At 37.7% G+C, this 72,089-nt stretch overlaps 1 protein-coding gene across 8 annotated transcripts; it reads left to right on the forward strand.

The window, feature by feature from the left end:
* Positions 1-4,462: 4,462 nt before the first annotated feature.
* LOC149144526 (uncharacterized) lies at positions 4,463-43,930 on the forward strand. 8 transcript variants are annotated; one of them, XR_016264920.1, is made up of 6 exons: positions 4,464-4,972; positions 5,090-5,210; positions 6,316-6,401; positions 6,552-6,723; positions 6,839-7,160; positions 43,791-43,930. XR_016264920.1 is itself a non-coding variant. In XM_089449862.1 (5 exons), exons 3-5 carry the CDS (start codon positions 34,659-34,661, stop codon positions 43,788-43,790), a joined length of 303 nt encoding a protein of 100 aa, XP_089305988.1. In that variant the 5' UTR covers positions 4,463-4,972; positions 5,090-5,210; positions 34,612-34,658; the 3' UTR covers positions 43,791-43,930. The 8 variants fall into 8 exon arrangements, 2 of the variants coding, with proteins under 2 accessions (XP_089305988.1, XP_089305987.1); XM_089449862.1 differs by lacking the exons at positions 6,316-6,401; positions 6,552-6,723; positions 6,839-7,160 and adding exons at positions 34,612-34,708; positions 42,930-43,143 and having other exon boundaries at positions 4,463-4,972; positions 43,752-43,930; XM_089449861.1 differs by lacking the exons at positions 6,316-6,401; positions 6,552-6,723; positions 6,839-7,160 and adding exons at positions 34,612-34,708; positions 42,930-43,143 and having other exon boundaries at positions 4,465-4,972.
* Positions 43,931-72,089: the final 28,159 nt, after the last annotated feature.

Below are 72,089 nucleotides of genomic sequence, written 5' to 3' on the forward strand. Positions count from 1 at the left end.
GTGCCATTAAGGGATTTTCAAGTACAAAACAAAATTTCTGTTGTTATCATCTCTCGTGTTAAGGGTTGAAACTAGAGTGGTTCCAAGGTAATTGAAGAGTGTACATTGTCATCTTATTCACTTGTAATTTGTCATTATAGATACAAGCAGAAGTAAGGGAGAGTGTATACTACCACGTTATTTTAGTGCTCACTAATCACATAGGGGAATCTCTATGCATTGTATGCAAAGTGCGAACTCCAAAGAACAATGCTGGCAAACTACAATAAATGTTCACTGTAATTCAAAATATTGGAGTTGTAAACTGCAATTAAACACACTGGACTACAAAGAAAACTGCACGGTGACACCTAAGGATGGTTTTTACCTTGGCAAGCATGTAAATCCATTTTAAGAACATGAAAACTTGTCAAAGAAAGGAAGATTCCTATACGGAAAAAAAATAAAAAATGAATAATGACAACACTGCCCTATAGCCTATGGCCTATGGCATGTACAAAATTGGCCAAGGGTGAGTACTTCCTGTTGGCCATCTATTCAAGAGATCAAAGAAAATCAAGAGACACAATGAATCAGTGAGATGTAGCAGCCAAATAAATGGTATGTTTATTTCCAAAGTTGTAAGTACAAAGTTTGGGGGAAACTAGCTTCACCTACAAGAACTGCAGGGAGCATCCAACAACTTCTGGAGTGCCTTCTCACAATAGTGTTCAAGGATGCAATGATGTGCACACAATGTAATCTCAAGCTCTCATTGATAGATTATGCACTCACAATCAGTCAAATTGTAAAGGAATAAAAGCAAGGGATTCAAGAAAAATCACTCCTTGAAAAAATAAGATCAAACCTTGATTCACCCAACCTCTTTAGCCTTTATAGAATAGGCATTAGACTCTTAGAGTACAAAAATATCTCAGCTAAGAATAGACATAAGGGATTCAACATACCAAAGATAGCTCCTCCATATAGAGCACATAAGATAAAAGTGAGTATTAAGATAAATTTTCAGACCATTCTGACGACTTCAAAATTTCAGCAACCAGACACCTTTTGCTGCTGCAAAGGGGTGCCTGAATATGTAATCATCCTCATCCTGTCAATCAAATCACTTTATAAAAATAGCAGTTTCTAAAAATAGACATTCTCCAAAATAGCAGGTTGTCCAATTGGTCAGAAATGTTGACCATAACCCTATCTCTCCACTGGGTATCCAAATATACTATCATCTGCAACTAAGAAAGACCAAGTTTCTAAGATAGAAACTCAAAAAACTTGCTGAAACAAAATACAAAAGTGCCCATTTGACTGTCCTCCAAGTCCCTTGCCTGCTTCTCAATCTACATGTGAATTTGATGCATGGGGAAAATGGCTAAAATAGAAAGTTGGAAGGTTGATTTGGAAAATCTGATAATGATACCACAAGATGTTCTATCACCCTGAAATATTGTTTTGAATGTAACTCCTGAAATCTCATACAATACGAGTTTGGAATAAGTTAAGGACAAAACAAGGCTTTGCAACCAAATGAGAACATTAGCATATGAATATTTTGGATAACTCATAATAAAAGATCCCTTGCATTAAAACTATATCTAAACACTATGGAATTAGTGATTTCTTTTTGGTTACAACCAAGTGTTTCTAGGGAATTATAGAGAGGAAAGACGGTGTTAGAGTGCGTAGCATAACTTAGGTTCTTACCCCGGGAGGTTTATATCTTCTTTAAGAAGAGGCTTTTACATGTTTATGAATCTATTGAACATATCAATCCACGCCTTGATAGAAAAGAAAACTTTCAAGATGAACATTATGGGTCTTTTCCATATCTCAAGCATAAGGTGTTACCATTTTTTGATCTTAGTAAATGGTATAAAGCATAAGTTTTTTTATTACTTTATGGGTTTTACCTAAATCTCTTTTAAGTGGTTGGAAGATTCCATATCTCAAGTAAATGGTATAAATCATAAGTTTTTTGTTTTGTTTTGTTTTTTGTTTTTTAACTTTCTCGGTTTTACCTAAATCTCTTTTAAGTGGTTGAAAATTTTTGGCTACTTAAATCTCTTTTAAGTGGTTGGAAGATTTTAGCTACCTTATCAATAAGATATTCATTCCAAATTCCATTATATATGAATGTTTTTTTCCATTACAAAGGCTTAAGATGTTAGTGCAATGTTTTTTTCCATTACAAAGGCTTAAGATGTTAGTGCAATGAGATATATTTAAGCTAATGTAAAAATTCAATAGATCTAGGATGGATTTTTATTTTAAAGATATCAAGGCATACAAATAATTCAAATAATTCAAAAAATAATTCATGGCTCCAATGAATACATCCATGAGTAGAGGTTATCAAGCTCATAATTATCAAGCTCATAGTTTCTGATTAAAGATATCAAGGTCTGCATGACCTAAATGTAAAAGCAAAAATAATTTCCATATCTCAAGCATAAGGTGTTACCCTTTTTTGGTTTAGCTACCTTATCAATAAGACACTCATTCCAAATTCCATTATATATGAATGTTTTTTTCTAGTACAAAGGCTTAAGATGTTAGTGCAATGAGATATATTTAAGCTAATGTAAAAATTCAATAGGTCTAGAATGGATTTTTATTTTAAAGATATCAATGCAAATAATTCAAAAAATAATTCATCGCTCCAATCGAGTATGAATACATCCATGAGTAGAGGTTATCAAGCTCATAGTTTCTGATTAAAGATATCAAGGCCTCCATGACCTAAATGTAAAAGAAAAAATTATTTCATTGTTCCAACTGAGTATGCATTCATCTCACCTTTTGATTGTAAATGAAAAAATATAATTCATCATTCATCTCACCTTTTGATTGTAAATGAAAAAATATAATTCATTGTTCCAACTAAGTATGCATTCATCTCACCTTTTGATTTCACTATATTTTATATTAATAGCCTGAATAAATTTAATATTTTTTTAAGTAATGCTTTGAATATCATGGAAATTAATCAATGCTATAAGATTATCTTAAGTCTTAATCTAAATTTAAATATTTTAAAGAATAGTTATTTTATCTTTTAATTTCATGTATTAGTTCTTTTATATTAAAAAAAATGGGATCCCTTGCATTATTTAATAAATCTATTAAAATACATTTATATTATAATTATTTATTTTCATTCAATTTAATTTTTCGAGTTAAAACAACATGAGAACCTTGATAGAACTTTTCCATGAATAGTGATAAGATCAAAATTTATGGAGCTTGTGTACGGGTAGATTCGATGGAAAAAGTAGCATAGATTGAGACAACAGAGAAAGAGAAAATGAGGATGAAGTGGCAAAATTTCGATGGCAAAAGTAGCCTAGATTGAGACAACAGAGAAAGAGAAAATTTTTGTAATAGTTTCCATTGAGCATGCTAATTTTGATGGAATTGAATGGAGCTCTTGTAACTAGGGGAGAAAATGCTTCAACTTTGTACAACCGAGAACTAATTGAGGAAATCATGATCGGGGAGGACAAGTTAATTCACTTTTCAGGAGTTGAGTTGGGATAAGCTTGTACTATAGTCTTGAGACTAGCAAAGTAATTATATAACATCAATGAACACAATTTCAGGAGTTGAGTTGGGATAAGATTGTACTATAGTCCTGAGAGTAGCAAAGTAATATCAATGAACACAATTCAGAGGGAAAACAAGCAGCAAAGCCAGGTGCAAATACATTGAGTGATTGAGCTGAAAATTCTTACCTTAGCAATTGAGGTGCAAAGTCTAAGTAATATACAAGATCACTAAAGAGAAATGATGTTCAACAAGAAGGCTCCTAAATTACAAAGGTGTTTCCACTCCAGAGAAATGATGTTCAACTTACGCACAATTTTCTGGCAATTAAACCAAGAGTCGCCAATTTCAGCAATTACAGTAGTTTCATTTGATAGCATGCCCTGCAACCAACCAATTTTGACCAGTGAATATCAACAATAATCCTACTGTAAATGTATCCTCTAAGGGCAAAGCCAACCAAAAGACAATTGTCTGAGTATTGTTACTTCAAATATGGGTAGATTCTTTGAGGCCTTGCCTGAATATGTTTGAATAGAATATTGACCCTCAAGGACTCATATGTTGCACTTTTCAGGGGAACACTTTTAGGTAAAAGACATACGACGTTTCCTTTGCAACATCTAACGTAAATGCTAGTTTATAAAACAATTAATTTACAAAAATTAACTCCACATTCCACATAAAGAGAGTTGCACAATTCCCTCGTACTCTATATAAAAAGCATGTTCATTATTTTTATAACAAATATCTATAACATTACATCTTTAGAACTTATAAGGTGTATATTATTCTTCATTGTCTCTTTCGCGCATGTTGTTTTTCAAATTACATCCTTCGTAAAAACTCGCTTCAATAAGCTCATTAGTTGAGATTGACCGTCAATTTCAAATAAATAAACTGTTGGGAGGAATTTTAGCCCTAAAATCTACTCGGAATGACGACTGGAAAGAGTTGAGCCCTGCATACCATGTGTTTGAAAGGTTATTAAAAACCATACCATACCTGTTTGAAATGTTATTGAAATGTTGAGCCCTACATACCATACCTGTATGAAATCTAGTCGGAATGACGACTGGGTACTTTGGTTAATGGGTGGCATACCATACCTGTTTGAGATGTTATTAAAAACCATACCATAATCCGTCATGCTCCAATGAACATTGCTCCTTAACTATGCACCATAAGGTTTGCCCGAAGGTTCGCGAAGGAGGTGAGGGTGACATATGTCGGTCATCATGGTGGACAACTGGGTACACCTGAACCATTGTCTTTCCCGACGCTAATCCGATGGTCCACAATCTGTTAGGGTATCAAACCCAGAAGTCGTGCCCTCAGTTTGGCTCATTTGCTCTCCGTTGCTCCCCATGGCCAAGCTCTGCAACTTGGCGTCGACGGCTTCATTGTTTTGGCATTTCCCCACGTTAAGCAGGTGAACTAACGCAGGTTCTTTTGCCCATTTGGTTAGACAGGTCTCAATCTTTATCATTGGCAATTCCGCCAGGGTTTATTTTTCTGGGCTCTCTCTGAACCCTCGATTTGTTTGCAGGCAGCATACAGGTAACTGGTCTCTGGTTTTTTCATGGATTATGAATGCGTAAAACATTCTCAAACTGTTATCTCTACAAATCTATCTCAAGCTGGGTAATCTCTGCAATATTTTTCCTTTGGTAAGTTCTTTCATGAGAAAAGATACCCTAATCTTCTCCTCCCCTTTCCTTTATAGCCCAAGTTTTATGTATTATATACAATTAGTTCATAAGTGCAGTTATGCCGACCCACACCTTTCACCTACGCAGTTTTTGGGGTATTTCCGAGTATTTAATTCTGTGTGAATTTTTTGTGCTGCTTTTGCTATGCATGCTTTGTTTATTGCTGTTATTTTTCCTTAGGGATATTACAAAATCTATTTCCCAATGTGCCTCCCTTGCAAAAAAAATGCTACCCAAAGAAAGTTATGATCTAAAAATGTAGCATTTGTACTCCCCAGTGAAGTTTTGGTCTCTAAACGCTGGAAATTTTTTCAAAAGATCCCAAGTTTTGGTCTCTAAATGCACCAAAACATTTGACAGCCCAAAACCCTCACTGAGAATCTGAAACAGAGACAAATGTGAAGAATAGACAAAAATCAGTTTTGAGTTTATAATATATAGTGCTACTGGCTGAGTTCACTGCACTGTGGACTCACCAAGTTTGAGGAAACTTGAATCTGGTTATATTTCCCGAGTTTGGTCAAAACTCAACAAAATTTATAGAAATTGTCAACTCAGCTCACCAAAGGGGCAAGTGGAATTGACTCACAGAAGCTCACCGAGGAGATACTTGATTTTCCTAAACAGTCTTTTTTGTATCTAGTAGGATTGTTCACAATCTTGCCTTGTCATTTTTTATCTGCTAACAACTTTTGCACTTAGCTCATCTATATTAAATACAGTGAATTAAGATTCAGATCTACTCTACTTGGTAGTTGGATGTTTTGTTTTCATGGCAGGGCCTTTCTTGGATATATAATATTTTTTCCTGGTTGACTTAATTGTTGATTTAGCACGTCCAATACTAATTTTGCATAATATTTACAAGTACTTAGAGAAGATGGTTCATTAGAATTTAGAAGCAATAATGGGTTATCAAAATCAGTGTAATTTATCTGATTAAAAAGATCTGTGAAAATATTTGTCATCTGTGATTTTGTATGTGGACTATGATTAGATCATATGCAATGTCTTTCCAATCTGAAGCTACATTTTTTGTTTGCAGGTGGAGCATGTCTTCAAGGAGCAGAACATATTGGATGCATATTTTCTCATTGAAGGTTTTTGCTATCTTGTGACTGAAAGAATCATGGCCATTGAAAAGCAAAAGTAATTGATTTGTGATTCCTTGAATGCCTTTTTGAATTTTAACCTGTTATCTGCTTTTGTATATCACAAAGACCCAAAAATATTATGGTTATTTATAAAGTGGTTGGACCTTATAACTGAATGTGTTTATCTGGTTTCTGACTATTTTAGGACATGCCCTAATGATTTGAAAGAAGCCATAGCAAGTTTAATTTTTGCTGCACCGAGGTGTGCAAACTTGCCAGAGCTTCAAGGAGTTCGTTCAATTTTTTTCTGCAAAGTATGGTCCGGAGTTCACGACAGCTGCAGTTGAGCTACGTCTTGACAAAGGGTTAACAGGCAGGCAAGTAAAGATTATCACTTCAATCCTTCTAGAGAAATTAGGTCATTCATGCTTCACTTTTTTAGTTGAAATTTTGATATTAAATTTGTCGCAGTGTGCAAATTTGTTATCATAGATCATTGATAAATTATCAACTAGAGCACCGAGCATAGAGATAAAATTACGTCTTTTGAAAGAAATTGCTGCTGAAAATGGAGTTGAATGGAATTTTGAGAAAGCTGAGAGGGAAATGCTCAAACCAGTAGAGGACTTACTGGCAAGCATCCTAACTTCTTTCTGTTTCTGATCATTTTCATTTTACTTTAATCAATTAATTTATTTGTTGCATTCGGGCTAGTGCCACTAGTCTGTTGGTAGGTCTAAACTAGCCAGCATGGAGGATGATAGGGTTGTGTAAGGCAATGGATTTTGTTGCCGATAAAGCCACTGATTCGAAGGTAAGAGTGACGGTTTTTGTGCTTGTATTTATGTGCTTTGGTACTCTGTTTAGGGCCACAAAAAGTACTGCTACACTAGCTTGTGTAAAGGGTTGGTTGGGGGGTTGTGAGGCCTAGAAAACGCCTTCTCTCTACGTTGTAGATGTACAGGATGATTCATAGTAGAAACAGAGGGTGTAACTCTTGCTAGTGTTGTGAAATATAGGGCATTAGTATTAGATGATTTCTCTTCTTTGGTGACTACTTGTGAATGCTTTTTACATGAATAGGTTAGGATCTTCTTTACATTAGTTTCTTAATGTTCTTCTTCATCAAACAGTAACCAATGCAAGAACATAAATAGACAAGAGACACAACATGTAGGCTATGAGCGAGGGCCAAAACCTCTCACTCCTTGAGAGGAAAACCCACACAAATTCTTCTTATAGAGATTCCAATTGACGAATACCAAGACTAAGACCCCTAACCTATTAACCACTCCATGAACAAGACACAAGTCCTCTTTTGCTTGTCTTCTAAATTCCTTATCATTTACTTTGATAAATTAATTATTAATACTACCCTCTTCTCCACTTGGTACAAGCATAGGGTAACATTCTATTTTTTATTTTATTACATCTTCCTCAAGATCAGGTTTATTATTTTCGTTATCACCTCCCTTTTGTTTCATGTATTTTTAATATACATACTACATATAGTACTATATGTATTGTTTCTGGGAAAAGCCTTGTTGGGAAACTCTTGTGCAGTCCCTCGAATTCATAGATGGTACCCAGTGCAAACTTGTTGGCACTAATTTCAATGCCTGACCCTACAGGGACATTGAGTGAGGTAAAAAATATAGACAACCATCTTTGGGTATCAATCTCAAGACCCCTTGCATGACGTTCAAAGGACTCAACTGCTGGAGCTAGCTTCAAGATATGCCACCATTTTTGGATATGTTCCCATTCAATTAGGGGTATGTACCTCGTGGATTCAGGGACATCCCTGGGGCGATGGGCATCTGCCACCCCAAAATTACTCAAAAGTAATGTCAAAAAATCCTAAAGGTCTTCTAAAATAACCTTATCCCTGAAGCCATATTTTGAAGTTATAAAAATGTGTATGATCTCTGTTTTCCATTTTTTACATTTCCATTATAAAATATCTTAATTTCATTTCGAATGATGAAATCCATCATGCTCCAATAAACATTTCACCTTAACTTTGCAACATAAGGTTTGCCTGAAGTTTCGCGAAGGAGGTGAGAGTGACATCAGTCGGTCATCATGGTGGACAACTGGGTACATCTGAACCATTGTCTTTTCCGGAGCTAATCCGACGGTCCACCTTCTTCCACAATCTGTTAGGGTAACAAACCCGGGAAGTCGTGCCCTCAGTTTGGCTCATTTGCTCTCTGTTGCTCCCCATGGCCAAGCTCTGCAACTTGGCGTTGACAACTCCATTGTTTTGGCATTTCCCCACGTTAACCAGGTGAACTAACGCAGGTTCTTTTGCCCATTTGGTTAGATAGGTCTCAATCTTTATCATTGGCAATTCCGGCTAGGGTTTATTTTTCTGGGCTCTCTCTGAACCCTCGATTGGTTTGCAAGGAGCATACAGGTGATTGGTCTTTGGTTTTTTTTCGTTTACTAGCAGCTTCTCTGCTTCTAGCTTGTACGCTTTCCTTCCAAAACAGAAACACTTCCAGGTAATCTCTGAATCGGTCCTAACTCTCTTACCTTACTACTTTTGCCTTTCTTGACCGGTATTCTCACTTCGTTTCACAGTTTTCGACGTCAGGGTTAATAGAAGGTAGTCTAGTTCAGTTTATACTTGAACAAAGGTTTGAAGGGGATTGGACTTAGTAGCTGTGCACTCGGCAGCCTGGTCTCAACCCCTTCGACAACCCAGTTCACCTAACAAGGGTTTTTCTCCTGCATACAGAGAATTTTCAGGAACTAGTTATAATCAATTAACTCATACTGTATTCGATAATATTTCACATTCAAGGTCTGATTTTGTTTTTATTGAGTTATCTTTGTAACAACAGTTATGATTTCAAGAACTGATAACCTCGATGGGGTACACAGTTAACCCTCTCGGCCATAAGGTCTGTTTCCCTTCCTATTACCTGCCGACCTAATCTTTATCCGCGTCAAGGACTCGGTGGAGGTTTTGTAGGTTGTCGCCACAAAAAATGCCACCTCGTTGAGTCATGGAAACAGGTTTAGGCAAAGAGGTTCCAGGCCTCCAATCTTGTTCTGACACTACTCATTTTGCTCAGTCTTCTCTAGCATAGGCACACTTTCCTGTAGGTGATATAGGACTGGTTTTCATTCTGCTTCTAGCGTGTCATATTTTATTATGACTGCTTCAAAAACGGTTTTTTCCCTTCGGTTTCATTACTTGAACCTCCCTGCAAAGCCAGAGACCCTTCCCCCATACTGTCTGTTCTTTCAAGGGTTACAGTTCTCGACATATACCAGATTTGCAAAAGTTTTATACAATCAATTAAGAAATTTTTTGTAATAATTGCAATATTGCACACACAATTTAGAACCAGAACTTGGCTTAATTATTTCCAGTGAGTTATCTAAAACTATAAAGTTGTAATCCCGATTGAAACTTGGATAACATTATATAATTTATAATTATAGTCACAAACTTGATAAAATTATGTAATTTATAAAATAAATAGAAATTAAATTAATTTGTTAAACTTATTTATATATATATGGCCCAGACCTTCTGAAAGTATAGTTATACTTTTATCGGAAATGGTAAATAGTTGTAAATAATGAAGGAGAATTATGCTCTAGATTGACCTGGTAAACACCTAGATTTGTGACTCCACTTTATTCCCATGCATAGTTGATAAGTGCTTTTGCTCAGGCTGTATATAGAGTTTAAATTTCTATTTTTGATTTTTTGAAATATAGATTTTTTGCTATATTTAGTTTGGCATGTTTTTATAAATTAAATTGTGCGTGGACGACTCATCTGTTCACAAAAGAGTTTGGAAACGTTGGAAATAGTATTGAGGGAAAACGTTATTAAGTGTGAAGTGGAAGGAAAATTGAAGAGAGATGGGTGAGATGTTGACAATGCTCTTTGGTAGAAAAACAATGGGCGAGATGCCCACGATGCTCTTTGGCAAGAAGATATTGCACCGACAATTCTTGTTTGAGAAACGACTATTCAAAATTGACGTGGGTAGCGACTGCAGATTCGCCATTCCCAAGACTGCAGATTGGCCATTACCATTGACAATTCTTGGGAATAGCCAATTTGTAGTCGCTACCCACGTCAGTTTTGAATATCCGTTTCTCAAACTAGAATTGTCACTATAATATCTTCTTGCCAAAGAGCATCGTGGACATTTTGTCCACTATCTTCCTGCCAAAGAGCATCATCGACATCTCTCTTCAATTCTCCTTCCACTTCACACTTAATAACGTTTTACCTCAATACTATTTCCAATGTTTCCAAACTCTTTTGTTAACAATGAACAGGTGGGTCGTCTACACACAATTTAATTTATAAAAAATGCGAAACTAAATATAGCAAAAAAACTATATTTCAAACAATCAAAAATAGAAATTTAAACTCTATATACAACTTGAGCAAAAACATTTGTCAATTATGCATGGGAATAAACTGGAGTCGCGAGTCTTGTGTTTACCACGTCAATCTAAAGTGGAATTCCCCTTCATTATTTACGACTATTTACCACTTCTGGTAAAAGTATAACTATACTTTTAGAAGTCTTGCGCCATATATATATATATATAAGTTTAACAAATTAATTTAATTTTTATTTATTTTTATAAATTATATAATTTTATCAAGTTTGTAACTATAATTATAAATTATATAATGTTATCCAACTTTGGGATTACAATGCTCACGGTTGTAATCCCAGGACTCTTGCAGTCTTCCTGCAATGCCACGGACAACAAGATGCTCCCAAATGCGAGGAAGAGGCCCCTTCCAAATTGAAAGTGACAATACTGATCTTCTTCTTCGGTAACGGACAATACCGATCTTCTTCTTCAGTAACTGACAATACCAATCTTTTTCAATCTGATGGCAGAGGTTATTTTAATCATCTAACACTAAAATCAACGTCCCACAACAACACAAGTGGCATGGGAGGGACTTCTTGTCAGAGGGGAACACCTTACAACTTAATTATAAGGTGTTTTTATACTAAATATTGGCCATGCAGAGGCCAAAAAGGCGAGGAGTACCAACTGTAGGAGTAATTGAGTGCGCCTTTGTTCTGTTGGGTGAGACCTCTGAGTAATAGAGAGCGCCTTTATTATGTTCGACAATACCTCTACTTGCAACCTCAAGCAAGGAGTATTGTGGTTCATGGAGTATTGTGGCCCATGGGAGTAATCTAGAGCGCAACCTCTAGTTTGTTGAGCAAGAGCACAACTTCTGATCACAACCCCAGGAAGGGAGTATCGTGGCCCATAATAGAGAGCACAACCAATATTTTGTTGGGCAAGAGCACGGCCTCTGTTCTATTGGCATGATATATAGTAGAGAAGGGTTTGTTTACCGACTTCGAATGTGGACAACCATTCTAGGTATTTTTAATAGTTTTCATTATGTGGGCTAAATAGAATTATTCTTGTGATTTATATAATAATTAGGGTTTTATTGTTTTCGGCCGAGCAAGGCTTTGATGACAAGAATTATGGCATATGGTGGAGAAGGTTTCATTTATTGACATTAAGCGTGGAGAAGATGGGTTTCATCTTGAGTTTGAAATCTTAGAAAATTCCTAAGCATCATGAGGGGTGGATAACAAACAAATCACTGGGTCCTAAGACCTTGTTTAGAGTCCGAAAAATGCTTGGTAGCCGTGACAGAGATTCCACCTGGATTACATCTTAGAGCAACCAGAACGTGGGGTTTGTCATCTTCTGACTCTCTTTGAATTCAGCTTGGGCACAATACATTGTCATTAAGGCTTCTCTTGACTCAACTGTGGTTGTGGTAAGCACTAAATTTATTCCAATTTACCTACCCTTGAAAGGAAATCTAGGGACTAGGTCTGTGACACTGGTACCCCTACCAACCTTGGGATTCTATACAAATCCCTGGCCTCTGAGACTATGATCTTGGTGGATTATGAATGCGTATAGCATTCTCAAACTGTTAACTCTACAAATCTAGCACAAGCTTGGTAATCTCTGCAATATTTTTCCTTCGGTAAGTTCTAACTTCTTTCATGAGAAAAGATACCCTAATATTCTCCTCCCCTTTCCTTTATAGCCCAAGTTTTATGTATTATATACAATCAGTTCATAGGTGCAGGTCTGCCGACCCACACCTTTCACCTACGTAGTTTTTGGGGTATTTCTGACTATTTAATTATGTGTGAATTTTTTGTGCTGCTTTTGCTATCCATGCTTTGTTTATTGCTGTTATTTTTCCTTAGGGATATCTATTTCCCAATTTGCCTCCCTTGCGAAAAATGCTACCCAAAGAAAGTTATGATCTAAAAATGTAGCATTTGTACTCCCTAGTGAAGTTTTGGTTTCTAAACTCTGGAAAAATTTTCAAAAGATCGCAAGTTTTGGTCTCTAAATGCACCAAAACATTTGACAGCCAAAACTCTTAGTGAGAATCTGAAACAGAGACAAATGTGAAGAATAGACAAAAATCAATTTTGAGTTTGTAATATATAGTGTTGTTGGCCAAGTTCACTGCACTTTGGACTCACCAAGTTTGAGGAAACTTGAATCTGGTTATATTTGCCGAGTTTGGTCAAAACTCAACAAAATTTATAGAAATTGTCAAATCAGCTCACCAAAGGGGCAAGCAGAATTAACTCATAGAAGCTCACCGAGGAGATACTTGATTTTCCTAAACAATGTTTTTTGTATCTAGTAGGATTGTTCACAATCTTGACTTGTCATTTTTTTACCTGCTAACAACTTTTGCACTTAGATCATCTATATTACATACAATGAATTAAGATTCAAATATACTCTACTTGGTAGTTGGATGTTTTGTTTTCATGGCAGGGCCTTTCTTGGATATATAATATTTTTTCATGGTTGACTTAATTGTTGATTTAGCACATCCAATACTAATTTTGCATAATATTTACAAGTACTTAGAGAAGATGGTTCATTAGAATTTAGAAGCAATAATGGGTTATCAAAATCAGTGTAATTTATTTGATTAAAAAGATCTGTGAAAATATTTGTAACTTGTGATTTTGTATGTGAACTATGATTAGATCATATGCAATGTCTTTCCAATATGAAGCTACATTTTTTGTTTGCTGGTGGATCGTGTCTTCAAGTAGCAAAACATATTGGATGATAATTTTCTCATTGAAGGTTTTTACTATCTTGTGACTGAAAGAATCATGGCCATTGAAAAGCAAAAGTAATTGATTTGTGATTCCTTGAATGCCTTTTTGAATTTTAACTTGTTATTTGCTTTTGTATATCACAAAGACCCAAAAATATTATGGTTATTTATAAAGTGGTTGGACCTTATAACTAAATGTGTTTATTTGCTTGATGACAATTTTAGGACATGCCCTAATGATTTGAAAGAAGCCATAACAAGTTTAGTTTTTGCTGCATCGAGGTGTGTCGACTTGCCAAAGCTTCAAGAAGTTCGCTCAATTTTTTTATTTTTTATTTATTTATTTATTTTTATTTTTTATTTTTTTAATTTTTTTTTTAAATTTTAATTTTTATTTTTTATTTTTATTTTTTATTTTTATTATTATTATTATTATTTTTTTTCCTGCAAAGTACGGTCTTCAGTTCACTACAACTGCAGTTGAGCTACGTCTTGACAACGGAGTTAACAGGTAGGCGAGTAAATATTATCACTTCAATCCTTCTAGAGAAATTAGCTCATTCATGCTTCACTTTTTTAGTTGAAAATTTGATATTAAATTTGTCGCAGTTCTCATAGATCATTGAGAAATTATCAACTAGAGCATCGAGCATAGAGAGATCAAATTACGTCTTTTGAAAGCAATTGCTGCTGAAAATGGAGTTGAATGGAATTTTGAGAAAGCTGAGAGGGAAATGCTCAAACCAGTAGAACACTTACTTGGAAGCATCCTAACTTCTTTCTGTTGTTGATTATTTTCATTTTAGTTGAATCAATTAATTTATATGCCGCATTCGGGCTAGTGCCACTAGTTTGTTGTTAGGTCTAAACTAGCCAGCGCGGAGGATTGATAGGGTTGTGTAAGACAATGGATTCCATTGTAGATAAAGCCATTGATTTGGAGGTAAGAGTGAGGGTTTTTGTGCTTGTTTTTATGTGCTTTGGTACTCTGTTTAGGGCCACAAAAGTACTGCTACACTAGCTTGTGTAGAGGGTTGGTTGGGGGGTTGTGAGGCCTAGAAAATGCCTTCTCCCTAAGCTGTAGATGTACAGGATGATGTGTAGTAGAAATAGAGGGTGTAACCCTTGCTAGTGTTGTGAAATCTAGGGCATTAATATTAGATGATTTCTCTTCTTTGGTGACTGCTTGTGAATGCTTTTTACATGATTAGGTTAGGATCTTCTTTACATTAGTTTCTTAATATTCTTTTTCATCAAACCGTAACAAATGCGAGAACATAAATAGACAAGAGACACAACATGTAGGCTATGAGCGAGGGCCAAAACCCTCTCACTCCTTGAGAGGAAAACCCACACAAATTCTTCTTATAGAGAATCCAATTGATGAATACCAAGACCAAGACCCCTGACCTTTTTAGCCACTCCATGAACAAGACACGAGTCCTCTTTTGCTTCTGTCTTCTAGATTCCTTATCCTTTACTTTGATAAATGAATTATTAATACTACCCTCTTCTCCTCTTGGTACAAGTGGACGGTAATGTTCTATTTTTTATTTTATTACATCTTCCTCAATCAAGTTTATTATTTTCCTTATCACCTCCCTTCTGTTTCATGTTTTTTTAATATACATACTACATATAGTACTATATGTATTGTTTCTGGGAAAAGCCTTGCTGGGAAACCCTTGTGCAGTGCCTCGAATTCATAGATGGTACCCAATGTTAACTTGTTGACACTGATTTCAATGCCTGACCCTACAGGGACATTGAGTGAGGCAAAAACATAGACAACCATCTTAGGGTATCAATCTCAAGACCCCTTGGATGAAGCTCAAATGACTCAACTGCTGGAGCTAGCTTAAAGATATGCCACCATTTTTGGATATGTTCCCATTCAATTAGGGGTATGTACCTCGTGGATTCAGGGGCATCCCTGGGGCGATGGGCATCTGCCACCCCAAAATTACTCAAAAGTAATGTCAAAAAATCCTAAAGGTCTCCTAAAATAACTTTATCCCTGAAGCCTTATTTTGAAGTTATAAACATGTGTATGATCTTTGTTTTCCATTTTTTACATTTTCATTGTGTGCAAAAGGTACCAGATGTGAGCACTTGTGTGAAGCAATATTTGGTTGAGAATTGAATTCTCTTGTCTATTTTTGTATGGTATTGAATATGCTTTGCATATTGATATTTTGCATAGGGAAAGCCCATTTTGTGAAGAAAAAATTGGACATGCGATGAAGTTTAAAAACTTTGTCATAATTAATAACAAAAACTTCGGACTCAGGAGTCTGCCAAGTGATAGAAAGATTGATAGTTTGTACTAATGAATGAAGTGATTTTGACAAACTTAAGATATTTCCAATTCACCAAAAGCACCGAACAAAAATGGTTGTTTGCTTTATAATTTTATACCTAATTGGTTTCATTTTGTTGGCATGTTGAGGTAAAAGGCCATGAATCCCGAAAGAAGGGGTTTGTGTGTTAAAATCCTACTAGTTCCCCTCGGTGTGCCCTGAAGAAACAACAAGCTCTGATCATGCAGGAATTGGCTTACTTGTATGATGAAAAATGATTCATTATGAGATCTACCCTATTACTTGAGTTCAAAAGAACTAACTGAACATCTATTAACTAACTGAACAAAATAGACAAAATAATGCAATACATGCGATAGAAGAAAGGATCCAATACTAATGAAGGCTATAGAAGACAATAAGACATTAGGCAAGCAATAGAAGGAACCTTGATTGGAACAACATGATCTCCTCCAAAGACGCATTATTCGTGGCGGGTCCTTCACACTTGTGGTGACATATATGTAAGGGAAAGGTTGAATGCTCTACGAACCACAGGTTCGGTATCAAGATAGCTTACTCACACATCAGAGTCAATTGAAGCATAGATCACACAATCCTACCTTTAAGATAACTGTTGGGTTTCCATAGGTACTGCGAGTTGGCTTATCACTGATTCCTCATATGCGTCACTGTTGTGTACTTTATTGGGTTTTGAAATAAATTTGAGGTCATAGGAGATTTCATATACACTGAAGGGCCTGACGAACCGATTTTCCTTGAGGGGAAGGAGCGGGGACCACTCGAAAAGTAACCCATCTCTATCAATAATTGGAACTTGAACTGTAAATGGGACTAAAACTACTTGCTTTGTTCCTGATCAACTTGATTATTTGCTTATTCTATAGGGGTGTTTCAATGGGTTATGGCTCTAAAAAAGAAATGAATGCTTAGCAAGGATATAGTGCTTAATCTGCATCTCGACCTGCATCTAAATCTTGTCCCTGATAACAAAGAGCACTAAACCTCCGAGTCCCATACGTTCAGTAGTCTCTGTTCTCCGTCTTGGTATTAAGTGTCGTGGTCTCACCTATGCTAGTGAGATCATCTCGTTATGCTTGGTTCGTGCTTTCTAGCCATCATACTATATGGTAGTCTTGGTAGTCTAGTTTGTTGGCATGCAAAGGTTTCATACGATAGGAGAGTGTCAGATGGTAAGATGTGATTCCATGATGGGAACTACTTCTTGGGTAGCTTAACTCTGGGGTACACTAGGCATAGCTCCATCCTTTCTTCCGCCTTTGTCATTTATGTTGGTGGGTAAGCTCGAGCTGCTGCTGATTCAATTGCGGGATCCATTGATTAAACGGGCTCAACTGCGGCTTTCTCTTTTGCTGGTGGGATGGGATCTGCCTATGTGACTGGAGTATCTAGGTGAGGTGGTGGTGAATAAGCTCGAACTAATGAGAATGCTAGGGCATGAAGGGATGATGTGTAATTGGATCAATGTAGCCCCCGCTTCTTTCGGATTAATGTGGTTTATGACCACTACCTCCCGTTTTAGCGTGTATCCATAGCTTATATTTGCTGCTTAGGCGCTTATAGATTATGTGTAAGGTAATTCACAATAGTCGTTGGGGAAATGAACATAATGTTGCTCTACCTTGAAAGCTCCCTACGACAATTTCTATTGCTTAGTGGATGCTTATTGGATAGGTTATGATACGCGATGTACAAATTTGATATCAAAAGGTCTGGAGGTCTTGTCCGCCAGGGCAAGGGGAAATGCACATATAAAATTTCCCCTCGACGATTTCTATCGTTTAGTGGATAGGCTATGCCCGTGTTGTATCTGGGTTATGGCTTTTGAATTAGCTTAGAGGATAAGCAATGCACAAATTTGATATCAAAAGGTCCGGAGGTCTTGTCCACCAGGGCAAGGAGAAATTCATTGATGAAAGTTCCCCACGACCACTAGCTTAGACAATTCTTTTCATGGATGATCTACAATTGAATCTTCTTCTATCAATTTGATGCATTTGAATTGGTAATGTTATGTGGTATAATTTCTAGTGGTATGGAATAGAGCAAGTTTGATAGCTGGTTTAAGAGGCAGAAGTAAAGGCATGGGTGTTAGGGTGGTATAGGCGGCATCACTAGCAATGATAGGAGAGGATAGGGGGTGAGAGCGGTAGGTGCATCATAAGTTCCGGGCATATCCATCATAGCCAACCAGAAGCTGGAAGAAAGGCAAGGACTAGGGCATAGGTAGCAAGACACTACTCGCATTTATGAAATTATGAATATGGAAAGAATATGTTCAATGTTTTCCATATTCACAATTTCACAAATGCTTAGTCACTGAGTCTAGTAACGAGGCGGGTTCCTTGGTCATAATCAAAGCCAAAGGGCAGGTCAGCTGCTAGATATAATGGTCATGCTTTTGCCCTTGCATCTGGTATATAAATGACTAACTCTGATGCTTATGGCTATGTAGAATTGTGGTTCGATAAATTATTTATGTTAGCGCAACATTAATAATTCGAAGAATGCATCGTATAATTCGATCTTACGCATTTTTCCTTTCAACAACATTGTCAATTGCTTTGCCAATATCAAAAGCTAGATCGACTGCTAGATCAATGATTGGATCTACTACTTAATTTGCTGCTGATTTCTCTGTTACCGACACTTGGAATTGCAATTTAAGGATCTGAAACTACTTCGACCTCCATTGTTGCCGATGGTTATGGGTATGGCATTGGGCGAAGGTAAGATGCTACTGGCACGGGCATGTATGCTTCTATAGTTGGTTCTGGGTTTCAATCTTTATCTCTCACTCGATATGTATTCAGATTTGTATGATCTGCAGTTGGATCTATTGTTTGCCTTACCACCTTCTCTAACTAACTTATATGCTAAAGCCTCTGTATCTTCGGCTAACAACCTCAACTGTTGTGGGGTTAGCAGTTATAGAGACTGGATCAACTTGTTGAACAATAGGAACTTCATTCGCTGGTTCAGGGTCAAGCTCAAGCGTCGCTGGCTTTCGAACTTCAATAGGCCCTGGGGTATCATTTTGCTTGTTCTTAATCAAGGTAAACCACCTACATTGCTAGTGAATCTGCTCGCTTCCCCACAACTAGAGAATATACAATTGGATATTTGACTAATGGGGGTGCCCGCTCCTTCTATGTCTTTGCCTATAGTGGATCTGCATGCACTGGATTTAAAACCTTATATGTTTCTAAAAATGTGCCTAGTGAGTATTCTGACTATCGAATCAGAAGGGTTATAGGATCTAGAACAGAGCAAATGGAAGCTGGGGCTTAAACTGATGCTTCCACATGATCAATGAGGTCCAATACTGTGGGGTGGATGCTTTTGCCGATGCTTATGCTGTCTTTGCTCTAGCTACTGATTCTGGTTCACAGGTAACTGGTTCAAGTTCATTTGCTTGGTAAACTTGATCTGTGTTTGCGCCCAGAATAGTAATAGTCTCTCAAACGGGCTTTGTGGGTGGACCAAATCCAAGCAGAAATGGGACTTCATCCATGCGAGATGGTGGTGGGAAAGCTAGGGTAGGAAGGGATACTTACTCTGCCTAAAATGCTTTCTTTGCAATAGGAGGATATGAAAATGGATGAAGGGAAGCTAGGGACTATGGAACTCAAAATAGAAGGGGTGCTACGGGCTTTCGAACGGAAGGAACTGGAATTGGATCAATAAGCGCTCACTTCGTTGTTGGTTTGAGAGATGGAAGGGATACCACAGGCATTGGATTTGGATCTCGATCCAGGTGTTACTGGGGGTGGGGAACAAATTGCTACCATCTTTGATGCTCTACTTGCCTTTGCCCTTTCGCTTGCTACTAATGCCTTTGAAGGTGGTGAATCAACGAGCTTTCAAACTATAACTGGAATCGGGGATCCGTGGCTAGCATGCTATGCTCCTGGCTATGTTGCTGGTGCTGGTGCTCAATCGACTTCTGAACCAACAAAATCCTAATATCGATCACTGAGGTCATGATCTCAATCACGAAGGTCTGGATCTTGAAATAAATCATAATAGTTTGGTTCTAAATCTTAAGAAGCAAGATATCGTTCTCTATTGGATGCTGCTTCTGGCGCCGGCGGATCTGTAGGTGGTGCTGCAGGTGCAAAGCCAGTGTACAAAGGAAGGGTGCAAGGCCTACTTTTGCTCCATCTACTGCTTACTGCATAAACAACAAAATCGATTACTGAATCTACTCAATTTACTGCTTCATCTGGACTTGTAACTGCTTGTCCTATAACTGTTTGTCCTGTAACGAATCTCGATGTTGGAGGTAGTAGTGGAAAAGATGGATGGCCTAGATTTGGCTTTGCTTATGGGCCTCTATCTAGAAATTCAACTACGAATTCTCTAACTAGAAGAGATCTTGCTGGCTTTCCCCTCTTGTCTTTGCTGCTTCAATGTCTTCTTCAACGTGTAGTTCAACCGGAGGATACGCTGCCTCTACCTCTGGTGCTACTAGGACTGATGCTGGGTCTCTATCTGGATCTGCTGAAACCATTGTTGCTGGACATTTAGCTTGTGATTCTTCACACTATGTCTTCGTCTTTGCAGTTGCTGGTCCTGGCTCAGATGCTTTCACTTGGTCAAATACTGATGTTGTCAAATTGGATACTATATAGTATGCTATCGATGCGACATTGGAACTAATTTGGATAGAGCCAAACACACCTAGGTCAAGCAAGAAAATACCGGCTAAGTGCTTAGACTAAGGCCATTAAGAAAAGAGAGAAATAAAGTGTACATAGGGCAGGCTGTAGTCCAGAAGGCTAGACTTCCCAGTACAGTTCATTGGGCTCTTACTGTACAGACTAGTAGGGTTGCCTCTCAAGGATTTTTCCCAGGACCAAGGCAAGACCAAAAGCACATATTGAGAACTGGTAAATTAAGTACTTAAACATGGTATATCCAGCCAAACCTATTGAACCTATCCAGGATTGTCAATATAGGAAATAAAGGTGGGGCCTATCGGTGGCACTATGGTCTAAGAGTCCAAACCAACCCCCATCAAAGCAAATGAGTGAGAAATTCAGGAAGTAATGGCTTAACAAATCACCCCTGAAAATCAAGTACGTGTTTGATTGGCTCCAACCTCGTGTTTGATTGGCTCCAAGCTCGTGTTTGAGACAACAATAACCCCTCAAGATGGGAAATTCAATACAAGGTGGCATATCAAGAAGAGGAGATAGTCTGAACTTGGCCTTTCAATAAGTAGGTGGCAATTTCAGTAAGAGGTGGTGGCATAATGGTAGATCCAACAACAGATCCAAAAGATGTCATGTCAGTTAGTCAATTTGATATGAATCTGGGCTTTGGATTGGGAAATGAAAGAAGAAAAGGTGGCATATCCAGATGATATAGAGTGCGAACGTAGCATATTATCTAGATGGGGTAATTTCAGTACTGAAAGGTGGCGTGTTAATATAATGAGATAAGAGAGTAGAGGCCTATCCATATGGTAATTTTAGGAACAAAAGGTAGTCTCTCTATCCGGATCAAGAGAATGAGACCTAGATAAGAGTTTATTTCATATCTTACTCTCCAATTAGATATTAACTCTCTGAAGCTCCCAAAGACTGGTTAGTGACCAGAATATGCATATTGAGTGAAAGTTGTTAGACCATGTGAATAAGCTCCAACAAGATTAGTTAGATAAATTAGAGAAAATGGGTCTCTTTTTTTTATCTCCAATAAAGCGCTTGAATTTGAATCTTACTCTCCAAAGAGCTCTTCCTCTCTGAGATCTTACTCTCCGAATATAGATGTTCCTCTCTGAAGCTCCCAAAGACTGGTCAATTCACTTAGATTGGTTAGTTCACCTAATATATGCATCATGAGTGAAAGTTGAATGTGAATAAGCTCCAACAAGATTTATGATTGAAAATGGGCATATTCCTTAGTGGAGCCTTCGACATCATTTGAAAGGTATTTGTACTAAGATTTGTTAAAACTCTGATGATTTGGATTATGCATATAAAAAGCCTATACAAACTGAAAAAGTTATAGGGGTGTTTTTTTTTTTTTGGGGGAGCGGGGGGGTGGGGGGACTAATGATTATTAAATGATTGCTAGCCAATATCCGCTTACAGCGAGCTGCTGCTAGAAAATACATGGGATACACAATAACTCTCAATCGAGAGAAACAACCTCCCCCATCAATGGATGTTGGCCAAGAGTTGATGCTGGTACTATGAGTCGTCTGACAATTCAATCAGTGGTAAATTCAGGAAGGAAAGGTAGCCTTATAATAAGGGTCAAAACTATTGGACCTATCTAGATGGTCAATTTAGTATTGAAAGCCTCTCCATTGGTGGTAGTTTCCCACCACCCACCAGCTCAAGATCAAGATAAGGTCAATTTGCTTAATGAAAGGAGGCATCTAGGGATGGTCAATTCGCTATAGAAAGGGTGGGACCTATCAAGTTATCCTACATGAGCCTAGTCTTTAAGATGGTAAATAAATCTCTATGAACCTGGACTATCGTTACCAAATGGGGTAGGGGCCGCCATCGGAAGGAAGCAAGGTGTTCTATTTGCTCAAACCCTTGTATTCTGAGCAACTTTCCATTCCCATATGCCACCTTCCCACTCTTCAGTTTTCCACCTTAATAACACTCTCTATCATCCCGAGGCATACACAACCTTTTAACTCTTCAGTTTCCCATCTCTTGGACCCTCCTTTCAGTTACCACGCCACCTTTCATTAGGTCATTTATCATATCAATGGATCACATGAGCATTATCTATCATTTGGATACGCCACCTTTCCACTAGCAAATTTCCTACCTCTTTCCACCTTTACTTTTATGCTTCTTTGCTCAACCTTCGCTTAGGTAAAGGTCAATTCAGGTGAGGTAGGCTTAGGTGAGGTTGGTTCAGGTGGAGACAGGAAGAACATCTTTTTTCTCACTTAACTTGATATGATATCCATTTTGTCTCTAATGAGGCATTTTGTCTCTCCTTCTAACATGCATCTGAGCAAGAGTTGCAATTATGCTCCAACAACATAATATCTAGAAGCCTTTAGCTTAGACCTCCGTTGTGACTTATTCATCTCCTTGGGGTAGCAACCATTGGTCAACAAGTAGGCAACATCTTGGTACTAGGGGGAGTGATAATAACATTGTGCCAGGAAGGCTAAAGCCCCCATCTTATTACTGGTTAAATTTTTCATCATCCCCAAAAACAAGCATGCTTATGGCCTGAAAGTTGGTCTCAGTAATCAGTTTGGCCAACCCTTTACCCTTTATCAGCTTTGTAGGCTTGATTGCCAGATCATATTCTTGAACGTTGATGATCCACCTCCCCCATCTTCCATTAGCTTTTGGCTGACACAACATTTCCTTGGCTGAGCTGTGAGGCACAAAAGCAACAGTTTGGAATTGCAAGATGTATTCTTTGAAAGACTAGATTGTCTTGATTAGGGCATAAGCTTGTTTCTAAATGATGGTGTATCTTAATTATGCATCCCTAACATCCCTGCTAAAGAAAGCAATGGGCTGCTATCCCAGCTGTTCCCCAATAGCAATCTTCCATCAACGGCCTAGTCGGGAAGCTAAGCGGAGTAGCCCAAGCCAATTAGCCATGCTGTGGAGATTAGCCCATTCTATTATTGCAACAACCATCCAATCCCAGGAGCCCAATCAATTATAGAACTTTGTGAATGCTCTAAAAAGCCATCTATCTATATCTTTCACTAGCAAAAGGGTGGAAAAAACAAAAAGAAATAGTGATGTGTAACACACCTCGATAGCAAGCGTTTCATCTTGCGTGGGTTATACCAGAGTTTCAAGGTTTCGCATCATCGTTCGTCCTCTCTTTAGGGTGGGGGGACGAAGAAGAAGCTGCAGGGTTTGCCTTCTCTTCAACTTGGGCCCTCTCGTCTTCCGCGCAGCGTGCCTGTACTCTAGTCCAGTATTTCAACTCTAATAAAGCAAGTAATATATCATATCATAAAGCAACTAAAACATAACAAACGAGTAGTAGTGTGTTTAGTAACATCTCGTTTGTGTGTGGTTGATCGGTTGGCAATGAGTGTCTTCCTTCGGGTGGTGGGTTCAAGTATGATATTTCTTGGGGTTTACAACTCTGTATTTTGTATAGGTAAATTGATTCATTCGTTATGTTCCTTGCACCTTGGGATTGTAGCCTAAATTTGAGAGTCGAGGGCTTTCACTTAGCTCCCAACCGCGCTTCTTTTCGAGCTCACCCAATCAACCACTGATAGGGAAGGAGAGGAGACTGAAGGTAGGGTTCAATAGCATGGTAGGCTTTTTCACATTATTTAAAGGGTAGGCCATATAATTCACAACTGATTGGTTCTAGGAAAAACGTTCTAGTGCGATAGAGAATAGCGTTGACTACGAAGGCTCTTATAGGGTGCTAATCTTCTATCGATGGGGAGAACGATTATTCTATAGGGCATTATAGGGCGACTAAGGTAACTAGCTGTTCCTAAAGAGCTGTGGGTCAAAATAAGAATTAATAGCGCATAATAACATCTAAAATGGAGGATCTAGGGCTCTATCTCTTTCCATCCAATCACAGTGCTTTTCAAGTTTGTTGGGAAATGTATAAATAGGAGGGTAAGCGTAAGCACAAATGCACCTTTCTTGCACTGAACAAAAGTCGAGGGAAAATAAAGGCAAGGATAATGTAGAGAAGGTCAAATAAGCGTTGAAAGAGGATGGTGTAAAAAAGATTCATGAATAGCAATAATCACATTAATAAAGTAGCTTCTAGGTCTCAATCTCTTTTCTAATTGATATCTCCTTGTTTGGTGAGTATTGTAGAATAAGGTAGTTGTAATATAATAAGAGAGAATTACTTATCTAATGGTCCTTGAGGTAGAGTTTGATTTATATAGACAAGGTTTCAATAGAAGATCAGAAATGTAAATGCAGAGCTAGGAAGGTGTGTATAAGTGTATAGTAACAAGAGTGTATCTTGCATCGAGCAAAAGGGTAAAGAAAAGGTAAGGATTCCTAATCTAAGGCTAAATAAGTGCATAAGCACTATGGGTAAAAAGAAGCATGAATAACCCATAATAACATCTATAATGTGCCTCTAGAGAAATATATCCTACAGAGTGTGTTTTTTGGTTCTAATGTTGTCATGTCTCATCTCGTGGTTCTCGTTGTAAGAGCGATAGGGCCTACTAATCAAAATGTTTCGAGGTGACTTTATTTGCTCAGAGTCAAAATAAGGGGGGGGGTAAAACAAAAGTACAAGAGAGGGTTCAAGAGAGGTCGGTATAAAGAAAAGGATGCTAAGGAACCACCAAAGAAGTTCTAAATATATCTACTAGGTTATGTTCTTTGTCCCATATTCTATAGCGTCTATATTCCCTAGATCTTTTTGTCCAATACGTTCAGGCTGTTGTGCACTTCTTGTCTCCTTAGCCAATACTGTTAGGCTCGTTATCTCTAATCAGAGCGAATTGCCTATCTAAAGGTCCTCGAAGGAATAGGTAGAGAGACAGTGTTTAGAGAGAAGTAAGGAGTAAGAAGAGTTGTAGAGGTAAGAGTAATAAGACTATAGAAGGATTCCTACGACAAATGATGACAACAACCGACGTCCCACATCCAAAAACGAAAGCAAACAAAGGGCAAGCGCACTAAATCAGCCATAAGCAACTGCCTCCAAGCTAGCAAGGTATCAAGCTAAAGCAGGTATTGCGTTTTCAGTTCTCTCAGGCAACAAGTAAACCCAAAAGAGTTGTAGGTATGAAATAAGTAGACAATAGAAGGAGGATCGGAGTGAAGCGACTATCTAAAGGTCCTCAAAGGAATAGGTAGAGAGACGGGGTCAATAGAAGTAATAATTCATAGAAAGTGTTGTATAGGAGTAATAAGTATGAAAAGTGGGATGTATAGGTAAGGATCACCACAAGGTGGGTAGCTTTTATATTCGTGCTTAGTTATGCCTCTCCCAGTTGTGCCTGTTCGATTCGTGCCCTGCCCATTTGCTTGGTGCTCATGTCATCTTCCAAACGTCTCGGAGCGAAGCGACCTTCCTCCTCCAGTAGAGAGAATTCGTAGGAGGAGGAGATGGAGAAGTGGGAGGAGCAGTGTTTTTCTCGTGAGAACTTCCTCGGGCGTGAGTCATTCCAGTTCAAGTCGTGCCCTTCCCGTTCTTTGATTTGGTGCTTTGTTTCCTCACGCGTGCCTCCCAAAGCGAAGCGACAACTTCCCTTGTTAGAGAGAGCCTAAGAAGGGGGAGGTTTTTAAATGATGTTTCCACCAACTCATTCAACAACCATGGATTCATTGGGTTTTTTCTTTAGCAACTGCATGGATAAGCACTGGTTGTCATTACACTTTTTTTGGGTAGCGCTGCAGCCCTAGTCAGCTCCATGCACATGCACTATGGACTGCCTTACTTAAGCCGTAATGGTGATTGCCTTTCTCTTTGAATTGAGTGCATTGACAACACTTGACATTTATAACACACAGGACATGGAGTTGTACTGGCTAGTTCAAAAACACCTGCTAGCCTAGGGAAACAATCTGCAAGGGTATAATTTAGTATTGAAAAAATCTCTTTTTATTATCCGAATGAGTGAGTGTGGGTAGTTCATCGGACCCTCCAAAATGGCATTTGTCCCAATATCAACCAAAATGGCGAATGAAGCCCTGGAGGGCGCTCTCCCATATAGGGGGAGGAGGTTTTGTAAGTTTGGTTCCAAGGAATCTTGCTAGCCTAGACCAATCCAAACAACAGGGCATGGGGTGGAAGAAACTGTTGACACATGTGGAATCAACCTTGTGCATTGTGTATGTAAGCCTCTTCATTCCATCCATATAGCTGAGGACCAATTACCAAGAGAAACACCCCCTCCCACCCAAGAAATACAGGGTTTATGAAAAAGAATCTCCTTTTTCTTTGTGCTAACAATGTTGGATATGGCGTGGATGCTATTAATGGCTGGCTTCGTGTAGTGAACGGTGAATGGCTTATGTGACATGGCTTAAGTAAGTTTGGTTCCAAGGAATCTTGCTGGCCTAGACCAATCCAAACAACAGGGCATGGGGTGGAAGAAATTGTTGACACATGTGGAATCAACCTTGTGCATTGTGTATGTAAGCCTCTTCATTCCATCCATATCGCTGAGGACCAATTACCAAGAGAAACACCCCCTCCCACCCAAGAAATACAGGGTTTATGAAAAAAAATCTCCATTTTCTTTGTGCTAACAATGGTGGATATGGTGTTGACGCTATTAATGGCTGGCTTCATGTAGTGAATGGCTTATGTGACACAGCTTAAGTGAATATTATGTGTGTACTTTAATTGCTGTTGTTAATGGCTTATTTGACAAGGCTTCATGTTAGTTCCCCATTGTTTCAACCAAAATGGATTGAGAAGAGTAGCCATCATACGAGGCACATTGAAACAACACGAGGACGATAAGGTACTACGACAAGGTACAACACAGAATGATTGGCAACGTTAGGCACATTGCTTGCTGATTTATATAACTTGATGCTTGCGGAAGTCTTACTCTTGCTCAATCTTGATATCCCTGGATATGGATAAAATTGACAACGTTTGCTTACTTTACCATTGCGTCCATTTCCCACCAAAAGATATTGAAGCCATGTTGACATACAAGCATATCGATTGAGGTCAACGAATTGAGAACAAAATCTTTTGCTGACCCTGCTGGTCGGAAGGAGTGGCTAGGAGATAGAGGAGATATGCTTCAACATTTTCAAGATAGGCCTAGCAAGTTAGGCAAGGAAATTGAAGTGGTGGATTGCTTGCTTTTCTACTATACTTGCCCACAAACCCGTGGTTAAGGTGCACGAAGTTGAAGGACTTGTCGACATGCCACACAAGACAAGAGAAGTCCCCTCGACATACAAACCCAATGGAGAGGCCATACCCCTCATGACAGAAATACACCTTTCAATAGCTATGGAACAGGAGTTCCTACCTCGAATGGATGCTATGACAGTCTTACATACGTTGAGTCAACATTTGAATAAGATCATATGCAATACACAGAGGAGCACATAGCCAATAATTGCTTTCATAGTTGATTATAGACATATGAATTGGGGCGTAGCCAATAGCCAATCATAGTTAGAAGGGCATAGGCAGGTAATTGCCGATAGCTTGTTTTCATTACCAGTCATAGCCGGCGCTAGTCATTGCTTTAAACAATCATAGTAAGAAGCTCTAGTCATTGCTCTAGCCTTAAGGTCAAAGCCTTAAGGTCATTGCTATAAGGTCATAGCCCATAGCAGCTTACATATACCCATGCCAGCTATACATAACTGCCTCTATATACGCAACATATAGAGCATATACAGAATAGCGTAGAAAATGCAGTGTCTAAAGAACAGGCGCCTAGCGTGAAATAATGGATTATATCATATATAAGGAAAGAGAAAGCATCTTCCCCCGACCAAACAAAGTGAAGTCAACGACCTGGGTCAGTTAGTTAGATTCTATTCCTTCCCCTCTATCCATATTAGAAAGAACTTATAGAGATGAGCATGTAAGTGAAGTTAGTCCTTTGAGCAAAAGTGAAGAAGCTATAAAGCGAATAAGCTAGCTTAGTCCCCTTCCCCTCCTTGTGCTATAGCAAAGAAGCTAGAGGTTTTCTCCATTATTTGAAAGAAAGAGAGAGTGAAAGCCTTACAGTTGTTTGTAGAGCAAGGTTCCATAGCCTTAGTCTTAAGCAGTAAGGTTACAAGCACTTTATACTTTGAGTTTAAGCCATACAATAAAAAATACTAGCCTTAAAGTCTTGCCATATGGACTAGCACTAAAGACTTCCAAATGTGTCCATAAGGTAAGGTACTAGCCATAAGGTTTAAAGTCCATAAGGTGGTGTCCATAAGGTAAGAAAGAGCCCTGACTTGGGCAACTTATTAGTGTTTTAGCCTTAGCTATATTTTGAGTTCAGAAGTAGTATTAGTAGTTGTATTTATCCTTTTTCCTTTAGTAGCACTTAAGACTATCTCTAAGCTTGAATGAAGTAGTAGTATAAGTTGTTATCTCCTTCTCCTTTCTCCATTCTCTAAACTCTATTTAGACTCTCTATTGAAAGGTATAGCTTTAGCTCTATCTTCCAGTCACTAATGCACGCTTCTTCTCTTCTTAGTTCCAAACTAGTCATAACGTAAGTTAAGAAGGTGATACCATAGTTTCGTTTTCGTTTCGAACTTGCTGTTTGGTCCGGTCTCACAGGAGTGAACTGACCTTTCATATTTTGATATTTCCCTCATTCAATTTCATCTCATGCCTTCTATATTAGATTATTCCATTTCATATTTCCCATACTAAATAGATATATATCAATCTAGATATTGGTTCTATTCCCTAATTCGAAATAATAATGGAGATCTCCATCACTCAATTTCATCCCATGCCTTATATTCTCCATAGTGGAACTGATGCGCATGTACTTTAGATATTGTATTATCTACGCTATGCTCAATAGCTCTATGCAGCACTTGTGGTTTTTATGTAGGGACCATGCGTCCTGTATCGATAAGCTCTGTAGGAACTATTGTTCCATGTAGGTAAGCTAGGTAGGGACGTGTCCCATATGTTCAGTCCATAGGATTTCCCCAAGAGGCCCACCTATCAATACCACTAATGCCATGAGTCTTTCAACACCAAGAGTCTTTTTCCATTGCTTATGAACTGACGGAAAAACACCTAGGGAGGCGAAAACCTCAAAACCACGGTCGAACCTACCTGCTTGAGATATTCTTGCCTGTTGATAGATATCTTGCTTTCTTTCTTGCCTTACAGCCCCCCCAAACTCCGACACCCTAGGAAGAAGGACAACATTCACACGAATCGACTATGTATGTGTAGTGAGTGAACCACTTCTGTAATGGATTCTGTGCATGAATGGCTTTTGCGAACGTAACAAATTGATTCCAGGACATCGCCCGTATGTGTGCTCTAACTGAAAGGGAGTGACTCATGTTCCCACTGGAACGAACAGGGTTGAGTGAGTGAGGCACTGCCAGAAAGTCATTGCCAAGAGTCAATCATTGTTTGTAGTCTTTGCTGAGAGTCGGTAGTATCTCCCAAGGGGAAATGCTAGGTGTTGATGCAATCGATCCAAGAGGCGATTCAACAATTGATCCGCTACTCAATCCAAGAGGCAATCCACTCGATGTTGGTACTCGATGAAGTCGATGCCAGGTGCCAGTGCCATTTATAGCCCATAGGCAAACACACCTCTACTCTAGACCTTGAACTAGAATTGGACCCTCTAGACCCTCCAACTCCTACTCGACCCTCTACCTCTAACTCCTACTCACATAACCTCTTGACATAGACCCATCCTACCGAGTCCCCTTAAACACAGACCCCATTCTCACAAACATACCCGAACGATAAGGCTTCAACAACACGGACCCGAGAAGGTATGTCTAGAAAGGGAAGAAAGGAAAATGAAATAGATGATGGCTTTCTTTTATATTCTTGTCGAGAGTAATGTAGCCTGGGTTGTGGGTGTGTCTTCGAGATGGGGGGGTGGTCCAACGGGCACACGAATGAGGAGGCCTAGCCAAGAGGACTAGACAATTGTTGCCAGGATGTCATTGTGTAGAGAAAACATACATAGAACTCTACCTTGACCTCAACCTATAGCGCTACCAAACTCACGGTCTCACTTAACGCTACGGAACAATGGAATGTTGTTACTACACCCACTGACCCTTACTGCTACAAAACATTGATTGGAACGTTCCTACATGAACTGCATGCAATTATATTGCTTGCTTATGTTGATACGCAATTCGAGAATCATATGCTACAGGCAAATGGTGAGAATTTCATTCTAGAAATTAAAGCTAAGTCCACCTCTACCAAGTTCACCCAGTAAATGTAAGTGACCCGCCAAGTAACACATGCAAGTAAAGACACCTTCCATCGAGCAAGTGAGTGCGCAATATGTGAGAGAAGAGTGTGTATAGCGCGTTGGGCTAGGAAATTTCTTAGGCGCTAGGGGTGACAGAATTATGGAGTCATTTAATCGTGTTCGGCGCAGACACAAAACTGAATCTTCTCATGAGGGCTGCTGGCTAGGAAGGTGCAGTGCGGACAGGAGAGATGTACCCCTTTCAATCCATACCTGAGAAGAGAAGATAAGGAAGGCCGCCAAGTCTGCGTATGGAACAATAGTTACTACCTTGACTTTATGCTCTGACGATAATTACTTATGATGCACCTTTTTGAGCATGCTAGACACATTGTGCAGGCAATGCTAGTCATAGAAGGGAAGGGAGGTTGATGATGCTTGTTGATAGTGATTGATTGATAGACCACATCTTACAAAATAGGCATTCCCATGGACGGACAACAACCCAATCTTCCCAAATAAGTGCTCCCATCGGCAACAGGCAACGTCTATTAAATGCCACACCCAACATGGGAAGCTACAACACGACAAGGCACGAGAAGCTATAGGGTGGGAACAAGCTACAGGAAGAAGCTATGGGGACGGGTGAGTGAGGTACATCCATAGCCCCTCATTGCCGATAGCCCCTCATTGGTGCCAATAGTCGATCAGAGCCGGTTGTCATAGCCATGTTCCCAATTGCCAGTCATTGTTGGGCTTGGCTTGGCTAGACTGGCTTGGGCTCCTTGGATATTCTGCTTGGCTTGGCTACTAGGATACTCAATTTGGTTACTCCGCTTGGATACTTGGCTTGGAGACCGGTTCTTGAAAATAGAGTCATTCGCTATTCTTGGCTAAAAAGATATCCTCTTTGATAAGTCTGGGGTCCCCTTGGGACAGGAAAGTAGATTTGATTCTTACTCAACTATGCCTTTTATGAAGTTTCCCTATTACAGGCAGGATGATTTCATTTGCTTTGAGGGTGAGCGCCTCCTTGATGGCTTTAGGCTTCTTGACAAAAGAACCCGCCTGACGAAGAGAGAGAAGGAACTTAAGTTACCAACAGATGGGAGAGGAGAAGGCCCAATGTTCCTACCAGAAGTTATTGAGACAAGTTGTTACCTTATGAGATTTCAATATGTGAACCAAGTTAGTGCCATGCGCAATAGAATAGGTACCCCTTCACTGACTGAGAAATAAGGCCCACATCCCTAGTCGACAGGAAAAGGCCCCACGATCCCCACCAGACAAGAGAAAAGTATGCCAGACGATATATCGATTGAGTTGAAGTTTAGAAGAGATGGTTATAATTTTTTGAGCGTAATATGTAACCGAACGATAGAGAAAGAATGAGGTGGTTATGTGATTTGAGGTTAGGTCCCCCCATATGCTACGAGACGAGATAGTGGTGATTGAGTTCTACCTAATCTCCAACAGACGCGGAGATTATATTTCCAAATTGTCAACAGACGATGAGATATTGAGTTCACCCAACCAAGTAGGCATAAATAGATAAAGAAATGTTGCTGCTAGCCCCTACTGAAGAGGCTAGGGGGAGGGGGGCGGAGGTTTTGTAGCGTTCATTCCCCAAACTGACACATTGCAGCCATGTTACCAACATACGAGATTGATTTATAAATGGAATACTTGGCTCGGGGCAGGCACTACGATTGGGTGGACTAGATCTTTGAAAACTGTCTCAGTTGTTGCTTTTTTCTAATCAAATATCATCTTTAGGGGGTCAAGCAGAATTCCGGGGCACTAAAATGATTTGATTATGACTCAAACATGCCTTTTTGTCAGTTTCCCTAGGTACATTTAGTGGCTCGACTAAAAGGAGAGGATTGTCATGTGTAGCATTGTTGCCACTCATCATAGTCCTTGCCTTAAGGTCATTGTTGAGAGCCAATCACTTGGAGGGAGGTACTTGTCACAAGGAAAAGCAGTTGATGGTCGATCACATTACCAATTGTCATTGATGATTGATCATTGACAGCTAAGAGCACATCAGTGCGAGTTAGTGACAGTTGACGACGAGTTGAAGGAAGGACAAGTTTACGCATACAAAACTCGATGGCGTGGCGTTCCTACATCGATTGTATTGAAGGATTGAATGACCAATTCTTACTTATGATCACCTGTTTAACGACCATGCGCCATACATATAGTGTCAGTCAGGTAGTCCAGTCAGGGAAGTAGGTGGGGGGATGCTTGCTCGGATAGTGATCGATTGATAGCCCACATCCTTTGATAAGGGTGGTATATAACAGGTATCGAGATAGGTGGCCCCATTGGGCGGGGGGGACGAATGACAACTCACATCATTGTTGGCCGAGATATAAGGCCCCCATGTTCCCAACATATTAGAGAGGAGCCAAATCGATAATGCTCCTTCTTGTTGGGTTGGGGTAGGGTCACGTTGTGCTTTATTTATTGCCTCAGGTTTTGCGCAGGCACTTAGTTTGGGTGGACCAGATCTTTGAAAACTGCTTCATTCCCCAGTTTTTAGTGAAATCGCCTTTTTTAGGGGGCCCGACGATAATCTCATTTGGGCATTGAAATGGTTTTTCTTCTTATTGAACTATGCCTTTTCAGAACAGTTCTCTATGATAGTCGAGCATAGCCGATAACCAATAGTTGATGCCAGGAGTCGATTCAGTCTCGAGGAGTCTATGCACTCAATCCCACTATTCGATGTTGCTACTCAATGCTAGGTGACAATTCGATGATAGGACGCTGAGACTCGATGCCAGTGTATAGATCCCCACGATATATGAGGGTTGACGGGTGAAAAAGAGTCTTTCTAAGCGAATAAGTGTGACCTCCTTATAGAAACGGGGTCTTCTTCGGCAGCTGAGCCGAGTACTGCCAGTGCTGCCTTACCAACTGCCCGGGCGCTTTGGCTGGGTTGCCATGCCGAAGTTAGGGCGGAGAAGAACGGGGATAAACGCGACCTTCCAACAGCAGAAGGCTAGGGCGGAATTAGAGGGCTAGGGCTATAAATTGATTCTTTAGCCGAGTTGTCTCTGAGACAACAAAGAGAAAGGTAGGTGCACAATGGGGTCCTTACTTTATATGCTGTAGGCGTGGAGGTACCGATTACCGCTAGTTGACACACCCTAGAGCTCATAGTGAGCTTCCGCTAGCCAAGACACAGGAGACACACATGGTCACTAACAGGATGCCGATAGAAAGAACCTCCATTTGTCTATGCTATGCTTTCCGACCCCCTCTCAGCCTGGTTGGTGAATCAACACAGTTTTCAAAGCAATTAATCGGTCTTCCCTTGGGCTTTTTAGCACCTAATCCATCTATCCCCCTACAACCAACTAGATAGCTCATTTTTGGAAGATCGAAACGATCGAGATATCTATCAGCAGTCAAGAGTGCTTGCTCAAGCAGGAATAATTCCTTAGTATGCCCTGAATCCAACCCAACCTTTTGATTTCGGCATCCTTTTCCTGAATCTCTCCAAGCCTCGGGATGATTCATTCCCTTGTTTATGCCCATGGCACAGTGCTAGAGGACCTTCCAAATGATTAGTTCCCCCTATTATACGTTGTCTCGACTCTCTATTGGGAGCGATAAGATTACAGAGCTAGCACGAAAGTAATAAGTCCACCGATCAAGAATCGTTCAGCCCTGCATTTGCTTAGCCACCGCCCTCCCAAATGAATTATGGAGTTTTTTTCATGTATATAATAGAGTATGTCGGTGAAGTTGTTAATACTAGAATAATATAATCTACAAAATAACTCCTTTGCCTTGAAGCGGACGACAATGTTCAATTTTGTATATTTATTATTACTCTAAATTCTTTTTTTTTTTTATGCTATATAAGTGCACACAATGTTCAATTTTGTATATTACTCTAAATTCTTTTTTTTTTTTTATGCTATATAAGTGCACTACAGAAGTGATAGCCATATCTACCAAGCATCCGGGACAAGCATGGAGTTTGATTTATCAAGGAATTTCTTGCTTGACCCTCTGGGGAAAAGGTGAGATTCCTGTATCTTGTCTGTATTAACCAAGGTTGTGATATAAGTAGCATTCAGGACTTGCTCATACTTTATTGTAGTTTAAGCATGGAATACGTACACGATTGGCAAAAGGTCCTGGGTAAATTAGCATGTGCAACAATGCAGAGAATATTCTGTAACATCAGGTTGCATATATCATGTCACCGTGATAAAATGTGCTTTATGTCAGCGTCTTGTCACTGATAGACAGTATCCGGCCTTATATTATGCTCGTTGAATACAAGAGTTCAGGTTCAAATCCTTGCATACTAGACGTTATTCAGCCTTTCCATCCGCTTTGGGCAATCATGATATAAGAAATAAGCTCGTGATTAACAAGACAACACCTGTTAAGAGTATTCCATGTACATGGAATGCACTAATTAAGGCATATTTGTCACGTGTTAATGCACCACTGATTACGCTTACTTTGATTCCATCTGAGTGATACAACAGCTAGTCGAGTAGTTGTACACATATTATGTTAGCCCAGTTAAGAAAAACACATCAGCTGACTCAATCAATGCATTTTACACACTAGGATCAGCACTGGCTCGACTAAGCTCATAATATGTCCGTAGAACTACATCAGTCCTAGCTCAGAGTGATTATTGCATCTCTAGCTCAGAGTGATTATTGCATCTCTGTATGGATTTCACAATGTTCTACAAGGAGTAAAGATCCAAGTTTCCAACTAGTTGGATTACATGAAACACTGTATTTATTAGCACTCAGACAATGTATGCGTCGTAGAATATGCAAGCAGGCTTAAAGAAACACATCCAAGAAAGCGAGTTCGAGCAGTTAAGGTATTAGTGAAGGTAAGAGCTCGTTATCATTCCTACTCTGATCTAGCTGATCCATCTAGTCGTAATGCACTTTAAAGACGTGCAACTATCATATCCATTAGTGGACTTTTAAAAACTGTTATGCTCTGAACACTCTATCTCTAGTAGGAGCTCTAGTTACTACACTAATCACATGAATACTATCTGTAAGCAGGATCATTCGACTCTAATCATCTAGTATATCAATTGTATCACAGATCACCTTAACCACACATTTTTTATCTCTGATTTCAAGTTCATGGACTATAACTTTACCGAGTATTGCTAACTACACTCTCATGCTGAGAAAATGTAAAGGGTTATGATTGCAGTGCTACTAATCCTGATCAGACTAGACATCATTACATTCTACGTAGCCTTTGAATCAATACTAATTTGTAATACGAGATACTTAAGGTGTACGAGCTAGCTTCCTGCTCGCTATTCATGTTACTAGAAGAGATCTATCATACACCATTCTAGTGGTCTAGCTTTCTCCACGTAGCTGGCCTAGTACTCGGCACCCATGTATTAATTAAGCTTGAATTAATCTGGCTATACAGGAGCTAATAAGCCTAATTGTTAAGTATAACCATACCTACTAGGCTAGACTGCAAGAGCAAACCGGTAACAATGTTTCTCTATAACAGTAGTCAATATATATGTGAGCTTTCTAATTCTATACTGAAAACGCGGTTATGACTCTATGATACATCATGAAGTGTATATCATAATATTGTGGTTAGCCGTATGGTGATTTCCATGATTATGGTTAGACAGTACATATGCTTTATCTAGTGACAAGAAGTAAGCTGACCATGACGTAATGACCCGTTGGACAGCTTATTGATAGCCTAGGTCAGGTGCTTATCACTATATACTATGATTTCAGAGCGTAGTAATAAATCACTGTTTTCTAGTTAATGATGCACGACACGATCAGCTAGTGCCTTATCCAGCTAGTGCCTTATCGCTTGTATATTAATTACATTACTTGTGGATAAGCTCACATTACATAGATTCACCAATGTAAGAGATACTTACTAGAGTACAAAGCCAAGTAGTGCGTAATTTGATATTTATGTTATGAGCTGGAAGTCCTGAACTAAATATAGTATTGCCTTTACTCGTGACGTGTTACTTTACTGATTCTAATTAATCAGTGCTTGAGGTACGTATTATCTCGAGAACAGGGTCTTTTCACTTGGATGTGCCACTTTCTCGTAGGCAGCTTAGAAAAAATGTCATGAATTAATGCTATTTATATTTCCTCTCCTTTTAGTCGAGCCATCCTTCGTCTTCCTCACCCTCTGTTGTCGGGTGAGCGTCTTCCGGTTATATCTTCTTTACCTTTAAGAATTTCATTTTCTTCTTAAGTTTCATATAGTTTCTCTTATACTTTAGGTATCCCATAGCTTTCACTCCTTAACCCTTCAGAAGGACAGATCCTTAGTAGTCTTATTTTGATACTCTATGAACAACATTAGTATCAGGAATAGATAGAAAGATTAGAACTCTTAGACTCCTAGACTTACTTTACGAATTCTTATTATATTCTAGATATATAGATAGATTAGTATTATTACATTATCAACTCCTTATACTTGTCTTAGATTCAACTATCACTAGCTTTATTATACTCTACACCAGGAAAACATAACTTGGAATCCATAACTCTATGAAGCTAGGGGTGAGATACGAACCTCCCCAACTACAGACACCAAGGACTCTTCTGTTCACTCATCATTACTTCAAGCTTAAAACACATCACTCTCGAATAAACAACCAAGCAAATAGACTATCATATCTATTACTAGATCTATTATAGGCTAGTGATGAACCTGCTATAGGCTTCAGATTGGCAATGCTATCATCACTACAGACATATCAGTTCAGTCTATGGGACAAGGAAAGACATTAATACAGAGTATCTGGGACAACGAAATACCAGGTTAATGCGCATTAAGTAGTAAGAAGGCTGCCTACAGTGTGACATGAAGGCCTCTAATGATCTTACCCATAAAGATCAGTGGCCCAGGGTCGCGTATCCATCAAGTCACCCAAGGTGCAGCTGGACCTAATCTAAAAATAAGCATTAGAGAAAGATAAGCATTTTCCTCTATTTGCCTAGACGATGTGATAGAGAGCGGAATACCTAAAGAATCTCAGCAAGCCCCAATGAAAATACCTATAAGGCCCCTAAAGTGGGGATTGACTTAACCTCCTATATATCCACCCCTAAGCCTTAAAGGTAGCTTTAGAGCAGATGGATCACACCCTTGATCGGTACCCTATCTGCCAATCGATGATTGGCACCTTATCCGCTAAGCATTCTCCTCTATTCCTTTTGGTAACTCATTCGTGGCTATCAGCACTATGGTACTTACTATGTTACGGATGCCTAAATATTAGCTAACCCAACCTAAGACGCAGGGTTATAAGATGCAGGTAACCCTGTTATATGAAACAATGCATCATAGTCTTCCTAAACTACAGATTGCCCTTGAAAGCCTACATTCGGGTGCGCAAGCAACCCAACTCGCGAACTTGAGATCGTCGTGGAAGCATCAGAAAAGCCGGGGTAGAGCTAGAGGCTTGGACTATTTGGATATTTTATTTATACTAGAGTATAGTATTCTAGTACAGAGTTAGCTCAGATGGGCTTCGTCTTTCTATCGGTTTCATTCGGAGAGAATATTAATGATAGCGGTTACGTGCCCAGCTAGCTACTCTTCCCTCATCAACCCGCGTTGAAACCTCAGCAACTGAGCAAATACTCACGAGGCATAGCCGTGGATATGCTCTTTACCCATTCACTCAGCAAAGACTCGTGAGATATAGACATTGAACCTAATAGACTCATCATGGGGCTCATTAGGTCTCTTTCAACATTAACCCCTGGCTAGGTCTCTTTACTCGATACCGCTTCACGAAACAAGGTATGATTCAAGGATGGAGAAGGACCAAGGGATGATTCAAGACCTCCGGCAGACATACATGCTTCCATTGATATTATTTAAGGTATATATTCATTATTAAGGAAGGAACCCACTCTTCAGAGACTTTATTACCCTGTGGGCTGGAGTTCGCTTGCCTCATGAACCCCTGGCATAAGGAGATGAATTATGGATATACTTTCTGGTATCTATTCCCCTTACCAAAGGACCCACCCTTGCAGAGACTTGACCACTGACTCATCAACAATTGACAAACTAAACAGAGTTGCAGCAGCATTTTCTCTTGCTTCAGTGCTACCAACCTTGAGAACCTAAACAATAGGAGGAATTGCCCCAGCCATAACTATTGCATCCTTGTTATTTTTATAAATGGAAAGGCTAAGAAGAGCTGTCACAGTATGCTCTTGTGTTCTAAAATCTGGCGTGGACAACAAATTAACTAACAAAGGAATGGCCCCAGCCTCTGCAATACAAATCCTGTTATCTCATTTCTTTTGGCTTGAAGACGTAGCTCTTTGGTCTCTAGGAGTCCCACTCGACAACTTTTGCAGAAGAATATCCATTATCAAGCATATCTGCTGCAGCCCGACCTCTTTGCTAGTTCAACTCCATTAGTTTCACGCCACTGCAATCAGACTTCGCAAGACATAGTTAGGTGTCAAAACTACACGCGCAACATTTGTTGTGTTTTAGGACAAGACTGTTCACATTTCTGCCCTGTAGCCACAATAACAGGATCTTTCATTAGCTCCAGGGAAATCGGACAGCGAAATTTATCAGGAATAACAGGAGAGCTGGATTTATCTGTAAGACCACCACAAGTATTCGATCCTTTGTCACTGTCAGGAGCATCCATCTCAGGATTCTCTGTCAAAAGCAACCATCTCAGGATTCTCTGTCAAAAGTAAGTCCTACTTCAGAATACCTGACATCTGCCCTAACTTCTCACCAGCGTCTCCACATCTAATAAAAATATTATAATATTATTGAGCTGAGAGGCTTATTGAGCTATAGGCTCATTCTACAGTCCAGTAGACATCTAATAACAATATTACAATATTATTGAGCTGAGAGGCTTATTGAGCTATAGGCTCATTCTACAGTCCTGTCTGATGTGCAAGGATGTCAGTCCATATAAAAGTTGAATTTTTGTTTATATTGCCTAAAATAAAAAATTTAAAAAATCTAAAAATAAAAAAGATTAAATAACTATATAAAACATTTTAATAATTTCCTTTCATAAAAAAATTTGCACATAAAAAAATTGGATTGCACATAAAGAAATTGGATCCTTCTAGACTTCTATTAAATAAATATTTAAAATGAATCTACACTTGTGTAATGCCAGTGATTCTTACTTAAAATTGACAATGGTCTTGAGTTGTAACTTTTCTGCTAATCTTCTTAATACCGGTTGGTCAACACCACCATAACATCCCGCCATCTCCTCCTGCTTACATCAAATCCATCTCCAAATCTGGCACTCTCACCCCCCATCATTTCTGCTGCCTTCTCTGGCCAATGACCTATTGGAATCCCAATTCAAACCTGAGTGTCTGAGAAAACAAAAACATCAGAGAAACAACTGCTTCTTTCTTCTCCTTGAACCTTCTTCACGTGGCCCGGTTTCCCCTACCTGTGACTTCAGCTTTCCCATGGTTAGTATGAGGTTCCCTGAGCTCTAATGTTGCTGGAGTCTGTTGTCACTGTCTATCCCTGGTTAGCCAGCTCAAACCCTGGTTAGAACGCTTGCGTTGCCCTCCACGCCTGTTCTCTATTTGGCGTGGAGATTAGAGTTGCCCTCCACGCCTGTTGTCCTCTATCTGGCGTGGAGACTAGAGTAGGACACTGCCCTGAACATGGAAGACAACAAAGCACTATTTGTTCACCACGCCGTACATACATACAAAGCTTTGAAAAAGGATTTACACGTGTTATATTTTCACTGATAGAACGATTAAAATAGATAGTGTTTGTAGAGTTAAATTTCAGGAAGAGAACATTTTTGGTGCAAATGGCCATAATTTAACAAGATTGTTTCTTTCTTTGAAAATCATGGAAAATTTGGCAAGATTTTGATAAAATATGGCATGGATTTTTGTAAATCCAGGATATAGTTGTCAAACTTCAAGATTTTGGGTGCTCCAGAGGTTTTTGATGGTGCTGAATCTATTTCTACCATCAAAAACATGATTCAAACATTGCTGAGGTTTTTGATGGTGCTGAATCTATTTCTACCATCAAAATCATGGTTCAAACATTGCTAGTGCAACATTTCTTGAATTTTTTTTTGCCCAGATTCTGACCACTTTTGGCCAAAAGGACAATAACTCCACCTTGGTAGACGATGCTGTGTAAGTATGTAAGACTATTGAACAAGAGAGTATTTGTAAATACTATTTTCTAAGTTTTGAAAGGAAAGATGGCAACTAGGGACAATAACTCCACCTTGGTAGACGAAGCCATGTAAGTATGTAAGACTATTGAAAAAGAGGGTATTTGTAAATACTATTTTCAAAGTTTTAAAAGGAAAGATGGCAACTATGCAGGTGAACATTGCTAAATAATAATTTTTTACCAGAAAGACTACAACCATGTCAAAGAACACTAAATAGCCCCCAACATATATATAAACCAACATATATATAAACGATTATTACAAATGCTAAATTTTAAATCTTTTCATGAAATGCTACAACTATGCAAAAGTTATATACAGGGCTATTGTCCAGATTGCCTGCAAATCAACTAAAAATCTACAGGATTATTCAACAAAAATACTTCAAATTTTATCAGAAAATACTGCAATTCGCTAAAAGCTTAAATCCTGTGTGGAATGAACATTAAACAAAACAAACACCCCGATGTATAAATATTAAATAATCTTCCACACATAATCTAAATCCTTAACAATGGTGCACACTGATCATAATGACAATTTTTTTTCAGATTTTCGCAACATATTGCAAAAACTCAAAAATAGTCTAAAATCAAATTTGTTTCAGAAATTTCACTACGTATAAACCCAAACACAGTCTAAAGTAAAAATTCTTTGACTTCGAAGTTATCAAAAGTCTAAACTAGGGTTTGTTGCGACCTTTATGCCACCATTGCCCGTTCCTGTTTTCTCATTCTTTATCTTATCATTTGCAAAGCCCTCGATATCTGCACTACCCAGAATGCTATTTCCTTCTACCCTCTCACGTTCTTGAGCCCTCACCAACTCTGTCGGTTCAAGGTCACTGAAATCCACTGGCATGGACAAATTATTAGTTACTGCACCAAGATTCCTCCCTTGAGGCATTGAATTGGGGAAAATTGTAACTCCAAGTAGCTTTATGCTACCATTGTCAGTCTCTGTTTTCTCAGTCTTTAACTCATAACCTGCCAAGCCATGGATATCTGCACTGCCCATAATGCTATTTCCTTGTAACCCCTCGCGATCTTGAGCCCTCACCAACTCTGTTGGTTTAGAGTCACTGAAATCCATTGGCATGGTCAACTTATTAGTTACTGCACCAGGGTCCCTCCCTTCTTGGGGCACTGAATTGAGACTCTCAGTACTAGTAAAAATGGCCAGAAACTTCTCAGGAAAACCCTTGGCAGTGCAAGATGAATTGGATTTTCCATTTTCGTGAGAACGAGGAATTGCAATGTAAAAGGTGTTTTCCGTGGTGCTGTCGGGTGAAGTGAAGTAAACCGTATCCCCTGCTTCCAGCTTTTTAGCCTTCACAAAATTTCTCCATCCGCTGGGGGTGAAGTGAAGTAAACCGTATCCCCTGCTTCCAGCTTTTTAGCCTTCACAAAATTTCTCCATACGCTGGTGAGCACATGGCTCCAAGAGCTGGTCCAGTACTTGAACCTGAATTTCCAATCTTCACCATCACTATCAAAAAATGTAAGAAATATGGTCTCTCCATTGTTCAACATGTCTATAGGTAAGTGATTCCGAGCATGTTCTTTTGGGATCACCAACCTGCTTAGTGAACCCACATCACTGACTGTCAATGCTTTGCAAAATTGATGCGGTTTATGCATAATAGAGGACCCTGGTAAATTCTCCAAAAGCTGCTAAAGAGGTTCACCTTGTTCTGTTGATCTAGGTAAATTTAGAAGGCGTTTCATCTGCTGTAGTTTTTCATCATAGGAATGATCTTTGATCATTTCAACAACTTCGTCAGTGAAGTGATTCTGAAAATATGACTCTGTTTCGAACACTGGTTCATTGGGAAGGTTTCGAGGGCTATTTTTGCCTTTTAGCTTGATGAAAGCTGTCATAAGCCAAGGCAGCTTCTTTTTCTGATTTAAAGGTGCCAAGCCATATTCTCTTATGATTTGCATATATCTGTACTCCCCAATTTCCATTTATTTGAGGAACAACACCTGTGAACTGTTTTTTGTTGCACTGAACTGCAGAAGAACTTGCTCGATCACCTTTATGACGTTTTCTTGCCGTTGTCTAACCTTTGAGGGTCAAAGGTTGCTTGATGCTGTCTGGAAAGTTGAAGTGAGTCAAGGCCGTTGTCTAACCTTTGAGGGTCAAAGGTTGCTTGATGCTGTCTGGAAAGTTGAAGTGAGTCAAGGATGGAACAAGAGCGACAGCTTGATTTTTCTACTTTTAAAATTGAAGGTATTTGCAAGTTTCCAACTCATCTAATGCTAGAGATAGCAGGTGCATGTAGTTTCACAATCAAATAGTCAGTCTACCCAATTTCTTGCTTTCATCAAATATGAACAATTTTTTTTGCAGCACACTTTTGCAGTCAAAATCCAGCTTCAGACTTATAAGCAGCATAGAGAATGTCCACTCTTTCAAACCTTGTCTCACCAACTTAAAAATCAAATCTTGATGTTGTTTTTTAATTAACAACCTTCATCACTAATTCCTAAATCAAACGCAAAATAAAACCCAATTTAACAAGAGGCAGCCAGCTGTTCCTATTTATAAATCAGTATAGTTAATTTAAAATTATTCAAATTATAAATACTTGCAACCTCGCTGAATGCATTATAAATCTGATGCTTTGAAACTTCTTATATACAAAGAGAATCTAATGCTTTGAAACTTCTTCACATATACAAAGAGATGTTAAATAGACATGTAATGACTGTTGTAAGCACTCTGAAATACAAATCGACAAATTCATGATGCTGCTATTGTGATATTTAATGTGAAATGTTGTTGGTGTGAAATTGGGTAGACTGACTATTTGATTGTGAAGCTATATACAGTTGAAGGAATCATATTCGCTGACACCAAGTGGTGGCTATCTCTAGGATTACAGGTCTCGGCTGGGTTGGAAAAGCTTTCAAGTTTAAAAGAACAATAAACAAGTTCAGGAACTATGATATCACTGTTAATTAGTTTATACAGCAACAATATACTTTCGCAGAGCGATGCCTTACCTCCTCAAAGATGGCCTGTAGTTGAGGATGTGATCAATGGTTTCATAGGATGCTGGATCTTTCACTAATATTATGGGGCTGCGCCCGGAACTTGGACTGGTTCATCATCTTGATCAACAGGCTTGCTCTAGAATAGCCACACTGCCTTGATTGATTTGATCGATGGCCTACCTGGCTCGGACCAGGCACAAAGTTTCGTTATCTGTATAACCAACGACTTAATCTAATGAGCCAACGGCTGCTTCTTGTACTTATAGGGGAAGGTATTAGTGAGTTGTAGCTATGAGATTATTGTTTCTGAACTTTTCTAGATTCTATTTGGAAATAAATAAATTGCAAATAAATAAATTGGATCAGTTAAATACCTGAGTAGCAACTATTTAATAGATGATGTATCAAAGAGTACAAAAGTTCTGCATTTAACTGCTATAATGATATATCATGTTGTGCATGTCTGACTTAATTTTTTTATAAATAAGTTAATAGTTTCTTAACTGATATATTCAAATAAATTGTATTTGCGCATGGAAATACATTCCAGTTATTTTCGCATGGAAATACGTTCCAGTTCAGAAGAGAGATTGTATTATGAAAGTTACAGCAGCAACCAATTCATTATAATAAACTATATTATTATTATGCATGATGTCAATCATATCACACTCTGGTATCACACTCTGGTAGTATTGTTCAAATTTTTTTTTTTTAAACGAGATTACTACTCTTTATATCTAAATACGATGACATCATACTTATAAACACTGGCTTGATAGATAGAACAGAACTATAAAGAGATCAACATTGAATAGCTTCCAAAAAAAATATGCTAATGTTCATAGGTAATAGGAAAATATGCTAGTGTATAGCTTCCGGAAAATACTAGACCAAAACATTGTTGTCAAAGAAGTTCGTTTCAATTAGACAACCATTAATAGTTAATAGGAAGTTCGTTTCAATTAGACATTTTATGGAGTTTTTCAAAGAAGTTCGTTTCAATTAGACAACAATGGAGTTTCAATGTGTGACCTTTTATGGAGTAACAATGGAGTTTCAATGTGTGACCTTTTATGGAGTTTCAATGTTCGTTTCAATTAGACAACAATGGAGTTTCAATGTGTGACCTTTTATGGAGTTTCAATGTGGGACCTTTTATGGAGTTTCAATGTGGGACCTTTTATATTGAATAGCGTTTCTAAAAATAGTCATTAAATATTTTTTTTTGAAAATTATATATATAAAATAAAAAAACAAAGAATATAAAATAGCATTTCTAAAAACGGTCGTTAAATATTTTTTTAAAATTATATATATATATAAAATAAAACAAAGAATAAAGAATATAAAATTGGAGAGTGTGAATTTAAAATTGGAGAGTGTGAATTTAATTATAATATGATATAAATAAAAGTGGACAGTGTGCATTTACAGATAATAAAATTGGAGAGTGTGAATTTAAATATAATATGATATAAATAAAATTGGACAGTGTGCATTTAAAGATAATATGATATAGTAATTATATCTTTTATATATATATAAATTATAAATAATTTTGGATGATAATTTTTTTAAAGTAATTAGCGTTTTAAATCGGAGAGTGTGAATTTAAATATAATATGATATAAATAAAATTGGACAGTGTGCATTTAAAGATAATATGATATAGTAATTATATCTTTTATATATATATAAATAATAAATAAAATAAATAATTTTGGATGATAAAATTTTTAAAGTAATTAGCGTTATTTAGACATGAACATGAATATATGTGAATTTTATATTTCTGGAAAATTAGATAGAGCTTATATATTTAAGAATAATAGAGATGTAAATTATATTGTATTTTTTTAATCAGAAATAATTTTTAATAATAATAATTTTTTTTTTTTCAAGTTTTCTAAGTTTTCAAGAGATTACATTATGCTTGATTATTGGTTGATAAATTATAATTTAGGGCATTTTAATCGTCAAAAGGTATTTTGCTGAGGTCACACAAGGAAATAACTATTTTTATTTTTTATTTTTTTCCTTGAAGTTTCAAACTAGTGACTTAACATTACATGTTATTGAAATAACTATTTTTTCTCATTAAGTTTCAAACTAGTTACTTAACATTACATGTTACCCTATCTCTTTTAAAATCAAGTTAACTAATCATTTTTAATAATTATATATATTTATTTAAAATTATATTTTTATTATGGAAATAAGATAAATGATGTAAAACTAAACAATGATCATACACATAGAAGTAAAAGTGATATGTGAATTTTTTATGTACTATTTTGAAAATCAGATGATGTATTTAAAATTAAACGATGATACATTTAAGAGTGATATTGTTATATTCACTTTTATTTGCTTATGAGTTGTTTCAGCTGGGATGGAGCATAGTTTATCTCTACCACTATTTAATGGATGGAGCATAGTTCATGCCTTTAATTATAATTGGATGCATAATAAATAACCAAATTAGCATTACAATTTATGCTAACATGACAACAAGACTAATCACTTGAAAATTGAGCCATTTGAATATTTATTGACAACTATTTAGTAAACAATGTATCAATAAGTAAACAATTTTATAGGTGATATATCTGGTGCAAAAGTTCTACACATAATTACATTTAGTCAATGAATGATATATCATAAGTTGAGTGATATTACAATTAGTTAATGAGTGTTATTAGTCAATGAGTCACTTTAAAAATTATAAATAAGATTGTTTTTTACTTAACAAAATTAAATAAATTGTATTAAACTTCCAATTTAAGAAAAAAATAAGTTGAGTTAAATATTTTTAAACTAATACATTCAAATAGAATATTATTTTATTATATGAAAAAATAAATTGAGTGAAATATTTTTAAAATAATACATTTAAATAAATTATTTTATTACATAAAAATATACTCAGTTTGAAAAAAATTTGCATTATGATAATCCTAACCCATTATAATAGTTATAACATAAGCAACCTATTAGAATAAGCCATATTATTTATGCATGATATCAATCATTATCTCTTACAATTATTAAAAAAATACAATTTAATTTTTTTTAATACAATGATTAACTTCCATTCAAACTAATATAATCTCTATACTAAAACATCATACCTAAAATTATACACTTGATAGATAGATTGGAACAAATTAGCACATGCACCAAACATATTTTGGAAAATGTGATAGAATGACTTTATCATATTTTTGGAAAATATCAAGGAATGACTTTTGAAAAATATGGTAAGGTTACTAGAAAACCTTAATACCAAAATATGGGAAAGTAAAATTGGAGGGAATTGTAAGGTTACTAGAAAACTTTAATACCAAAATATGGGAAATATGGGAAAGTAAAATTGGAGGGAATTGTAAGGTTACTAGAAAACCTTAATACCAAAATATGGGAAAGTAAAATTGGAGGGAATTGTGGAGAATTTTGTCTTTTTTGAAAATTTTAGAGACTTTATCATATTTTTGGAAAATATCACGGAATGACTTTTGAAAACCTCATTAATTATTATAAATATTATAAATTTGAATTTCGAAAGTAATATTGGAGGGAATTGTAAGAATTTCGTTTTTTTGGAAAAATTTAGAGTGAAATTTGGAAAAAACATGATTATTTCATCCTCATTAATTATTTTATTTTATTTTAATTTTTTTTCTCAGTAAAGACTAATTCTATTAGAAGGAAAGAAGAATAAAATTACAAACACTGTTTTACAAACCGGCCGTTTCGAAACCGACTCGGTCGAGTCGAACCGTTTCAATAGCCTGAGGACTGACCTGGCCAAGTAACCGGTCCAGTTGACCGAGTCACACATGACTCGGCCGAGTCATCCAATGACTCAGTCGAGTCATGTGTGACTCGGTCAACCCGGCCGGGTCCGATATGACTCGGCCGAGTCACAAGGGGACGGCTGGGCAGCGTAAAAACATAAAAAAAATTCATTTTTTTGGTATTTTTTCAAATGTTTAATGCAGTTTATGGATTCCAAAGTGTTATAGTAATTTGCTAAATGTTTTTGGGGTCCATTTCCCCCTCCCAAACCCTATTTAAGACACCCAAATGTTCTCATTCACTCACAGCAGTCTTATGCATTTGAGTGAGAGTCTTCTTTGAGAATTAGTGAGCAGTTCTTGAGCTTGTTTTGGAGCAGCAGTGAGGAGGAGCCATGGAGACGATGATGATGAGGAGGAGCCATGGGGCCCCTTGTCTGACTCTGATGATGATGATCCAGAGATTGGTCGAGATGATCTTGGCTCCTCTGGCAGTAGCTACTAGCTAGTGGCCCAGTAGTACTAGTATTGCAGTCTGGTCACCATCACAGTTTACTTTTGTTGTAGAGGCCATTTCTAGCCTCCTTGGTTATTTGTATTTTGTTTTGAGTCTTTGATCATGTATGACAGTTGACTATGTATTGCCATTGGGTACCATTTTGATATAGTGGATTGGTTCATGAGCCTACTTTGATCATATGTTGTCTTCCATCTATATTATAATGCTGTGTGTTTGGAAACATGAATGAAAATCTTTAAAATTATGTTTAAAATATTTAAAATTATGTTTTTTAATAAAAAAAATAAATATTTAATGTATTTTTTACAACGACCGAGTCATTGAAATCGAGCCGGCCGAGTCATTACCGTTTCGGAGTCGGAGTCGGAGTCGATCCTCGACCGAGTCGGAGTCGGAGTCGGAGTTTTAAAACATTGATTACAAAGAGGCAGAAGCCTCAGCCAAGAGCAACTGGGTGCCTTTACGACACCAAAATTGTCCCAAAATTGGGAAAACCAGTTATAGAGAACAAAAAACCTTACATAGGAGTGAGAATACATCGACAGAACCAAAATTACAGAAATGTTGTACACACCAGCAAAAGAAACCACAGACTGCCAATCCACAAAAAATTTAACCAGAACCATCAGACCAAGAACAACCGAACCTAACCAGCGAGCAGTGAAACAAAACACTCTGAGAAGTCGCGAGGGGGTCCAGGTGGCATCACATGGGGATGTCCGGGTCCAGAGGCTCCTCAATGACAGGGCAAGCATTACCATACCAGATTTCACCATCCCGCGCCACGTCACCCTCGAGTAACCATCGTAGGGCGGGTACCGCTTGAGCTGCCCGCAATGTCCACTGCAACAGTGGTGCCATGAGAACTGCCACTAGGTGGTCGCGTGTCATCTGGAATGTCACCCTCCTCATGCTGACCGCCACGCTCATCCGCCTTACCTTCTTCAGCCAGGTTCTGCACCGAGCCATGCTTGCCTGCAATTCTACGAGTGCCCTGAGAGAGCTCTGCCGAGATACGCGCAGGAGCATGAGGCTGGGCCTCTTCTTCAGAGAAAATGATGGTGATATTGGCCGTGATAATGGGCCTGTTCAGGTTACTCTGAAACTTAAAATGAGTCGACTGGAAAGCATTGTGCGGGAAGGGTCTGCGAGACGGACTGGACGGGGGAGAATTGGCACGAGATGAAGGCGGAGAAGCAGGGAGGGGAGGCTGCTCAACGGACTGAGGAGCTTGAGAATGCGCGCGGCCACCACGACTCCCGCCATGGCGGCTTCTCATACGGTGTCGAACCATGGCAAGGCTGCGCAGGGGATGCTCAGAGAAATGGGATTCTTTGACGGGAGGATGAGAGAGCACAGAGGGAGCCTGATCAGGCTTCAACGAGCAAGGCTGGGGAGGGGAAGAAGGAGACCCAATTTCACATTCCAGAGCCAACAGGAGCGAACAACGGGTGCCAAAAACCGTTCTGCTGCAAGGGATTCCGGCAAAGGGCGGACAAAGGCTAGAGGACGGGGTGCGAACATTGGAGTTGAGGGCCGAATGCGCCATGCTTAAACCAGTAGCGGCCTTGTCTCGGCCGGAGTGTGCATTTAATTCAATCTGCAGGCAGACCTGCTCTCGCCTAAGGTGAGCCATCAAGTGCCGAGTCGTGACATTGAAATAAGCGCAGGCCAGCAGCTGGCAGGGCCGAGCGCCGCCATTCCCAATTGACACCATTAATGAACTCGATAGTCACCCGCATCCGGGTTCATACTCATTAATTATTATAAATATTATAAATTTGAATTTCGAAAGTAATATTGGAGGGAATTGCGAGAATTTCGTTTTTTTGGGAAAAATTTAGAGTGAATTTTGGAAAAAACAAAATTTAATTAAAGATTTTCCTATGTACTTCATGATTATTTCAACTTCATTAACTATTATAAATTTGAATTTCTATAATAATAATAATTTTTCTTACTAGATTAAAATAATAAGAAAGATATCTTAAAAAGAAAAACAGCTAATCCAAATTCATGAAAGAAAAAGATGTTCTAAAATACTCGTGAGTTCTTCTAACGCATTAATTATTGTGAACTCTAATTTATATATAAAAAAGCATTAAATTGAAACAATAAAAAAATATAAATATCTCATAAAAAACTTAATATTTATCAGCTAAATTAACTTCAATAAAAAACAATCTAAATATCTTATATTTATTATTCTTAAAAAAATAACAAGAAACTACTATAAAGATAAAAAACAATCCAAATATCTTATATTTATTATTCCTAAAAAAATGATATGTTTCAAAACGTGAATGAAAATATTAACAAGAAACTTTGAGAATCTAGGAAATACTCTATTACAAGGACTTCCTCCCTGTCAAAACAAGTTACCAAATCCAAAAAGACGTAAAACACTAAATTATGTAGGATTATTGAACAAAAGAGTATTTTTAAATACTATTAAGATGACAACTATGCATGTGAACATTGCTTAATAATAATTTGTTTTACCAAAAAGACTACACCATGTCAAATAAGAACATTAAATAGCGCTCAACATATATAAATGATTATTACAAATGCTAAATTTTAAATCTTAACATGAAATGCTACAACTACGCAAAAGTTATATATAGGTCTATTATCTAGATTGCTTGCAAATCAACTATAAAATCTGCAGGATTATTGAACAAAAATACTTCAAATTTGATCAGAAAAGACTGTAATTCCCAAATCAAATATAAAATCTACAGGATTATTGAACATAAATACTTCAAATTTTATTAGAAAACACTGCAATTCCCTAAAATCTTAAATCCTAGAAAGAACATTAAACAAAAAGCACCCCTACCTATACATATTAAATAATCTTCCACACATAATCTAAATCCTTATTAGTGCTTTTCAGAATTTCACAACATATTGCAAAAACTCAAAAATAGTCCAAAGTCAAATTTGTTCTAGAAATTTCACTACATATAAACCCAAACACAGTCTAAAGTCAAAATTGTTTGACTTTGTAGTTGTCAAAAGTCAAAAGTAGCTAAAGTCAAAATTGTTTGACTTAGCAGTTGTTAAAAGTATGAACTAGTTTAAAGTCAAAATTGCTTGACTTTGGAGTTGTCAAAGTCTAAACTAGGTTTTGTTGCAATTGAGGATAATTGCAACCGCAAATAGCTTTATGGCACCATTGTCAGTCTCTGTTTTCTCATTTTTTATCTCATCATTTTCCAAGCCCTAGATGTCTGCACTGCCCATAATGCTATTTCCTTGTACCCTCTCACGATCTTGAGCCCCCACCAACTTTGTTGGTTCAAGGTCACTGAAATCTGTTGGCATGGTCAAATTATTAGTTATTGCACCAAGATCCCTCCCTTGAGGCATTGAATTGCGGAAAATTTTAACCCCAAATAGCTTTATGCCACCGTTGCCAGTCCATGTTTTCTCTTTCTTTAACTCATCATCTGCCAAGCCATGGATAGCTGCATTTCCCATAATTCTATTTCCTTGTAACCTCTCACGATCTTGAGCCCTCACCAATGGTTCAGGGTCATTGAAATCTATTGGTATGGTCAACATCTTAGTTACTGCACCAGGGTCCCTCCCTTCTTGAGGCATTGAATTGACACTCTCAGTACTAGTAGCACTTGGAGACATGGCCAAAAATTTCTCAGGAAAATTGTTGGCAATGCAAGATGAATTGGATTTTCGATTTTCGTGAGAATGAGGAATTGTAATGTAAAAGTTGTTTTCTGTGGTGCTGTGAGGGGTGAAGTAAACCGTATCCCTTGCTTCTAGCTTTTTAGCCTTCACAAATTTTCTCCATCTGCTGGTGAGCACATAGCTCCGAGAGCTAGTGTAGTACTTGAACCTGAATTTCCATTCTTTATTATCACTGTAAAAAATGTAAGAAATATGGTCTCCCCATTGTCTATCATGTGTATAGGTAAGTGATTTTGTGCATGTTCTTTTGGGATCACCAACCTGTTTAGGGAACCCACATCACTTACAGTCAACGCTTTGCAAAATTGATGCAGTTTATGCATCATAGAGGACACTGGTAAACTCTCCAAAAGCTGATGAGGAGGTTCACCTTGTTCTATTGATCTAGGTAGATTGGGAGGGCATTTCATCTGTTGTAGTTTTTCATCACAGGAATGATCTTTGATTATTTCAACAACTTCTTTGTCAGTGAAGTGATTATGAAAATATGACTTTGTTTCAAAGATTGGTTCATTTGGAAGGTTTCAAGGGCTATCTTTTCCTTTTAACTTGATGGAAGCTCCGTCATAAGCCAATGCAGTGTCTTTTTTTGAGTTAAAGGTGCCAAGCCATGTTCTCTGATGATTTGCATATATTTGTACTCCCCACTTTCTATTTGTTTGAGGAACAACACCTGTGAGCTATCTTTTGCACTCAACTGCAGAACTTGCTCTATCACTTTTCTGACTCTTGCTTGCCATTATTTGACCTATGAGCGGTGCTTGATCCTGTCTGGAAGGTTGAACTAAGTCAAGGGCGGAACAAGAGCGACAATTTGATTTTTTTTTCCTTTTAAGTTTGAAGGGTTTTCCAACCCGGCCGAGACCTGTAATCCTAGAGATAGCCACTTGGTGTCAGCTCATATGATTCTTGCAAGTGCATGTAGCTTCACAATGAAATAGTCAGTCAACCCAATTTATTGCTGGCATCAAGTATCAACAATTTTTTTTGTAACACACTTTTGACGCTGTCAAAATCTAGCTTCAGACTTACAAGTAGCAGAGACATGGGTGGGACTATTGCAAATCGATTCCAAACACACCAAAAATCTAGAGCCTAGATTTGGCGATGGGATTTGCTTTCATATTTCTTGTATCCTCCAACACTATGGGTGTATGGGTGATGCCTCCAGAGGTTTGAACACGGGTGGGACTATTGCAAATTGATTCCAAACACCAAAACTCCAAAAGCCAGAGTTAGTGATGGGACTTGCTTTCATATTGCTTGTATCCTCCTACACTACTGGTGTGTGGTTGATGCCTCCAGAGATTTGAAGGGACTACTGCAAATCGATTCCAAACACCAAAACTCTAGAACTCCAGAGGTCAGAGTTGGTGATGGCACTTGCTTTCATATTGCTTGTATCCTCCTACACTACTAGTGTATGGGTGATGCCTCCAGAGATTTGAACACGGGTGAGACCACTGCAAATCGATTCCAAGCACCAAAACTCCAGAGGACAGAGTTGGTGATGGGACTTGCTTTCATATATTGCTTATATCCTCTTACACTAAGGACATTTGTCTGCACTTTGAAACCTCATCCCACCCACTTAAAAACCAAAATGATATTGTTTTTCAATTAGCAACCTTCATCACTAATTCCTAAATCAAACACAAAATAACACCTAATTTAATCAAATGTATCTAGTTGTTCCTATTCATAGATCAATATAGTTCACTTAAATTTATTCAAATTAAAAATAGCTGCAACCTGGTTGAATACAATTTGAATCCAATGCTTTGAAACTTTTTCTCATATATAAAGATATATGTTAGGACCATTGTAAGCACTATGAAACACAAATCAACAAACTCATGATGCTATCGTGATATTCAATCTGAAATACAAATCAAAAGGTATTAGTAGTAAGTTGTAGCTATGGAAAGTAGTTACCATTGAGATTATTGTTTCTGAACTTGATTTGGAAGTACTAAAAAATAAAACATTTTAGTAGAACATTAACAAGGAAAAATACAACACACTCACATCTTTTCATTGAATGCCCACAATAAATAGACAAAATAACATTATAATTTAGGCTGATATGACAACAAGGCGAATAATATATCACTTGAAAATTAGGTTAGTTGGATAGTTAGTAACAACTATTTAATAGGCCATGTATCAACTACAAGGCTTCAACATAGAGTGCAACTACTCTATGCTTAATATATCATTCGTGCATGCGTCACTTGAAAAATTTATAAATAAGTTAATTTGCTCATGTGTCACTTGAAAAACTTATAAATAAGTTAATTTGCACATGTGTTACTTTATATAAATAAGTTAATTATTCATTAACTAATACATTCAAATAAAATATAAAATATATTAGGGCATGAAAATATACTCAGTTTAAGAGAGATTATATTATGAAAGTTAGGATGACAAACAACTTATTATAATGAACTATATATTATTTATGTATAGTGATGTCATTAAATTATATTATTGCATGAAAATATATTCAGTTCAACATATTATTTATGCATGATGATATCGTTAAATTATATTATTGCATGAAATATACTCAGTTCAAGAGATTATTTATGCATGATGATATCATTAAATTATATTATTGCATGAAAATATCATCAGTGCAAGAGATTACATTATCAACTTATTATAATGAACTATATATTATTTATGCATGATGATATCAATCTTGCAATAAAGGAAAATTAATTTATTACATGAAATATACTCTAGTGAGAGATTACATTATGAAAGTTACAAGACAAATAACTTATTATAATGAATTATATATATTATTTATACAGGGTGCCATTATGCCATTATTATCATAATAAAATAAAATTTGAGAAAAATATTGTTAATTTTTTTTAATACGATGATTAACTTCTATTAAAACTATACATTATTCTTTATAATTATATATAAAAACGTTATCCCTAAAAAACACCTAATTGATATATAAATTGGAACATAACTATAAACATGCTGAGCATGAACACCAAATAGCTTTTGAAAAATCTAGTGAAACCTTAGTATCAAAACATTGGAAAGCAATCCTGGATGGAATTAGAGAAATTCATTCCAATGAAACAACTGTGGAGTTTAAAAGTATGAAAAGTTTTATAATGAATGGCATTTCTATTATCTTTTATATATATATATATATATATTATCTTGAAATAATAATAAATATAATATATATATTATTAAGAATAATAATGATGTAAATTTTTATTGTGGATAATTCTTTTTGTAAGTTTGGTAAGACTATAGCTTTATTATGTCCAACTTCTTACTCAAGATTTAAATCCAAGACTTTTGATTTGGTGAAAAGTTTGATAATGAATAGCATTTCTATTATATATATATATATATATATATATATATATATTATTTAAGAATAATGATAAATATAATATATATATTATTAAGAATAATGATGATGTAAATTTTTATTGTGGATATTTTTTTTTGTAAGTTTGATAAGACTATAGCTTTAGTATGTCTAACTTCTTACTCAAGATTTGAACCCAAGACTTCTGATTTGGTGAGACTTCATTTCCACGAACATTGTCAATTGAGCTACCCCAAACAAATATTGTGGATAGTTTTTTTAAACAAATAGTATATCTTTTTTAATTTAAATTTTTTTGAGAATGTTATATATATATAAAATACAATAATCATAAGTATAAAAGTAATTATAATATATAAATTTCTAATAATTTTTATAACCCCATATATATATTAATTTTTTTTTAATAAATATTTTTTTTTAGAAATTAGATGAATTAAATCAATAAATATTTTTATTTTCAAAATTAGATAAATTATGTAATTAGTGGATGATGATCGTATAAATATATCTTTAATAATTCATCATCCTATTATAAGTGTGTATATGTATAACCCATAAAAAAACAAAACATGTAAGTACGCTCTAGTGTCATTTATCATAGAACTCCTACTCCTAAACTATGAAAATATCCGCAAAACTATGCAAAGTTTCTTTTGAAAACTTATTTATTTACTAGCAATTGTTCCAAAAGGTACAAAAAGAGGCCGATAGGATTATTAAATTGGAATTGTTGAATTTTTCTAGAAGAGATGTTGGTTCAAGCCTAACGGATGAGCAATTTGAGCTAGCTAAAGGCTAGCTAAAGGCTTTCTAATTGTTTTTTATTATGGTAAAATTATATTGATAATTCATTGGTTTTACTTTCAAAAGCTTGAAGGAATTTGAAGAGCAGGTATAGAATTGCTTTGTGGGATTTGATCCCAAAATCATTGATTTGTAAATACATACTCAATGAAATGTTAATTGGTTGAAACCCTGCACAAATATTTGATATAAGCAAATAAGCCGAAAAGGTTGAAAGGCTTAGACCTGCTTGGGACAAGCGTAATCCTTACTCCACTCCAAATAAGAGTTGCAGTATACAGATTAGGATACTATGCAAGAAAGCATACCTTATGAACATAAAAGACAAAAGATAACAATGTTTTAATTGCCATATGCAAGGCCTTCACAGATTGCCCCATGACAGCATAAAAGAAACTAACAATATAAAACACGCATCCATAACAGTAAAGGTAAAAGCGCAACAAACATGCATTCATCCAAAAAATTGCAGTGTGGCAGGGAAATAGCCAAACAATATATATCTTCTTCCATTAATCATAGAATTTAATAATAGTGTGGTGACATTTAAATGGGGGTTATAGTGGTGGGTATTGCTAAATTCTGTCACCACACTATTATTAATGCATGTCACCACACTATTAGTATTGCTAATTGCAATGGGGGTTATAATTCCGAAATTAGACTATTAGTATTGCGAATTGCAATGGGTTATATTTATGAAATTATTGTATAATAGAATTTAAAAAAAAAATAATAATAAAAATCAAGAATATATTATTTTTATGTTTTATTTAAAAAAATCACGAAAAAAAACTAAATAGAATGAAATTGATATTTGATTTAAAAACTCTAAAATGTCCAAACACTCGCTATGGAGATGACTCACTGTTAATTAAACTCACATCGTGATAGTGATTCATTCGAAATTCAAGAGAGTGTTGAGCTTGGCTTGCGCAGACAACGCCATCCTCGGCTTCTTGACGCCAATTTCGCCTAATTTCTTGGTTTATTTGATACTTTGTCTATTCTCTGATGGCATATTTGAAACGAGGGCGATGCCCATCTTCTTGATGCTCGTCGAGATTCTCGGTTCGAATCCAATGGAAAACCGGGGAGCGGGAGTGAGCTGGGAAGTTGTGAGTGGCGTGAAGCTAGTGTGTAGTCTGGTGGGAATATTTGGCGCAACGGGGATTTATAACTTGGTATAAGTTTACACCCAGGAATTAGGTGACATTGCCGTCAGAACGAAGAGGCAATACAAGGCAGGGGAGTGGAAGTGACAATGTAGAGAAGTAGGCAAGAGCAGAGAGCCGACATGCCTACTGGACCTCTTCTGGAGGGACCCATGGGCTCCGTCGCCAAAACAAAGGACGATAAACCTACGCCACTGCATGTTATGCCCGTCAATAGACGGAGTATCAAATAAACCCAGAAATTTGCCATCAAGAAGCCGAGGATGGCGTTGCCGGCGCAAGCCAAGCTCAGCAAATCATGATAGTGATTCATTCGAAGATTGTATGAAGAGAGCCAGTTAAATTACAAGCCTATGCAGATCAGTAACTCGATAATACAGGTGGGTTTAGATTGAAAGGAGATCCATAAATTTCGTAAGGCCAGATGGATTCATTGAAATCAGCCAGAGGCACATTAAACCTCCACAAATTAAAAAAATATTAATTAAATAAAGAAATAATAGGCCTAGGTTAATTCCTAAAAAAAGTTAACAATAAAACTAACACAGAATAGATGAATTAAATGACTAAAAGGCCGGAGTAAATCCTTTATTAATCCATAGCTAAATTTTATAAAAATCATCCCAAACCAATTATTTTTAAATTTTCACCCATTATAAGTTTGACCCAAAAACATCCAAAATAAAAAAACAATTAAATACACTACCGCTTCAGAAAATCTTCAAAGAAGATGCCCCACTCCACTGAATTTTTTTATCCCAAAGCAAAACACGCAACCTGCTAGTCAAATGAAAGACGGAATTCGATTTACATATAGAAGAAAGGAATGTCTGTAATCCAGTGAATCCACATTTCGGTGCTGTGTGTAAATTTCCAGCCATCGAACTATAGCAGAGATATATGGCGTCTGCCGTTACAGCCAGTAGCAGGAAATCTCCCCATGTGCTGGCCATTCCATTCCCTGAACAGAACCAATTGATTCCATTTCTCGAATTTTCCTATCGACTGGCGTTCCATGGAATCTCTGTCACGATTCTCACAACGCGTTCTCATTCCCCTCCCCTGCAACATTTCTTACAGCGAGCAAAAACAGAGTCCCTGGACATTCGGCCTCTGTACATCCCCCTCCCATCGGATCAAAAGGAACTGCAAGAAGATATTCCCCGGAAATCCGTCCCTCTTCTCGTCTACTCGTTTCGATTATTAGCAGAGCCAATCGAGCAGTGGATCCAACAGCAGAAGCCACGCCCTGTGTGCATCATTAGCGACTTCTACCTCGGCTGGACTCAGAAAATCTCTGCCAAACTCGCGATCCCCAGAGCCGTTTTCCACACATCCAGTGCATTCGGGCCTGCGTAGACAATAAATGATTAAAAGGCCGGAGTAAATCCTTTATTAATCCAAAAATGAATTAATTCAAACTAGTAGATACATAGAGCCGTGGAAAAACTATTGACATTAAGGAAAAAGAAGCTACATCCATACATCCCTATAACTCGATTTCATTTTCTGAATCCTATACCCGCAGGCATTTCCTTATTTCTTCCATTCAGTGCTCCCAACACATGATTGTCTGCATCTAAAATATTTGCAGTCAAAAGGTTATACACTAAATTTTAAATAAGCATGAAGAGATTAAAATTGTTGAATCATTTCCAAAGAAATCAAGGCAAAAAGAGAAGTGATCATCAACCATTGAACTTCTCCACCCAGAGATCTGGTTGATCATTAACCACCGGAAGTCCAAGGTACAATAACAATTTGATCGAAATAGTTTGACAGTGTCGTTTGGCAGTTTTGAAGGACCTTGATCAACAACCACGTATTGTATCGCTTGGCCAAATAAATACCGCTGCACGGAATGGACTAAGAACCAGTTGTCAACTCCATTACAATAGATTCATGAACATCTAAAGACACATATGCATACGCGCTAAGACCTTTAAGAAATGCATTGAACCCATACAAGAAATTGCAGGGGTTGTATGAGCTGTGCACATGCAAGCTCATTAGCTTTTGCTTTTTCTTGTGTTTAAAATTTTTGCTTTTTTCTGAGCTTTTTTCTTTCAATCTTTGTTTTTTATGAGCTTTTTCATGCTTTCTTGATTTTTTTTTCATAGAATATTTTTTTCGTGAGCTTTTGTGCTTTCTTGACTTTTCGTGTTTTCTTGATTTTCCGTTGTTTAGTTTTCTGATTCAGATCGAACTGATCAGAGTAAAAGTGTTGACGAAGAAGTTGATGCATAGGAAGGCCTATTGACTTAATTATTATTTATGTGATATTAAAAACTTGTTTTTAATCCTCTATTATAATTATATGATTATTTTATAAAATATTTATTATTTAATATTAATATTTAGTCTAATTAATAGATCATAAGGGGTTTTTAGTATTTTTTTGGTAAATTTTACTCAAAATTTAATCAAGATTTGTTGTTTGATTTGTATGGTTTTTTAAGATGTTTAATCTATTTGTATATTAAAAAAACATTTTGAATTAGAATAAATCATAATCTCTCTAAAACTTGTATTTCCATATTCCAATAAAAAAGACTTTTTTGTCCAATAGTTAAGACTAAACCATACAACTAGCATGATCATATAAATTAAATGTCTAGTAAATGAAGATATGAATCAACCCATAATGAACATCAAAACACTTACTACATCATACAAGTTGCTAAAATTAAATAATAATAATAATAATAATAATAAGTTAAATTTATATACATTAAAAAAAACATGTAACAAGATTCTTAATCATGGAAATTTACCTCACTTTATCATGGAAATTCTAATATGTGAATATGCTTTGTTATAATACCATGGGTCAATCGCATGACTTATCAATACCAAATGCCCAAGAACCCTAACTCATTCCATATGACACTGGCTCACATGTCATTTTATTTTAATCAATAAATTTAATTAAAAGATAAAAATAAAAATTATAAATATTTTGGAAATAAATCTCAAATTTTTATTTATGTATACCATTAGGAACATTTTAGAATATTCCATAGAAACTTAACCCTACCATTCATTTAATAATTAATGATAATTAAATTACAATTTTACAAATTATATATATTTCAAATAAAATAAAAATATTTATTCAAATTTTCTAACATTTATATAATATTTTTAATTTACAAAAGATACATTTTTTTCATATTTGATAACTTTTGTACTTTTATAATAAAACACACTCGCAATTGGTGAGATTTTCAAAATGAAAGATTTTACCTCACTTATCATAAATAATTATAGAACAATTATAATAATAAAAAATACTTTAATACTTATAGAGTAAAATATTTAAATAATTGGGGGAGGCTGGAGCAGGAGGGGTTATTCTTAGCCCTGATGGAGAAATAAGAAAAACATTCGCTTGGGGTTTGGGACTATCCACAAATAACTAGGCGAAAGAATATGGATTATGGCAAGGTTTAAGGATCGCAATAGACGAAAGAATAATTGGCGATTATCCACAAATAACCAGGCGGAAGAATATGGATTATGGCAAGGGCTAAGGATTGCAACAAACGAAGGAATAACTGTGATGTCCCCAATGATTGTAAATATTTTATTATTGCGGTTAAACAAACTAGATATTATTATTATAAGTTTATATATTTCTGATTTTGATTAAGCTATGCATGAAGCGAATGTATTGATGATGACAATCATGTAACTCTCATATGTTAGGTAGTTAGGATAGGCAATTACCTATCCCTAACTACTTCCTTGAAGATTTATTCTCTAGGAAGAGAATCAAGAGGGTATTGGTACCTGAGATCAAGAAAAGGAGAGATGAAACAGAGGATACCATGTTGATATGTTAGACGGGTTCATAAAGGTAAGTTTGGTTAAGACCATATAACTGTGACATGTAAGACTGCTGGTCTTAAAGAAAATATCATGCATGTGAGTAATAGCTCGGGGGGAGAATCAGGCTTGAAAGCTAGTCTCAAGGTTGGGAGGAAATTCAACAAGATATAGTCAAACTGAGACTGAGCAATTAGTTGAGAGAATAGCTATAGAAATAAGATAAGTACTTACTTCTTTCTGAAAATTAAATGAATTGTTGAAATAAAGACATGTATTCTGTCTAGAAAAGGTTCTAATTCAGTAAAGGGCTAATTTCTACCAAATAGAGTAAATAATCAGCATGTTAGTTATTTAACAGAAATTAGTCTAGCCAAGGAAATTCTAAAGAGACAAAAGATCTGTAATCAGGTTGACGGTCACCTTTAGGAGAATCCATTTCATAAGGATATATATATATATATATATATATATATATATATATAATTCTTTTAGAAGCAGTAAACCAGAAGAAAGAACTCGTCAGAATAGTTTAGAAAATTTCAAATGAAGAGGGTTACTGTTATGGAAATGAACAAATATTGCTTATAGACAACTCAGATACAGGATAAACAAATATAGATTATGACTCTTTTAATACCTTGCTAGCTTGGAGAAAATGCATGCAACCAACATTAAATTAAACTCTAAGGCAAATCAAACCTATCAAATTATTTTGAATTGGAAAGAGAAAACTAGAATCCATGTTAAGGTAAAATGAACAAGTTTATTTTAAAGAAAATGCCATACAAAAAGTAAGTGAATCTAGAAGCAAGAACTTAAACCCCAAAAAAGTATGGGTTATTTGGGTAAAATATAGCAAGACTATGCTGCGAAAATTATCAGAGATTTATAATAGACTAATAAAGTATTGCTCATGTTGGGACGCAGGTAGAAAACCCAAAACTGCATGCAGACACAAATGCTGAATTGACATGTATGGAACATATAATCAAATTTGAAGAAACATAATAGTCGAAAAACCATGCATATACAAGGCACATAAATTCATCATAACAGAGCTCTATATCTAGTTAGGAAACTCCAGATACAAAATTACCATCTTATAATTGATATAAGCTTAAATATGAATTAATTTACAATGGGAAATTGCAAACCCATCTCAAGCCACATACCCAGAACCCTTAAATTGAAAAAACAACGACACTATGTTCAGAACATAAGAAAAATGTAGCCGTAGGGCATCTTTACACAGGGTCTAGGAATGTATGTGCCTTAATAAATATAAATCTAAGAACAATCTAAGAGCAACATAAGAAGCTGGCATGATAAGCCAATAACTCATTAAGACTCCGATTTCCCGGGACAATCTTTCACATTACCCGGAGGCTGGATGGAGTATTGAGTTTGCAACGCTCAGACAAGTACAAGGAGGTAAGATTTTGTTTCCGAGCAAGCATACTCATGATGTATGAAACCATTTGATGAAACCTATCAAAACCAAGTGAACATCTCATTAACACAAATGAATTAATGAATATATTTCCATGCGATATTCTAAGTGTAAACATAAACCAATTTCCTGGGCTGAATTATTGCGACAAGGAAAATCCTTTGAAGTAGTAAGTGCCAGAACGATCTCTGTGGACCTAGCATCCAGGCATACAGTCATGGCGGAGATATGACGGAGTAGGTGTAACTTCGTCAACATTACAAAGAGGTAGAATCAAACCTATGTGAAACCCTGAAGTCATGGGCCAGAACTGAAGACTCTGCCAAACAAGAAGGGAAATGCCAAAATCACCCAATGAAGAAATTTCCAAAGGAGTTAAGGTTTCATTCATCGCCGTCAGATGGAGTCGCCTTACTGAGGACCGTTGATGAGGAGACCTTCCTAAGGAGGTGCTCAACAGTTAGAAGGGAGTCGGAAGAACCCAGAACCCTGCTCCCACCAACTCTAGGGGAAACCAAGTTCATTGTATTAGTTCTTCAGCTTAAAAACCTTTGGTTTATCCATAAAATATATTGAATGTACATTGAAATCACCAGTGAATATTACCAGCATGCTAAATATCAAGCTACTATTTATTATGTACACTCTGCGTAAGGCTTGTATCAAGTCATTTAATCCATAAGTGACATGTGTAATAACTTGGATATTTATTGCAATATAAATATGTGAAATCAAAATTTTTTATTTTTTACGGTGGTTTATATAATGTTATTATCTAGAGATGTGGCAAGTGGTATGAGAGCGCTCAGGTTGCAAAACTGAGACCTCTGGAACAAATGAATAACAATGTTTGTGATGTGCACAGAGAGAGAAAAAGGGAAAAGAAACTAGCATGAGGAGGACCGGACTTACAACACACAGACTTATGACAGCAACATGACCAACATCCTTTCCAGAAGCCAATCTCGAGGTATGGGTACAATTGGGAGAGGAGTCGCGCAATACCAATGCTCCCATTTTTGAAACTGTACAAGAACTAAAGGACGAAATGGCTAGGTTGCGAGTAGACAACGAAAGGCTGATGCAAGAACAGGAGAAAATTATGAAGAATTTGTCTGACAGACGGAATCAACGACAACCAATTTCCAATCCCAAACAAAGAAACATGACTTGAGAACAAGAATTTAGAAATGAAAACTCGGAAACAGAAGGGGGCGAAGAAAATCAAGAGGAATCTGACAATGTATCGGATCACAAAAATAAAAAACGATAGAAAATTGAGTTGCAAGGAGGGTTTCGAAAGATCAAACCTCCTCTCTTTGACGGTGAACAGGAGGAACCTTCTGAAGCCTTGTTTATCAACACGAATAAGCATTTTCAGTTTTATGAATATGATCATAATCTAAAGGCTTGCCTAGACATCTATCAGTTGTAAGGAAAAGCCACCTTGTGGTGGGAGAAGGTGAAGACAATACATGGAGTTAATGAGCAGAACGCAACCTGCGAAAAGTTTCAAGGGTATTTTAAGGAAAAATGTTTAACTGAAAGATTTTATGATGAGAAAGCAAAAGAGTTTCATGGCCTTCGACTAGGTTAGTTGTCTATAGACGAATTCATAATGAAATTCACATCCTTGTTGCGATATGTTCCCTACATATGGGAAGAGAAAGCAAAAGTGCAGAGATTTATCAGCAGTTTGCCACTATTCATGAAGGAACGTCTCGAATTTGAAAATCCGAAGACCATGGATGAAGTTATACGAAAGGCTCGTATATGCTATCAACAAAATAGACTAAAGGGTGATGGAGGAAAGAGATGGTATGATAAAAAGGGAATTAAGTTTGCCTCTAGTAGTAAAGGAAATAAGATTTCTGTCAACAAAGGACCCCATAAAGGTCAACCAATCAGAAATATGAACATAAATTAGCCCAGATTCAAATTTCCAAGTGAGAATAAGACAAATGAACAATTTGGAAGAACTGAAGTGGAAACAACAGCTAGACCCCCAGTAGAGTGCTAGGGATGGAGGACTACATTATGTTAAAAACTGTATGTACCACAAGGGAACTGAACAAGTTGCGCAGATTCAAGAAGAATTACCTGTGGGAGAAGTGGCGAGGAGTATTCCTAAAATCAACGTTGCCCTCGAAGATCATCAAGCAGAATACCAACCAACAATGGTGGAATTCAAAGGTAAGATCTTCGAACAAAATAATCTATTTTGATTGATCCGAGAGCTACTTTGAGTTATATAAGTCCAAAAGTGGTTGAGCAATGTCATTTAAAATTTGTTAAATTTAAAAACCCTTGGCTAGTACAACTCACCACAGGGGAAAAGAGAAGGGTGCTAGCTAAAGTCAACAATTGCCTTTTAAAGCTAGCAGATCAACCTATTAAGACAGATCTAGATGTCTTACCTTTAGGATCGTATGATGTCTTAATAAGTACGGATTGTTGAGATTGCAACAAGATGATGGAGCTTAGTGAAAAGAGTCGCCTTCACTAAGTGGGCCCGCAGGCAAATTATGGCGCAAGTTCTATTTTTGATCACAGTGTGGGTGATCACAGTGTGAGTGACCACAGTGTGGGTGACCACAGTGTGAGTGATCACAGTGTGGGTGATCAAAGTCTATTTTTAGACTGGCTGTCAAAAATAGAAAAGTCAAATATTATTGTCTCATAATAATATTTGGACTATAAACTTGATCTTATTCTCTTGGAGCACTTCAGTTTGAGCTACAGATGTGGCCCATGCAGCTGTCAGAAGGAAGTACACTTTTCTTATGAGTCAATTGAGTTGTTGCATGCATGACTTCAGTTAGAACTCAATCAGTTGAGTTTGGTGGAGTTGATTGTGGAGTTGCTGGAGTTGTGTTCAGTTTGACTTGGTTAAACTAGTTGTAGTTAGTCTAACTGCAAATAGAATAATGATGAGTTGTTAAACTAATTATTAACTCATAATACAACTATAGAATACATCAGTTAACTCAGTTGCATGTCAGTGCATGTTCAGTTCAGCAAGGACAGGTGTTAGAGAATCAGATTGCTATCAGTTGTGACTATAGTTGCGCATCAGATCTTTCACAATCAAGGGATTGAGTATGCCAATGAGTTTGCTCATGTATTTTCCCAGTTTATAGCTTTTTCTCACGTCTTACACATTGTGAGTGATTCTTTGGAGGTGAAATACGAGTTTGGTAGACCATTCTCATTCATTCTTGAGCAGGTATTGAGCAGTGGAGGCAGGCAAGCAGTGGAATAGATTTGGAGATCAGATCTTAGCTATATTGTGTGTAACAGGTGGAGATGGTACTGGATTGCTTGTGATAAGCATTGTACTTTGTAATGTTACATGGTCTCAATCATTAATATACAGATAGTGTGGGGTTTTTAGCAAGATGCTTTCCCCGGGTTACATACTGTGTTAATGTGTGAATGCTCTTGATGTTTTATTGTTATTGATGCTGCTATATTGATGATAAACATAGAGGAGCTTATGTATTGTGTATGTATTCCGCAATAGTACATGATCAGGATAATCTCTGTTGAATATGTGTTAAATTATTCAAAATTTCTACATGGTATCAGAGTTGTTGATCATCAGATCTACTATTCAGGAAGTGTTTACATTCTATTTCTTCAGGCAGAGTCTGTAATCGGGCCAGGTAGCCTCTGGATTCATCCTTCCTTTGGAAGGTGAGATATCCGGTGAATGCCCATACAGTCAATCTCTGTACGAGAATATTGTGTTCTCACGAATCTTAGATCCGAGGCGGTTGAGTTGGTTGCTGGTGGAATTCGAATTTGTAGCAGTGTTTTCTTGGTGACAACGCAACAATGTCTTTCAACGGATTGCGATTGGAGTATGCTCTTGAGGGAAGCTCAAAATATATTGCATGGAAGGACAGGATGGAGGCAGTATTGGATGATAACGGGCTGAAGGAGTTCATAGATACGGATATCCCAAAGCCTACTGATGCTGCTGAGGCGGAAGTTTGGCAAAAGAAGACCGCAAAATGTTGAAGGATTCTGTTAGAGGGCGTGAAGGATCACATTGTGTCCAGCCTCCATGGAAAGGCTAGTCCATATTTGATGTGGAAATCATTAACAGAATTATTCCAAACCAAGAGCGATCAGAGGAAGCTGGCGCTCAAAGATAAACTCAGAAACATCAAATGCGAGAAGGGTGACAGTATTCCCAAGTATCTCACGAAGTTCACTCAGTGTTGAGATGAGCTGGGAAGTGTGGGGGTTACTGATGATGAGGACTTGGTGAGCTTGGCTCTCCTTGGTCTTCTGAAGAGTTGGAATTCCTATCAGGACTCTGTCAATGGTCGGGAGAAATTGCCAGGATGGGAAAGACTATGGTCAGATCTTGTGCAGGAGGAGATCAGGCGGAGTACCAGGGACGGATCTTCGTCAAAGGGAGCTGATGAAGAGAATTGTGCTTTGGCTGCCAAAGCAAAGAAAGGGAAGAGAAAGAAAGCTTCTTAGTCTGGTGTGAAAGGCAAGAAGCAGGATATGTCCAAGGTGAAGTGTTTTCACTGTCACCAGCACGGACAATATGCCACTAATTGTCCGCAGAAGAAGAAGAACAAGCAGGCTGCTGGATCTTCAGCAGGAGAGGCTCTAGCCTCACAGTTTGAGCTTGATTTTTCATTGATCGCATGCTTGGTTTCAAGTGTAATGGGATCAGTGTGGTTCTTGGACAGTGGTGCGTCTTTTCACATGACGGGAGATAGAGATTTGTTCTCTGATCTGGAGGACAAAGATCTTGGAGTGCACATCAAGATGGGAGATGATGGTAGATACAGTGCGACCGGTATCGGTACCATTTCCTTTGAGAGGGAGTCTGGTAAACCCTTCGTATTGAAGGAAGTCATGCATGTTCCAGGATTGACGAAGAATCTCATCTCAGTGGCGATGTTAGAAGACAAGGGGTATGATGTTGTTTTCAGCGAGGGAAAAGCTTTCCTGTGCAACAAGACAATTGGTGAGACCCGGAAGATAGGGGTTCGAGTGAGGAACCTTTATCAGTTGCATGTAGATGGATGCACAGCAATGGCGGGCAAGGCAGAAGGATTGGTGAGCCGGGATGATGGCGAGTTGTGGCACAGGAGATTGGGTCACCTTCACCATGGAGCCTTGAAGATACTGCAGCAGATCACTACAGGGCTTCCTAAAGGCACACTTGCGTAGTCAGATCAGTGCAAGGGGTGTACTTTGGGGAAGTTTGTGAAAGCCACCTTTCACAAGAAGGATAGTCGCGCCATGACGATCCTTGAGAGAATTCACACAGACGTGTGTGGACCTTTCTCAGTTGCTTCGATAGCAAAACACAGGTATTATGTGATATTTGTTGATGATTTCTCTCGTAAGTGCTGGATATTATTCATGCAGAAGAAGAGCGAGACATATTCAAAGTTCTGTGAATTCAAAGCACTGGTCGAGAAGGAGTCGGGGAAGAAGGTGAAGGCTCTTAGGAGCGATAATGGTGGTGAATACATCTCGGACGAGTTCAAGGATTTCTACAAGGCAGAAGGGATTCGTAGAGAGCTCATAACTCCCCATAACCCACAACAGAACGGGGTAGCTGAGCGGAAGAACAGAACGATTGTGGGTGCTGCACAGGCAATGTTACATGATCAGGGCCTACCCCTTCACTTGTGGGCGGAAGCATGCAATACAACAGTTTATGTGCAGAACCGTTGTCCTCATAGGATACTTGGCATGAGTACACCTGAGGAGACTTATTCTGGTAAGAAGCCCGATCTTTCTCATTTGAGGATTTTTGGTGCTAACATTTACATGCATGTGACGAAGGATGCCAGGAAGAAGTTGGGATATTTGTGGGGTACACTGATATGCCCCACAACTATCATGTGTATTTGCCAGACAGTGGTAAAACTGTTATGCGACAGGATATAAAATTTCAGGAGGAGAAAGCCATGAAGTGTTCGCTTGAGAGGGAGCTACACTTGCATGCAGATGAGGAGCTATTAGTTCCTAAGGATGAGCTTCAGGACGTGGATCAGCCATAGGACGAGGTTCATGGAGTGGAAGAGACCACTCATGCAGCACCAACCATCAGAGGGCGAAAGCGCTTGACAGAAGCTGAGCGACTGGCTCAAGATGCAGAGAAAGTTGTAGAACCACCTACAGCCCAACGCAGGCAGAGACAGTCACCTGATCGGTACACTGGATACATGGCTCTGATGAGCAAGTGTGTTGTGACTGAGCCATCCTCTTTCGAGGAAGCTGTGGAGGATCCCGCATGGGTAGATGCCATGGTGGAAGAGTATGATTCTATTGTCAGAAACAGTGCATGGGAGATTGTTCCTAGACCGGAAGGGAAATCAGTGGTGGGTTCGAGATGGATCTACAAGGTCAAGCAGGCAGCTGACGGGAGTGTGGAGAAGTACAAGGCAAGATTTGTTGCCCAAGGCTTTTCACAGATAGAGGGGATTGATTATGAGGAGACCTTTGCACCTGTCGCAAGGTATTCTTCCATACGGACGATTCTTGCTCTCTCAGCGCAGATGGGATGGCACATTCATCAGATGGATGTGAAGATTGCGTTCCTCAATGGAGTCATTGAGGAGGAGGTGTACATTGAGCAACCCGAAGGCTTTGAGGTCTTCAACAGCGAGTCGCATGTGTGCAGGCTCAAGAGAGCGCTGTATGGGTTGAAGCAAGCACCACGTGCTTGGTACACACGGATAGACAACTATTTCACAGGACTTGGATTCTCTAAGAGCGAGGCGGATCCTAACCTATACCAGATTGTGGTGGAGGGTAAGTTGCTTATCATTGTACTGTATGTTGATGATTTTATTCTAACGGGTGATGAGCTGTTGATACTGTCATGCAAGAAGGATCTTGCTACAGAGTTTGAGATGAAGGACTTGGGCCTCCTTCACTATTTCCTAGGATTGGAAATATGGCAGCGCAGTGGCGGACTGTTTGTTTCTCAGGGCAAGTATACTCGGGAGATACTGGAGAAGTTCAACATGCATGGCTGCAAGCCTGTTGATACTCATCTTCCTGGAGGTTGGAGGAAGGAGGATGCCACTTCGGGATAAGAAGTGGATGCCACTGTTTATCGACAGTTGGTGGGGTCGCTGATGTATTTGGTCAATACACGACCTGATATATGCTATGCAGTTAACCAACTTTCACAAGCTATTTTTAATCCTACCAAGCTCTTCTGGAAGGTGGGCGAGCATGTATTGCGCTACTTGAGAGGCACATCGGGATATAGTTTGTGGTACAGACAGGAGGATGAGGTGAAGCTATGTGGCTTCACGGATGCAGATTGGGCAGGGAGCCCAACGGACAGAAAGAGCACATTAGGAGGGGTCTTCAGTATTGGATCGACAACAGTTTCTTGGTACAGTAGGAAGCAGAGATCCGTGGCACTCAGTTAAGTGGAGGCCGAGTATATGGCAGCAAGTTTGGCTGCATGCGAGGCTATATGGATGAGGAAGATCCTGGTTGGTTTGTTTGGTTCTCATTTGGATCCTACTATGATTTACTGTGATAACCAGAGTTGCATTAAACTCTCGGCTAATCCTGTATTTCATGATATATCTAAGCATATTGACATCAGGTACCATCATATCAGAGATTGTGTGCAGTGAAGGATCATGTTGCTTTCATACATTCCAACGGAGGATCCGGATGCTGATATTCTGACGAAGGCTCTCACCAGGAGCAAATTCGAGTACCACCGAGGCAGGATAGGGGTTGCTGATAATCCATATCTTGTCGAGAGGGAGCGTTGAGATTGCAACAAGATGATGGAGCTTAGTGAAAAGAGTCGCCTTCACTAAGTGGGCCCGCAGGCAAATTATGGCGCAAGTTCTATTTTTGATCAGAGTGTGGATGATCATAGTGTGGGTGATCACAGTGTGGGTGACCACAGTGTGGGTGACCACAGTGTGGGTGACCACAGTGTGGGTGATCAAAGTTTGTTTTTAGACTGGCTGTCAAAAATAGAAAAGTCAAATGTTATTGTCTCATAATAATATTTGGACTATAAACTTGATCTTATTCTCTTGGAGCACTTCAGTTTGAGCTACAGATGTGGCCCATGCAGCTGTCAGAAGGAAGTATGCTTTTCTTATGAGTCAGTTGAGTTGTTGCATGCATGACTTCAGTTAGAACTCAATCAGTTGAGTTTGGTGGAGTTGATTGTGGAGTTGCTGGAGTTGTGTTCAGTTTGACTTGGTTAAACTAGTTGTAGTTAGTCTAACTGCAAATAGACTAATGATGAGTTTTTAAACTAATTATTAACTCATAATACAACTATAGAATACATCAGTTAACTCAGTTGCATGTCAGTGCATGTTCAGTTCAGCAGGGACAGGTGTTAGAGAATCAGATTGCTATCAGTTGTGACTATAGTTGTGCATCAGATCTTGCACAATCAAGGGATTGAGTATGCCAATGAGTTTGCTCATGTATTTGCCCAGTTTGTAGCTTCTGCTCACATCTTACACATTGTGAGTGATTCTTTGGAGGTGAAATACGAGTTTGGTAGACCATTCTCATTCATTCTTGAGCAGGTATTGAGTAGTGGAGGTAGGCAAGTAGTGGAGTAGATTTGGATATCATATCTTAGCTGTATTGTGTGTAACAGGTGGAGCTGGTACTGGATTGCTTGTGATAAGCATTGTACTTTGTAATGTTACATGGTCTCAATCATTAATATACAGATAGTGTGGGGTTTTTAGCGAGATGCTTTCCCCAGGTTACATACTGTGTTAATGTGTGAATGCTCTTGATGTTTTATTGTTATTGATGCTGCTATATTGATGATCAACGTAGAGGAGCTTATGTATTGTGTATGTATTCCGCAATAGTACATGATCAGGATAATCTCTGTTGAATATGTGTTAAATTATTCAAAATTTCTACACGGATTGGATGGAGAAGCATTGGTACCTCATTAATTGTAACGACAAAACTATTAATTACATGGATGAAGAGGGTATGAGACAAGAAATTCAGGGTATACAAAGACCACTGAAAATAAGACTAGTAACAACTTCTCAAATTAGCAAAATGTATTTGAAAAAGATGCCAGATTTATGCAATAAAGGTGGGGTATATCAATTCAACGAAAAAATATGGTACTTTAGAAAATATACCTATGGTACAAAATTTTCCAGACGTATTTCCTAAGGAGATTCTGGGACTGCCTCCAAAGAGGAATATATATTTTACTATTGAGCTGATCCCTGGAGCTACCTCAGTATCCCGAGCCCCTTATTGCATGAGCGTACTAGAACTGATTGAATTGAAAATGCAGTTACAAGAACTGCTTGATAAAAAATATACACGCCTAAGTGTCTCACCTTGGGGAGCTCTTGTACTCTTCATCAAGAGGAAAGACGGAACCTTACGAACATGCATGGATTACCGATAGCAAACAAGTTGAAAGTTAAGAATAAATACCCTTTGCCTCGTATTGATGAATTGTTTGACCAAGTAAACGGAGTGACCAT

This window comes from Pinus tabuliformis, chromosome X (assembly GCF_031772625.1).
Source record: "Pinus tabuliformis cultivar Carrire ecotype Pingquan chromosome X, CPIR1, whole genome shotgun sequence".
Classification (NCBI taxonomy): domain Eukaryota; kingdom Viridiplantae; phylum Streptophyta; class Pinopsida; order Pinales; family Pinaceae; genus Pinus; species Pinus tabuliformis.

What these genes read in the sequence shown, in the direction of transcription:
- LOC149144526 (XM_089449861.1), top strand. Translation starts at nt 34,659, where the DNA reads ATGGAGTTTGATTTATCAAGGAATTTCTTGCTTGACCCTCTGGGGAAA. An exon ending in CTTGACCCTCTGGGGAAAAG is followed by an intron (nt 34,709 to 42,929) that starts GTGAGATTCCTG and finishes ACTGAACTGCAG; the next exon opens with AAGAACTTGCTCGATCACCT. An exon ending in TTCTACTTTTAAAATTGAAG is followed by an intron (nt 43,144 to 43,790) that starts GTATTTGCAAGT and finishes GGCTATCTCTAG; the next exon opens with GATTACAGGTCTCGGCTGGG.